This window comes from Vipera berus (genome assembly GCF_964194415.1).
Source record: "Vipera berus genome assembly, chromosome: W".
In the NCBI taxonomy this organism is placed as follows: Eukaryota; Metazoa; Chordata; class Lepidosauria; order Squamata; family Viperidae; genus Vipera; species Vipera berus.
In genome coordinates this window covers 58,862,880-58,922,654 of record NC_138210.1, presented here as the reverse complement: position 1 = coordinate 58,922,654, position 59,775 = coordinate 58,862,880, and the positions used below count along the sequence as shown (strand labels likewise).

The window sequence follows — 59,775 nt, the reverse complement described above, 5'->3', positions numbered from 1 at the left end:
CCGAGATGCCGATATGCACAGCCACTCAGTCTTGGCAGGATTGAGACGAAGCCTGTTTCTCCCCATCCAGACCTGGACTGCCTCCAGGCAACGGGACATCACGGCGAGGGCATCGCTGGGTTGGTTTGGGGTGGAAAGAAAAAGTTGGGTATCATCAGCGTACTGATGATACCCCACCCTGAAACCACGAATGATCTCACCCAGTGGCTTCATATAGAGATTGAACAGGAGGGGAGAGAGAACCGACCCCTGAGGAACTCCACAAACAAGAGGCCTCGGGGTAGATCTCTGCCCTCCCGTCAACACCGACTGTGAGTGGCCCAGGAGATAGGAGGAGAACCACCGTAAAATGGTGCCTCCCACTCCCAACCCCCTGAGATGCTGCAGTAGGATACCATGGTCGATGGTATCAAAAGCTGCTGAGAGATCTAATAGGACCAGGACAGAGGAACAACCCCTGTCCCGAGCCCGCCAGAGATCATTCACCAGCGCGACCAATGCTGTCTCCGTGCTGTATCCGGGCCTGAAACCCGATTGGTATGGGTCCAGATAATCAGTTTCCTCCAGGAACAGAGGAAGCTGATGCGCCACCACACTCTCAACAACCTTCGCCAAAAAGCGAAGGTTGGAGACTGGACAATAGTTATTTAAAACAGCCGGGTCCAGGACAGGCTTTTTGAGGAGGGTGTTCTGAACCAGCCCTCTTCTCGCACCCCTAATCAAAAGAAGAGACTGGAAAGCGTCCAAGGCTAAAAGGCTTCTGCCAAGATTTAATAGTAAACACACAAGAGCTTATCTTCTCAAGCAAAAGAGTTGCTTTCAGCAACCAGCCCCTCCCCAAACACTCCTTTTATAGAGAGCTCAGGGCGTGGTCTCCCTGTGCCTCCTCCCGAGGAGTCCCATAGCCTTCCTTTGTTTGTCCCTGCTCGACTGCCTCCTGCGTCTGGCGTCCTTGAACAGGGCCAGCTGTGGGTCATCATCCTCCGCACTCTCGGGCTCACACAGCTGAGCAGAGGTTCCCGGCTGAGGACTCTGCAAAGTCTCCAAATCATCATCAGCCGGTTCGTTTCCCTCCTCCCCCACATCTGAGTCCTCCGATACATCGGAGCCGGCTGTCGGACCCACAGGCTGACCCTGAGTCACAACACTATCCCGCACCGCAGGGCCCTTCCCCCGGGTCTGCCGATCCGGATGCGGTCGGGATGGGAACTGTTCGTGAAACGCAGTCACCAACGCAGGGGCATGAACGGCGGTCGCGTCTTCCCATGTGAAGTCCTCCGGCCCGTACCCTTTCCACTCGATCAGGTACTGGAAGCGACCTTTCAGCCAGCGGGAATCCCTGATGCTGGCGACCTCGTACTCGGGGGTGCTGTCGCCATCACGAGGTCCTGATGGGGGAGGTTCCGCTTGGCGAAGTGGACAAGCCGGTTGTTCGGGGACCAACAAGGACCGATGGAAGACGGGGTGCACGCGCAGGGAACGTGGCAGAGTTAAACGATAGGCGACCGGGTTGATGACGGCCTCGACTGGGAACGGTCCAAGGTAACGGTGGTCCAGCTTCCTCGCCGGCCGAGTGGATGGTAGGTTCCTGGTGGACAGCCAGACCCGATCCCCCACCGATAGTGGAGGCGTATCCCTTCTCGACCGATCGGCGAACCTCTTGTAGTCGGCCTTGGCCTTCTCCAGCTGCCGTCGCACCAACCGATGGATCGCCTGTAACTCCGCCATGAATTCGTTCGCTGCCGGTTCCGGTGAGTCCACGGGAGAAAGGGGGAAAAACCGGGGGTGATAACCCACATTGGCCAAGAACGGTGTCATCTGCGTGGAGGTGTGCTGCGAGTTGTTAAAGGCAAACTCGGCTATGGCCAAATAGTCCACCCAATTGTCCTGCTGCAGGTTAACGTAGCAGCGCAGATACTGCTCTAAGATGCCGATGACCTTCTCGGTACCCCCGTCGGTCTGAGGATGATGCGCGGACGAGAGGCAAACCTTAATGTCCAACGCCCGCATCAACTCCTGCCAGAAGCGGGCTGTAAACTGGGCCCCCCTATCGGAGACGACTCTATCGGGAAGGCCGTGCAGCCGGAACACCTGTTGGATGAACATGCGACTAGTGGCGCGAGCTGACGGTAAGCCGCGACAGGGGATGAAGTGCGCCATCTTGGTCAACATGTCCACCACCACAAACACTGTCGTGAAGCCGGAGGATGGGGGTAGATCCGTCAGAAAGTCCATGGACACAGCCCCCCAGGGTCTCTTGGGCGTTGGCAAAGGCTGCAGTAAACCAGGCGGGGCCCCTGTCGCTGACTTGGCCTGCCTGCATGGGACGCAGGAGGTGACATAAGACTGGACATCGTGTCGGACTCGGGGCCACCAGAATGTACGGGAGACCAGGTTCAGAGTCTTGAACAGGCCAAAATGCCCCGCAGCCGGGTTATCATGACATTGGCTGAGGACGAGTCCCCTGAGTGGCCCTCCTGGAACATAGAGCCGGTCACGATAATACAGGAGTCCATCCGTGACCGACCAAGGCGAATCTGGCCCCACCTCTTCCTTCCGCTGAGCCACCCACGCCTCCTGCTGCTGCGCCTCCCGGATCCGAGCCCGTATATCCACCGGCTCCCGCACCGCAGCAAAAGACTCGACGGGGATCACGGTCCTGGGCGGAAGCTTGTCTTCCACTCGGGTGTACTCGGGCTTCCTGGACAGAGCATCCGCTCTCTGGTTGTGCCCGCTTGGTATGTACCGCACCCGGAAGTCAAACCTCGCAAAGAAGAGGGACCACCGGATCTGGCGTTGGTTCAAATTCCGAGCGGTCTGCAGGCTTTCCAGATTCTTGTGGTCCGTCCGGACCTCGATTTGATGCCGCGCCCCCTCCAGATGATGCCTCCAAGCCTCGAACGCCGCCTTGATGGCCAGCAGCTCCTTCTCCCAGATGGTATAGTTGCGCTCCGAGGGATTCAATTTCCGAGAGTGATACGCGCAAGGGAAAAGGGTACCGTTGGGCGTCGCTGCCTGGAGCAACACGGCCCCAATGGCAATGTCGGAGGCGTCCGCCTCCACGACAAACGGCCGTTGCGGGTCAGGATGCTTCAAGATGGGCTCCTTCATGAAGGCGTCCTTCAAAGCTTGGAACGCCTGTTGTTCGGGGGCGTTCCACTGGAACCGAGTCTTCTTCTGCAGGAGCCGGGTGAGGGGGGCTGTCAAGGCAGCAAAGCCAGGGATGAATGTCCGATAGTAGTTGGCAAATCCAAGAAGTCGCTGAACATCCTTCACGCGACGCGGGGGTTGCCAACTCTGCAACGACTCAACTTTACTCGGTTCCATGGCGATGCCCTCAGGAGAAATGCGGTGGCCCAAGAAATCAATGGTCACCTGGTAGAACTGGCACTTCTCCAACTTGGCAAACAGCCGATGTTTCCGGAGGCGCTGCAGGACCTGACGGAGATGCTGATGATGCGCTTCACGCGACGGGGAGTAAATCAGGATGTCGTCCAGGTAAATCACAACAAACTGGTCCAACAGATCCCGAAAGATGTCGTTCATAAAATGCTGAAACACAGCGGGGGCGTTGGTCAGGCCAAACGGCATCACCGTGTACTCGAAATGTCCATAGCGAGTACCAAACGCCGTCTTCCACTCATCACCCGGCCGAACCCTGACGAGGTTGTAAGCTCCACGCAGGTCCAGTTTCGTGAAGATCTTAGCCTCCCGGAGTCGGTCCAAGAGCTCGGGGATGAGGGGCAGCGGGTAGCGGTTACGCACCGTGATGGCGTTGAGTTTCCGGTAGTCACAGCAAAGCCGTAACTCGCCCGACTTCTTTTTGACGAAGAGCACGGGCGCAGACACTGGCGAGGACGAGGGCCGGATGAAACCACGAGCCAAGTTCTTTGTCAGGAAGTCCCGCAATGCAGCCAACTCGGGCTCCGACATGGAGTACAAACGCCCCACTGGGAGAGGCGCATCAGGGACTAGGTCAATGGAGCAGTCGTAGGGCCTGTGCGGGGGTAATTGGTCCGCCTCTGACTCGCTGAACACGTCAGCAAAGTCGGACAGTTCGGGAGGCAAGGAAACCCCTGGGGAACCCTCCACCTGGCCGGCACAGATATGGCGGGTGTGGTCCACGCACTGCAAACTTGGGAAGGTGACCAAGTTCTGAGACCAATAGATCTGTGGATCATGCGCCCGGAGCCACGCCAGTCCCAAGACCACGGGGAAGTGCAGATCCGAAGTGACGTAAAACTGAATGGCCTCCACATGGGTACTGATGGCCATACACACGGGTTGCGTGGCGGCCGTGATAGGCCCGGACAGGAGCACTCGACCATCGATGGTCTCCACAAGCATGGGCGGATCCACCGGACACTGGGGAACAGCCCATTTGGCCACAAAGGCCGAATCCATAAAGTTAGTGGTAGCCCCAGAGTCAATTAAGGCATGGACCGGAATCCCCTCTGGCTTGCCAGGAAGGATCAGTCGTGCCTCCAGAATCAAATGCCGTGGAGGTTCACAGGCACCGTCGGAACGGCGTCGCTCGGCGTGATCGTTGTGGGTCGCCCGATCTTTCACACCGTCTAGATCGGGCTCGGGCCGTTTCCCGATAGCAAAGCAGGGGACTTTCTCGGGGCAGGCTTGGTCACTGACGCCCGCTGACGCTTCTTCGGGCAAGAAGCAGCCAAATGTCCAGGGTCCCCACAGTAAAAACACAACCCCTCCGATCGTCGTCTGTCCATTTCCGTCACCGATAGACGGGACCTGGCGGCACCCAGCTCCATTGGCTCCTCCCTCTGGACTGGGGGCTCACGCACAACAGGGGCGGCAGGGGTCTGTGGGGTGGCACGGCGACTCTTACGCTGCTGCAGCCGGGCATCGATCCGCAGACAAAGATGGATCAGCCCATTCAGGTCTGAGGGAATGTCCACGCGGGCCAGCTCATCCAACATCTCCTCTGACAAGCCATCCTGAAAGGCATCCACGAGCGCAGCCTCATTCCAGGCGGAATCCTGGCTAAGCAGCCGGAAATCGCTGATATAGGCCTGTAGGGGGCGCTGACCCTGCCTCAAAGCTTTCAGACGTCGGGTGGCGGTCTGCGCCTTAATCGGGTCCTCGTACATGAGGCGCATATGGTCACAAAACCCCCCAAAGTTATCCAACAAAGGGCTAGGCTGTGCCAACAGAGGCGTGCCCCAACGAGCTGCATCTCCCGACAGAAGGCTCAACACGAATCCCACCTTATCTCGGTCAGTGGGGAAATCAGCTGCTCTCACGCTGATATAAAGCTGGCATTGTCCCAGGAAGGCAGGAAACAGTTCTGGTTTACCAGCAAATTTATCCGGCATAGCTATCTGACATTTCCTCCTGGGTGGGGGGGCAGCATGTACCTGAGCCTGCAGTTGTGCCACCTGAGTGGCCAGCAAGGTGAGTTGCTGGTTGAGCTGGGCATTCTCGGCAAGAAGCTGCTCCATCGTAGTATTAAGGGGTGGGTGGCTGAAAGCAAACTGTTCTGAACCAGCCCTCTTCTCGCACCCCTAATCAAAAGAAGAGACTGGAAAGCGTCCAAGGCTAAAAGGCTTCTGCCAAGATTTAATAGTAAACACACAAGAGCTTATCTTCTCAAGCAAAAGAGTTGCTTTCAGCAACCAGCCCCTCCCCAAACACTCCTTTTATAGAGAGCTCAGGGCGTGGTCTCCCTGTGCCTCCTCCCGAGGAGTCCCATAGCCTTCCTTTGTTTGTCCCTGCTCGACTGCCTCCTGCGTCGGGCGTCCTTGAACAGGGCCAGCTGTGGGTCATCATCCTCCGCACTCTCGGGCTCACACAGCTGAGCAGAGGTTCCCGGCTGAGGACTCTGCAAAGTCTCCAAATCATCATCAGCCGGTTCGTTTCCCTCCTCCCCCACATCTGAGTCCTCCGATACATCGGAGCCGGCTGTCGGACCCACAGGCTGACCCTGAGTCACAACAGAGGGGTCTCACCACCGCCTCCTTCAAAGCGGCAGGGAAGACACCCTCCTTCAAAGAAGCAGTTATTACTGCCTGGAACCAGCCTCGTGTCTCCACCTGGGCCGCATAAACCAGCCAGGAGGGGCACGGATCCAACAAACAGGTGGTGGTGCTCAGCCTCCCCATGATCCTGTCCACATCATCAGGGGAAACAGGATCGAACTCAGTCCAGATAACATGCTCAAGACCGTCCGATTCCTCCACGTCAGACTCTGCCCAGTCAGAGTCCAGACCGGCCCGGATCTGAGCGATTTTGTCCACCAGATGATGACTAAACTCCTCGGCTCATCCCTGTAAGGGATCCTCCCTCACCTCCTGATTAAGGAGGGAGCGAGTCACCCTAAACAGGGCGGCCGGGTGATTATCTGCAGACGCAATGAGGGTAGCGAAGTAATTAGACTTCGCCATCCCCATCGCCACAAGATAAGACCTTATAAAGGTTCTTAACTGCAATCGATCAGATTCGGATCAGCTGGACCTCCAACTGCTCTCTAGACCCAGTCTCCGATGCTTCATCTCCCGGAGCTCCACAGAGAACCATGGAGCCCAACGGGATCTGCGCCGGGTCAGAGGTCGCAAGGGTACACACAGTCAAGTGCCCCGGCGGCCACCCTTTCCCAGGCATCCACCAAGGCATCGACTGGGCTGTGGGTGAGGGCGATGGGTATAGACCCAAGCACCATCTGGAACCATTCCGGGTCCATTAGGCACCTGGGGCGGAACCACCTGGTCGGTTCCGCAGCCCAGCGGCGGGGGGGGTGGCATAAGGGAAGACCAGCCACAGGAGATGGTGATCTGACCATGACACGGGAACAATGGTTGCTGAACCCCCTCCCAGATCATCCAACCACTGTCCAGACAGGAACACCAGGTCGAGAGTGTGACCCCCCCACATGAGTCGGGCCCTGAATCACTTGGATCAGGCCCATGGCCATCATGGAAGCCATTAACTCCCGAGCTAACTCAGACGACCCTCCCAGTGAAGGCAAGTTGAAGTCTCCCAGAACTATAAGCCTGGGGAACTCCACCACCAACCCTGAGAGGGTGTCGAGCAGCTCAGGCAGGGTTGTTGCCACACAGCTGGGCACCAGGTATGTGAGCAACAAGCCCAACTGAACCCGAGGGCCACATCTCAGGAGGAGGGACTCACTCCCGGCCATCTGGACAATGGTGGTCTCCCGCAGGCATAAAGTCTCCCGGACAACCACCGCCACCCCACCACCCCTACCCTGAGCCCATGGCTGGTGTAGCACATGGAAACCCGGAGGGCATAACTCAGTCAGAGGAACCCCTCCCTCCGAGCCCAACCAAGTCTCCGTGATGTACGCCAGATCCACACATGGATGAAAATCCTAAAGGGGAAAAGAAGTGTGGGAAACTCTGAAAAATGTGATCATAAAAGCCCATACCAGCACAATGCCACTGAAAAAGAAAGACAAGAAATTCAAGAAGAAACCAGAATAGCTGCACAAAGATCTCTTTGAAAAACTGAAAGACAAAAAGGAAAAATACAAAAAATGGAAAGACGGACACATAACTAAGGCCAATTATTACCAGACAGCCAGAACATGCAAGTAATTCCACTGATTAATTGTTCTGTCAGGAAATTTCTCCTTAGTTCTAGGTTGCTTCTCTCCTTGATTAGTTTCCATCCATTGCTTCTTGTCTTGCTTTCAGGTGCTTTGGAGAATATCTTGACTCCCTCTTCTTTGTGGCAACCCCTGAGATATTGGAACACTGCTTGTCCTTCTCTTCATTAAACTAAAGGTAAAGGTAAAGGTTCCCCCGCACATGCGTGCTAGTCGTTTCCGACTCCAGGGGCCGGTGCTCATCTCCGTTTCAAAGCCGAAGAGCCAGCGCTTGTCCGAGGACGTCTCCGTGGTCATGTGGCCAGCATGACTAGACGCCAAAGGCGCACGGAACGCTGTTACCTTCCCACCGTAGTGGTCCCTATTTTTCTACTTGCATTTTTTTTTACGTGCTTTCGAACTGCTAGGTTGGCAGAAGCTGGGACGAGTAACAGGCGCTCACTCTGTTACGCGGCACTTGGGATTTGACCCGCCAAACTGCCGACCTTCTGATCGACAAGCTCAGCGTCCTAACCCACTGAGCCACCGCGTCCCTTATTATTAAACTAGACATACCCAATTCCAGCAACCATAATTAATATGTTTTAGCTTCCAGTCCACTGATCATCTTCATTGCTTTTCTCTGTACTCTGTACTCTTTCTCTGTACTCTGTACTCTTTTTTATATCATGGTGACTAAAACTGGATCTTACCAAGTCTTTATAAAGTGATATTAACCTTATAATTTCACGATCTTGATTCTCTCCCTCTGTTAAAGCAGCCTAAAACTGCATTGGGTTTTTTGGCAGCTGTAGGATACTGCTGGCTTATATTTAAGTGATTGTCCACTAGGACCCCAAGAGTCCACTAGGACTCTAGAAAGAGTACAGAGTACAGAGAAGAGTAATAAAGATGATTAGGGGACTGGAGGCTAAAACATATAAGGAACGGCTGCTGGAATTGTGTATGTCTAGTTTAATGAAGAGAAGGACAAGCAGTGTTCCAATATCTCATGGGCTGCCACAAAGAAGAGGGAGTCAAGCTATTCTCCAAAGCACCTGAAGGCAGGACAAGAAGCAATGGATGGAAACTAATCAAGGAGAGAAGCAACCTAGAACTAAGGAGAAACTTCCTGACAGTTAGAACAATTAACCAGTGAAACAACCTGCCTCCAGAAGCTGTGAATTCTCCAACACTGGAAGTTTTTAAGAAGAGACTGGACAGCCATTTGTCCAAAATGGTATAGAGTTTCCTGCCTGAGCAGGGGGTTGGACTAGATGAGCTCCTATCCCTTCCAACTTTATTATTATTATTATTCCTCTCACAGCTACCACTATTGAGCCAGGAAACCACCTATATTCTACCTGTGCATTTGGTTTTTCTTGCCTGAACCATATTTTTTCACCATTGAATTTCATTTTGTTAGATAGCACCCAATGTTCAAGTCTGTCAAGATCTTTCTGTATCATATTTTACCTGAGTAAGAGGGGAAAAAACTTTTCAACTCAGGAAAACATTGCTTCTCCAGCAGTTCCATAAGGAATCAAACTTTGATAACTTAAATTCTTGTTTGTCTATCTTAATGATTGTGTTTAATTCTGTTGCTTTTCCGAATCCCTGTGGATTTCAGTGAACCTTATAATTAAGACTGATGAAGAGTGTTATTTTCCCATACCATTCCCAAAGTCCACGATTCAGATTTCAGAAACCACCATTCAAGACCAGATACTATTAATTGCAGAAATGCTAATGTGCTATAGAAGCAAAAGAGTTTTTTGATATCCAGAGCATGGATATCATTTTACTGATCTTGCTGCTAGTGCTGCTTCCTCACATAGTCTGCAAGTCTCGTAGGTGCAGCATCACCCATCCATACTCTTCATATCATAAATACCAACAACTAGGAGATTTCATTGTTGGTGGCATTGCTTCACAGACTGGCATCATCCCAAAAGAAGTCCTCTTCACTAAAACACCCTCACCAGTATTGCCAGGAGAGTTTGTGTAAGAAACTGGATAATTGCTTCATTTTTCAATCAGTTTGGTCACTTGTTTAAGCAAAATGAGCAATGTTGTCTTAATACAATACTTTGCCTGGGTGATAGTAAGATGCTGAGGAAAGATCATCTGAGGAAGAATATATTATGGCAGATATTCAGAATTTTAAAGCAGCATTCCTGAAATTCAGGAAACCACCACCACCACCCTCCCCCAAAGTGTAGCCTTTGACTGTCATAATTCTTTGAAATATCTAGCCAGCTGAGAAACCCTGGGAATTGAATCCATTCCTGCAGAGAACCCACACTGGGGAAAGCTGGTTTCAAGACTAACTTCTTTCTATTTCACTTTCACTATCTTCCTTTCATTGTTTTTCACCTGCCAAATCACTTTATTAAGCCAGTTTTATCCTTGACAACCTTCCTTCCACTTCATGCATGGTCTTGATCATGTTTGGTCTGTTACACTTTTATTTTGCAGTTTTTGTGGTAATTTCTTCTTCAATGAAACATTAAACATTAAAACATTGTAATTTTCCTGTTCTTTCAAAGAATGATCAGTAAATTTATCTCCTTCATCCTTTAAATGTTAAAAATAGTCACTGTTTTATTTGTATAGCTTTCATCTAAGTCACAATTTTTAAAATTGATTTCAGTTCTACCACAAATCTATTACTTTAAAAAATAAGTAAACTTGCCATGTATAATCTCATCTCTATCATTTTGTAAATAAAGAATAATCCAGACATTTGTATTAAGGATATCTGTATTTGTCTGAATACTAAAGTAAACATGAATGTGAATTTGCATAGTCTTTTCAAAATTATGTACATTGGGCAAATTTGCAAGTAAAAAATTATTTGGACAAATGCATATAAAAATACTATACAGAATTCTAAGGTTATTTTTAATATAAAATCTGAGAATAGTTTGGAATTGGATACCATGACCTACAAAAAAAGAAACTTTTTGAAGAACCTAAAATTCACATATTTCCCTTCCCTAATGTGCATGGTGGAAAAAAATCCAAATATAGTAGGCAAGGTTTGTGCAAAAATGTAAATCATCTCCATGCATTTTAACAGTAAATGCAGGTAGCTTTGAGTTGACAAGGTCAGAAAAATGGTGCAGCCAGCCTGCTGAATTCCTCTTTAAAACACAAAAGCTGGTCAACGTGGAATGGCCTTCTGATATATGGAATGCAACTTTCATTGTAGCTTAATTCCTAAGAATTACCAGCACATCCTGGCTATGGCATTTGCAGTTAAGGAGATCAATGAAAACCCACAGATCTTACCCAATCTCACCTTAGGTGTCTGCATCTATGATAGTTGTGATAATGCCCAAAAAACGTACCAGGCCACCCTGCAACTTCTATCATCAGTGGAGGAATTGGTCCCCAACTATGTATGTAACATCCAGAATGATATAGTAGCTGTTATTGGAGGACTGGATGCACAAATTTCTCTTCATGTGGCAACTATTTTGGATACCTATAAGAAACCACAGGTGAGATATATTTATCTATCTGCATGCCAAGTTAACATAATTTTTATTTTTAAAAAATTATTTTGAATATTGTATTGCATTCCAGTCCTACACTGCACTACAAAGTCCTGGAATGGAAAAAAAGGATTTATCCCTGCAAATCCAAGAGTCACATTCTTGTAAATATCACTACTTAGTTTCAATCCTCCATCCATTTACAGTGCATTTTGTAAGTGGAATGCATATCTTTGAAGATATCCAAGACATGGTGTTATGTACTTTTAGATATTTCATAACCATTTTTTGTTGTTTTTGTATTCTACCTCATACAGTCAGATTGGTTTATTTTACTTCTAGTTAATTAAAGAAGTCAACCATGGCTTGTTGCATCAAAGATAATGCATTGCATCTGACAGTTATATTCTGTGTTTAAGTTTGATCTTAATTATCATTTTATCAGGGCAAATCTATTGATTGGGAGAGCATGATAAATAAATAATATATAGCTCTGCTGAACATTTTTTGGGGTTGTTTTTTTAGTCAAGGTGCCAAGCTTTTCAATAACTGTTAAGAGCTAATATTAATTAGCACTAAAGTGCAAATTTGCCAGATTTAATCTTAGGTTCAAGATTTAGTGATTGCCGGTATCAATTTAAATTTGAAAGATTAATAAGAGATATATGTTGCATCTCTTATACTATTGGGAAACATGTATGAACTGAGTTTGGGAAAGAATTGGGCTTCTGAATACTATTTTGAGTCCCTCCTACCCACCGACCATCCATCACAAAAAAAGTTCAGGAAAAGGAATTAGGGCAATATATGTCTTGGGGAGGGGGACGTGGTGGCTCAGTGGGTTAGGACGCTGAGCTTGACAATCAGAAGGTTGGCAGTTTGGCGGGTCGAATTCCGAGTGCCGCGTAACAGAGTGAGCGCCTGTTACTCGTCCCAGCTTCTGCCAACCTAGCAATTCGAAAGCATGTAAAAATGCAAGTAGAAAAATAGGGACCACTATGGTGGGAAGGTAACAGCGTTCCGTGCGCCTTTGGCATCTAGTCATGCTGGCCACATGACCACGGAGATGTCCTCGGACAAGCGCTGGCTCTTCGGCTTTGAAACGGAGATGAGCACCAGCCCCTAGAGTTGGAAATGACTAGCACGCATGTGCGGGGGAACCTTAACCTTTACCTTTACCTTTACCTTTATGTCTTGGGGAGGGATTTTAAATTCTTTGTTCAAGCTCAGTATAATTTCAACTTTTTATTCAAACCTCAGACTTGTTCATAAAACTCATTTGAAAAACTGTCCTATAAGAATATTTTTAAAACCTTTCCAATATATTTTCATGGAACAGACATTTGTAGATTTTTCTTTCCTTTGCAGCTTCTCTGACCCATGATTTGAACAATTGTTAACTGTAATTGTAATTATTCTTTTTTGTGCATACTATAATTAACAAGAGTTTAGAATTCAGCTTTTTAAAATAAAGTTTTATTTTATTTTCACTTGTGACATTTGTTATCTTCCAAAAAGGGAGAGAAGGGCTGAATTCTCTACATAGAATTCTTCTATAGTAATGGCCAGGAGACTACACAATTGGAATTACTTTTACCTTTTGTGTTTTGATGTTTTAATTGTCAAAAAAGAAGTATAAGGTGTGATAATGTATCTGTGTCATACATCAGAGTTAGGGGATGGTCAACAGATAATGTATCCCTGGGATATTTTTACAAAAAAGTAAATTACTTATAGTGGAGGTTAGTTCTTCAAGTGTTCTTATCTATAAAATGTATAAGATACAACAAAGTCAGAAAATCCAAGGAATACACACACACACACAGAGAGACACACACACGCGCACACACACACACACACACACACACAGAGAGAGAGAGAGAGAGAGAGAGAGAGAGAGAGAGAGAAATCCCACATTTGAAATCTCTTCAAATTACTTCAAAGGAACATAAGTGAATTTTATACATTAAATCACTTCAGTGATTCAATTCAGTTTAAAGGAATGGTTCAAATGACCCATAGGATTTATGCAGAAATGAAGCATATAGTAAATTTAGTAAAACGACAAACATCATTTCAAGTAGCAATGTTGAAATTGTTATATATACCCAGGGCTTTTTTTCTCATAGAACGCTCAGAACGGAGTTCCAGCACCTTTTTTGGATAGAACCTTGTAGGGTAGGCAAGGCGGGTTATATGACATGTGTGAGTTCCGGCACCTTTTTCTTTTACAAAAAAAGCACTGTATATATACCAACATGAACACCAACATGACCCCAACTGGGAAATGGCCATACACCAAATAAATAGTATGAGTTTGCTAATATAATCTATGCAGATTGTGATAATAGTTGAAAGTACTATATACATGTGTCCATTATTTTTATCCACTTCTATCTAGCTGATTTATGGATTCCCTCCCCTTATGAATGATAAAACTCCAGGCCTTTCTTTCTACCAGATGGTTCCCCCAGAACCACTTCAATATGCAGGAATTGTCTCACTGCTCCTGCATTTCAGATGGATCTGGATTGGGTTTCTTATCATGGACAATGATCATGGAGAAAAAATGGCACAAACTATGATTCCACTTCTTTCGAAAAAGGGTATTTGTTATTCTTTTATTGAAAGAATCCCAAAATTTAGTGATATTACTAAACTTGATGGTATGCTTCAGCAGGGGGTAAAAGTATATGAACATATCATGAGTAGTAAAGCTAATGCATTTGTGATTTATGGAGAATCTTTCTCTATGATGTTCTTGAGGTGGTTACAATATATGCCAAAGCTGGAACCAGTGAAAAGTAAACCAAAAGGTATTGTGTGGATAATGACAGCCCAGATGGAATTCACTTCATCAGCTTTTCAACTCCATTGGGATACAGATATAATCCATGGTGCCCTCTCCTTGTCAATGCACTCTGCTGAGCTACCGGAATTCAAATCATTTATTCAGAAAAAAAAATCCCTACAGTGCAAAGGAAGATGGGTTCATCAGTCTGTTCTGGCAAGAAGCTTTCAGCTGTGTTTTTCCTAATATGGCAATGAGTGATGTGTCTGACAATATTTGCAATGGAACAGAGGATCTGAAGAGCCTTCCTGGATCTCTTTTTGAAATGAAAATGACTGGTCATAGTTACAGCAGTTACAATGCTCTGTATGCTATAGCTAATGCCTTACATGCTCTGTCCTCTTTTAAACATAAACACAAAGTTATGGCAGAGAGAAAAGGAGGGAGGATACATAATCAAGGCTTCTGGCAGGTAATGGCACCACCCTCATCTGATGGAGCATCATGTACATAGGTATGATGGCAAAACTACAGTAGGTCTGAATTTCAGTAGTTTTCCCATCTCTTAGCAATTTAACAAAAGCTCAGAATTTTATCAGAATTCCTTTTAATTATTATTGAAAATACGATATAAATACAATACTGTACACTGATTTGTGCTGGGCACTTTTCCATGTTTAGGATTTTAATGGTGTATCTATTAATATGATTATAATAAACACATGTTTAACTCTAGAATTTAGATATTTTGGGGTGTAATAGAATCAGATTACTTTTCTATTAACCACCATTCTGAGTTTGTGGTAAACTTAAGGGAATAGTAGTGTAATTCATTCTTTTGTTTCTTCCCTAATGCACACCAATCTGGCTTCTCCCACTGAGCCTCATAAATGATTTCCAGTCAGAGAGAGAGAGAAGTCTAGAAAGTTCTTTTTTGGTTAACTTCAAAAGAAAATACCATCATGAAGAGGAAAATGTTCTCAAAACTGGCATTTAATTTTTTGCTCTAGATCAATTATTTTCTGAGGGGCGTTTCTTTTAACAACAGCGCTGGAGATCTGGTATTTTTTGATCAGAATGGAATAGTAGCAGCTGGATTTGATATCATCAACTGGCTTGCCTTCCCAAACAAATCATTTTTTCGTGTGAAAGTTGGGAAGGTGAATCACTTGGCTCCACCAGATGAACTTTTAACCATTGATGAAAAGGTCATTATGTGGCACAGTTGGTTTAACCAGGTAGGATCTAATTATCAGCCTAATAATCAGATCTAATTATCATGATTTTGAATTATGTGTCTCTATTATGATATGGAAATTCCTCATGTTCAACAGTCTCTTGAAAAAGTAGGTAAATTAATTTTAGTATATGAATTTATAGAATAATTGCTCCTCTGATCTACAAATGTCTACTCTAATTGCCAGGGTTTTCTCTTTATTATGTAAAAATTGTTGGAAGACTATGACTCTAGATGATGAACAACAATTAAAATTAATCATAAAAAGAACAAGAAACATAACACATCACAGACAAGGGTAGCACATCTGTCAATATCCATAATTTTGTAAAGATGGATTTAGATTAAAGTCCTGATCCAATGCCAAAAACCATTTCTGACAGTTCACAGAAAGCCATCAGGTCACTTACTGTCTATTCTACAATTCTACGATATTGAGAATGCTTGCTTCCTAGGATTCTTCGCTGGAAAGGAAAATATTTAGGTCATGTGGAAAATTAAAAATTCAGATACTTTTACATTTCCTAAATTAAACTTTAGGGAAAAGTGAACTTCCCTCATGAAAGAGAATTCACATTAGTGGATACTACTTGTTGTTTGTATACATGTTAACTATCATTTCTGTTTTCTCTCTTATTTCATTTATTGTGAAAACTGTCCTTAATATTTATGTTTTGCTGAGATGTAATTTCTGTACCATGGTTTCTTGATAACTCCAGTTCCGGTAGAATTAGATGGTAAAGAAAAAGGATATAACTAAATTGTTCACTGTATTAGTTATTCTCCTTTTAAATTTTAAAGAAATATATTTGGAGAGGCACATTTACTTATCAGGGAAGTTGCTGCTATTTCACATTTCTTAGAACATATTTACTTGCTAGAATCAGGAAATTCCCTTTCATAAGGAATGGGTTTTGTTTCTTTCTAGTCAAGTCTGGTAGCAATTTAGTGGGGTTAAACAATCCAGGACTGTTGACAATTGGGATTGAAAAATTCAGAGTTGTTGAAAATGGTCACCTCTAACATCAGAAATTGGTCATCAAATCAAAAGGTCACATACCGGTATGTGAAATGGGTGGCTATATAATATAAAACATAAAATGGATAGGTATTGTGAACCCCAAGAAATAATCAAATTAATGATTTTTTTTATTTAATCTCAAAAAGTCTAGCTTGTCATAATCTTGATGACTCCATTGATCGGATAAATTAGGAATTATGTGGTACTTGTGCTTAACCCTCTACTCTTTGCAAATGATACCATCACCCATTGGGGCAAAGTAGAGAGATATAGCATTGATAGTTCTCTTATAAATCAGATATGCCTGTAAACTACTTCTTTTTAATCTGCTAAAAAGTGCAATTAATCATTATGCTAAAATTTTAAGTAAGGAATTGATGATGGGAAATTCATAGAAGACTGCAAATATTATTAATGCAACAGCATTAATATGCTACAAAATTTAGAAAGCAATGTGCTGCATTTCTTAATCTAAAAAGTATATTTGATTTAATTTCTAGAGAGAAGTTTTTGCATAAATTTATTCATTACATCCAGTGGCCACTATCTTCTTTTATTAATACACATAATGAATTAAAATCCCAATTTAAAATGAAATGTAGAATATCAAATCATGCAAGGGTAAATATTTCTGTAGTTGAATACAATTTTCCTAGTTTCTGTGAATAGATGCATACAATTTAACAGGGTTCTTTGAAGTCCAGGAAAAAAACAAAATGGTATTTTGAATGCATATATGCAAATTGATAAGGATCAGAAATAGACTTATTGTCTCAGAGAGACATTTTGAACAGGTCAAGTAAGCATCTTGCTGTTGATTCATAAACCATTGTTTTTTTGTTGAGGGCTTACATTGCCTCTTTCAATTCTATGATTCTTATAATCTTCCCCAAATGGATATATGGAAAAGCTGAGAAGCTTACCTATTAGTTATGGATTGCAGTTATTCAAACTTACATTTCCAAAGGAACAAAAACCTATATATTTTTAGACAAAGACATACTTTATTGTAGATGAAAATACATTTAGATGTGAACATTTGGGAGAAAATAATTCACAACTTACAATTTCAAGGCAACTTGTCACCTTAGTACACAGAGTGAAGATATGCAAAAGTGAAATGGCTACGAAATAGAGCAGTTTATCCATCTGTAACAATAATTTCTAGTGTATCAACTAAGTCATCTTGAGTAGGCCCTTTGAACTTAAATTGGTGTCAAATTGTAGCTTTTCTTGTATCATTCTCCAATGTAAAACATTCCTCTTTCATTTTAGGTGAGACCTCTTTCTGTGTGCAGTGATAGTTGCTATCCTGGTTTCAGCAAAAAAGTGAAGGAAGGAGAGCCATTTTGCTGCTATGACTGCATTCCCTGCCCAGAAGGGACAATTTCAACTGAGAATGGTAATCCTCTCCCATTTGTTCAAAATAAATTCAGGCAATAAAAGAATAATGTAATGTAACAAGTAGATTTTTTAGAAAGCATTTTTAAGATGTGAGGATTAAAAACTTCTATTTACCAGAATGTCGAGCTGTCTCAATGCATTAACAACAGAGATTACCTAATTTTGTATCCATGTATGTATGTATACACACACACACACACACACACACACAGAGAGAGAGAGAGAGAGAGAGAGAGAGAGAGAGAGAGAGAGAGAGAGAGAGAGAGAGAGAGAGAAGTTGACACCTTTCTTATAGATCTAACAACTGCCATTAAAGAATCTATCAAATATTATTACTAACTTGTCTCTAAACACTTTTTTGATCAGTTTTCTCCAACTTTTTCTCATCTGGAGTCTTTAACACCACTGAACTAATTTTGAAGGGAACAGAAGATCCTTTAGACCAAAAAGGGCATCTAGGAAACAGATTACAAACAGATTACAAAATGGCAAGATCAGAACATAATTACTGATTTTATTCAGGTTTTAATTCACATTTCACCCTTAAAAAAATTCCTGAAAAACAGTTCATATTTTATTTAATAAAACAGCTTCCTGATAAATAATCAAATAAAGTCCTCATTTATATATGAAGCTATCCATTGGGAATTGCTATATTTCATATAGCTTCATTTTACATTATGATTCACTTTTTCTATATTAAATTTGAATCTCAAAATTATAAAATTACAAGTATATTAACATAAGTGAATAGAAGTTTTTAGATATGTAAAATAATAGGATGCAGCATCTTTTAATACCCAACATGATAAGAAATATTTTATTAATTCATTTATGAAACATATTTATATGGCACTAGATGTACTGAGTCCTTCGGGAGAAGGGCGGTATACAAATTAAATTATTATTATTATTATTACTTCCTTAACAGATGGAACCTGCAATATATCTTGCCTTCCAATCTTGGTGGGCAGATAGATATATACTGGATAATATAAGTAGTCCTCAAGTTATAGTCACAATGGACCCATTATATCAGTAATTGAGATGCCATTAAGTGAACTGACTCAATTAATAAACCCCATCCCTGCTGTACCCAATACAATTGTTAAACACATGTACAAATCATTAAGTGGAACATGGGGGAGTGGGAGGTTCAAGAGTGGGAAAGACCATGGGGAGCCAAATGCAGGCACAAGTTATCACTGGGATGCTAATGTTAACATTAGCAAGGGAAAGCAAACAGAGTGGTTTTCTTTTCCTCATTAATGCTGGTGAAGTTAACACTAGGTTTAGTAAGAGAAACAAACTGCTCCATTGCTTGGGTCCTATATGCAGCTATCATTTTCCAAGTTTGTGCTTCCACAATCATGCCACATATCCACAAACTGATTATCTGCCAGGCTGCATGGATTGCTGGGTTGAAGCAGTTTGTGGCTGTACTCAGAAAAAAAAGATGGTCACATGTGGGATTGTGCTGTGTGGCCCAACAATAGAGCAGCTTGTCCTCCTTCCATACCCTGACCTCCTGGACAAAGGAAATCTTCAAAAAGTAACTGAGTGATTGACGACCAAGGTAGACAGAAGTGTGAAAAACCCATTGAAGTGACAAAGCAGGCCCAGCACCTGTAGGACTCTGGCCAGGCAGGATGGGGAGGGGGGACACACTGCAACATCTCTGTTTTTGGTCATAAGGATGACTAACTGCAGGGGTGCTGTAGCTGATGCAACTTTGAAACTGGGTCGTATGTACTACCTTTTGTGGGGGAACTGTTGTAACTTCAAAAATCCAAATACTGTTAATAGCTTTAAAGTGAAAAAATGATTACATTTACTAAAGCAATTTATCTTTATTACACCTTTTGTCTAATCACATACAAAGCTTCTAATCTTAATATTAAATACAATCTGCAAGAGTAGAAGATCATATTGAGTATCAGACCAAGCATGATTATATGATATCTGTAGGCCTTCCTATATATGCATTAATCAAAATAGCTGCCTAATAGTATAACCAATCGTATGATAACACTCTGGCCAGATTTATGATATGCATGAAATACTAATGTTATACAATTTCTTCTATTTCAGACAAAAATGAATGTTTCAAATGCCAAGACAAATACTATCCAAACAAGAAAAAGGATTTCTGTATTCCCAAGGTTATAAGTTTCTTGTCTTATGAAGAACCTTTAGGGATCAGTTTAGCATCTCTTGCACTTACCTTTTCTTTATCTACAATCCTTATATTAGGAATATTTATGAGGAACCACAATACTCCCATTGTCAAAGCTAACAACCAGAGCCTGACCTACACACTCCTCATCTCCCTCCTGCTCTGCTTCACTTTAGCACTGCTATTCATCGGTAAACCAAGAAAAGTGGCTTGTCTTCTCCGACAAACAACTTTTGGCATTATCTTTTCAATGGCTGTTTCTTCTGTCTTGGCAAAAACCATTATGGTAGTTCTGGCTTTCATGGCCACCAAACCAGGATCCATAATGAGGAAGTGGGTGGGGAAACAATTAGCCAATTCCATTGTTGCTTTTTGTTCTCTGATCCAAGCAAGTATATGCATTTTGTGGCTGGCAATGGCTCCCCCATTCCCAGATATTGATATGTTTTCAGTGACTGAAGAAATTATCCTGCAGTGTAATGAAGGCTCTGTGACCATGTTTTATTGTGTCCTTGGCTATATGGGTTTTCTGGCTCTTATCAGCTTCATCACAGCTTTTCTTGCCAGGAAATTACCTGACACTTTCAATGAAGCCAAGTTCATAACCTTCAGTATGTTGGTCTTTTGCAGTGTTTGGTTGTCCTTTGTGCCAGCATACCTGAGTTCCAAAGGGAAATACATGGTGGCTGTGGAGATCTTTTCCATCTTAGCCTCTGGTGCTGGGCTTTTGGGTTGCATCTTTTTTCCCAAATGTTATATCATTGTATTCAGGCCTGGCCTAAATATCAGAAAACAACTAATAAGACAAAAATAAGTCTCTCCCTCTATTCTCAATGTTCTTAATTTAGACTTCTTTCTCTGTATGCAATCTAAGATATTTATGGAAAGTTATCAGATTTTGACAAAGTGAAATGAACCTGCATGTATCTCATCTCTTCTAATCATTTCTTGAAACTAGTCTTTTTTTCAGAATCTTTTCCCAAAGCACATTTATTTTTTAAACTGCTTCACTTCCTATTAGTGGATAGAAGGAAACAAATGGCACTAACAATCTAACAGTCATGAGGGGGGTTAGGGCAGTAGGGCACTTGTTTAGAATTAATCATAATTAAGTAATCATAAAGGGACACGGTGGCTCAGTGGGTTAGGACGCTGAGCTTGTCGATCAGAAGTTCGGCAGTTTGGCGGGTCGAATCCCGAGTGCCGCGTAACAGAGTGAGCGCCTGTTACTCGTCCCAGCTTCTGCCCACCTAGCAGTTCGAAAGCACGTAAAAATGCAAGTAGAAAAATAGGGACCACTACGGTGGGAAGGTAACAGCGTTCCGTGCGCCTTTGGCGTCTAGTCATGCCGGCCACATGACCACGGAGATGTCCTCGGACAAGCGCTGGCTCTTCGGCTTTGAAACGGAGATGAGCACCGGCCCCTAGAGTCGGAAACGACTAGCACGCATGTGCGGGGGAACCTTTACCTTTACCTTTAAGTAATCATAAGTCAGTTAGAAAACTACCAATATGAAAGGGTAAACCTAAAAACAAAACCAAAAGAAATATCCTGTAATGTAACTAAACTGGAACTTTGTTTTTATTCTCCATTCTGGGGTCAATGTGGTACCAAGTGAGATAGACCTCACTTAATGATCATTCAAATTTACTACAGACTTCAAAAAAGCTACCTATAACCTGTCCTTGAAGTTCCAACTTCTGCATACAAACCCTGTAGTTATGTGATTTCATTTTAGGCATTTGGCAACCAGTTTGCATTTATAACTGGTTGCACCATCCCATTGTCACATGGCCATGTATGCAATGTCAAATGTACTATAAGATTGGCTGCCAATTTAAGAAATATGGGCATATCTAGTATAGCTAGCCTGCTGAGTTTACTTCTATTATTCCTGATTAAAAACACAAGAGCAGTTAAATGTGGGATATTGTTTAACACATAATGTCACTTTCATTTTGAGATTATAATCCTTTTCCCATTACTAGAGGTTAAGACATTTGAACTCAGTGGAATTTAGATCTTTAAAGATACATAAACTTAAAATTTTAGCAAATTAAATGATCTGAGAATGCCAAAAGTGAAATTATCAGATAAGAAAGAGAAATATAGACAAATCTTTGAAATAAACCTGCCTAAATAGGTTCCAGCAAAACAGTAAGCTATAAACACCAGAGCCACATTTCTCTTTGGTCTCTAATGCATGCAGGAAAATTGCAAACATATTTCATTCTCTTCAAAGCTAGAAATTCCACTGAATCTCCAGCTCTTTCAAATTTCCAAGGTATTTTAAAAGGGACCCAATTCCATCCAACTTCTGACCTCTCTGATTAAATTCAAAGATTCTGTTCAAAGCAGCAATACCTCATAGATTTTTTGTAGGAATAAAGGACATAGAAATTTAGTAACATCTCAAACATAATTTTAATTAGCTTTGTCTATAAAGGGGAAAACATCTTTAAGGTAAAGGAATTTAAGGACATAATAGAACTCCTCATCAACGCTTAACTTTAGTCTTCTGTTAAATATCTGATAGATGCTTATGTGTTTTACAAGATTTACAGTATATAAGGCTTATTAATACTATGTATGCACATTCCTATCAATACTTGAAAACACAATACAGATATGGCTTTTACTATCTTTTCTTCTCTGTAGCTCATTTATGGCTTTGTCATAAAGTTTTGGAGAGATCAGTATCATCATTAAAGAAAGAACCGACCAGGGTTAGGCTTACTACACTTATTTACAGACCCAATCCAAAAGCTTAAAAATAAAATTATTTATTTAATTATAGCAGCCAAAACAATAATTTGCAACCCTGGAAAACTTTAGATGATACAACAGCTAAATTAGGGATTAGCAATTAGCATCTTCAATTGCCACATTAGAAAAAAAAATCACAGAGAAAGTTAAAGAATTGAAGATTTCAGAAACAGAAACAGCTTTATCAAACATGGTTGCATTTTATCATTTATTTTAATAGCAATAAATTATAATCTGGTGTGTTTCTTATATAGGATAAAATTTTCACATATAAAATATGTGACTTTTTATTTACGTGCTAGGAGATATCTTTCTGTATTTTTTTATATTTTTCCTGTATACATGTAATCCTTGATTTATGATCACAACTGAGCCCAAAATTTCTTTTGCTAAGCAAGACCATTGTTAAATTGGTTTTTCTCCATTTTATGACCTTTCTTGCCAGTGATTTATTGCAATTGTTAAGTTAGCAATGCGGTTGTTAAGTGAATCCGGCTTCCCCATGGACTTTGCTTGTCATAAGGCTGCTAAGGGTGATCACATGACTTCTGGATATTGCAACCATCATAAATATAAGTCAATTGCCAATTGTCCAAATTTAGATAACATGACCATGAGGATGCGGCAACGGTTGTAAGTATGAAAAATGGTCATAACTCACATTTTTCAGTGCCATTGTAACTTTGAACTGTCATTAAATGAACTGTTGTAAGTCGAGGACTTTATGTTAATGCTGCTACCTGATTTTGTGAAAGAAACAATAAATGAACTACTTCTCATTTAAAAAGAAAAGAAACATTGAAGTAGATGAGGGGTTATTTTTATTTTGCTTTTTAAAATTTTTAATGGCTAAAAGGCTGAGTTATAAAATAAATAGCCCACTTTTCATATGTAAATCAGTGTCAAAGTAGGGACACCAAATACTGCTGACTATGTCAAGAAAATTTCTGGTGGCAAAATTTAAAACAAATGTTCAGTATAAAAAGGTTTATTATAATATCCGCAGTCTACTTCTTTTGAGTCCTTCTCTGTGTCTCTGAGTGTGTTTGGTGCTCAGTGATTTGGACTGAACAGTCTATAACTATACTCCACTTATTCCTGTTTAGGCAGAAATGATTCATATTTATATTACAATCAATGATTTGATGGCTCTTCATTTATAAAGTTTAGGTCTGGCCTGCTAATTTCTTTGATCATCCAAAGTTGGCTTATATTATCAGCAAGCCACCTTCACAATACCATCTCAAACAAAACCATGAAAATCTCAAGCATATCTCTTGGTGTGATCACTTGGCCCAATATCACTATCAAAGTTCCAAAAATATGAATGGCTTTCAATCACTCAAATATTCCTCATCATTCATCCTTGCCAAATGCCCTAGTTCCTTTAAGAATTTAAGTGAAAACAATAGTTGAACTTTAAAAAGCATGATTTCTTCAGGTTTTCCCTAGGGAACTGCACTCTGACTTAAAAATTACCTTCTTGTTGTGCATCTAAATTACTATTATTAATTCTACTGTCAATCCAAATCCCATGGAAATTCAATGCCCAACACTAACAAAGACTGACGTAAGATGTTGCTTTTCTCTCTTTTTCTTAAAATATGGATACTATTTAGAGATCAAGAGAAACATTGCTGGCTTCTGCATGGATAAGGATCCCCAGGTTTGATCCTCAATAGATCAAGATTCAGATTTAAAGACTCAAGATCTGTAAATTGCAGAAATGTTAATGGCTTTGTTCTAGGAATAAAAGGGGTTCTTTTGCCCTTTTAATGGGAATGGCAATTTTACTGATCTTAATGCTAGTGTTGAATCCCCATGTGGTGTGCATGACTTATAGGTGCAGCATCTTTCATCCATATCCTCCATATCACAAGTACCATCATCCAGGAGACCTTATGGTTGGTGGAATTTCATCTCAGGTTGGTCCAGTCTCTGAAGACATTACCTTTAAAGATCATCCCTCACCAGTATTGTTTGGACAGTTTATGTAAGGGATTTTATTGTTTTTTATTTTTATTTTTCTATATTTGTATCTCTTGAAATAATAGATTATAGCATTGCCATTTCAAAATGTTAATTGACTGGGTGGAAGTTAAGGAGATCCTCAGAAAAGCATTCTTTTCTCAAACAGGCAAAATATAGTGTGGAATATAATGAGATGTTTAAAGCAAGCTTCCAAAACTGAGCACCTCCAAATAGCTGGGATTCCATGCATATAAGTCTCAATTATTGCTACTCTGCCTGAGGACTACTGTGGGGCAGATAGCTTGGGGAAGTCTGATTTAGAACGCTTTTGCATTTTTCTACATACTCCTCTTAAATAATATACATTAATTAGTCTTGCACCTAATAACTCCTTCAAACACACTACAAGATCTTCAACTAACAATACAAGAGTGTCTGGAAGCCTGGTTCTCTGCCACAGAACTGAGTATCTTTCTTTTACAAAGTGACATTATATATGTGGATTCCAGACATTCCCTGTGTTTATGTCTGAAATCATTTGCACATATTTTCTGCAGAAATATCTGAGTTCCAACAATAAATATTGACTTCTTTATCAATGTTCACTTGTACTTATATTAATCTACATCCTGGGGGCTTTTAATTTACTGTATCAGAAAGACAGAATTACTTGATGGGGTTTGCCTGCTATAGTATAATTACTGATTATAATATAAGAACAGGTAGAATATCCTTCTGATGTGCAATACTATTCTAATTGTAGTGGAGTTCCTAAGAATTACCAACACATCCTGGCTTTGGCATTTGCAGTAAAGGAGATCAATGAAAACCCACAAATCCTACCCAATCTTACCCTGGGCTTCCATATTTATGATAGTTATGACATTGCTAAAAGGACTTATCAAGCTACCATGCTGCTTCTATCAGCAACTGAGAGACTGGTTCCCAACTACCTATGTAACATCCAGAATAAAGTCATAGCAGTTATTGGAGGACTGGATGCTGAAATCTCCCTTCACATGGCAACTATCTTGGATATCTATAAGATTCCACAGGTAGGTTGGATATCCTTGCAGGCAAATGTCATACTACTTATACTGACCTACTTTCGCAATGCAGTTTTGTTTTGCAACATTATTTATAATCAGGTAAATAGTGGCTCAGTGGGTTAGGACGCTGAGCTTGTCGATCAGATGGTCGGCAGTTTGGCGGGTCAAATCCCGAGTGCCACGTAACAGAGTGAGCGCCTGTTACTCGTCCCAGTTTTTGCCAACCTAGCAGTTTGAAAGCACATAAAAATGCAAGTAGAAAAATAGGGACCACTACGGTGGGAAGGTAACAGCGTTCCGTGCACCTTTGGCGTCTAGTCATGCCGGCCACATGACCACGGAGACGTCCTCGGACTAGCGCTGGCTCTTCGGCTTTGAAACGGAGATGAGCACCAGCCCCTAGAGTTGGAAACGACTAGCACGCATGTGCGGGGGAACCTTTACCTTTACCTTAAATAGTTCAGAAGTTGAAAAAAATGCCTTAAAACAGATTTGTTTTTGTGCTGGACTTAGGCTCACATTGCCCATATATTTCATTTATTTAATAAAGTCTTTATTGATTAGCCCTTGGGCCATATCAAAGTGCAAAGTTCCAGCAACAAATTGTTACTAAAATTTGATAAAAGAAATTTAAAATGGAATTTGATAAAATACAATTTAAAATGGAATTAGAATAAAATACGATTTAAAATGAAATGGTAATAAAATACAATCTAAAATGAAATTTTAATAGTGAACAATAATTTAAGATATAGATAAAATATGATAAAATTATATTTCAAAGTCGCCCTTGCAATCTACCCCAATCAGTCCCAAATGCAGATCTCAACTGAACCATTTTGTTTAAGTACTGTGCTACGTTAAATGTTATTTTCAAGTTCTGGCCGGACATAAGGTAAGTTATTTTGATATGGGGATCCCAATGGGTCATTTGTTTGGTATATAGACCAAGATACCTGTCTCTCACCCTCTTATACAGGCAACAGTCAAATAGGATGTGAGCCAGGTCTTCTACCTCTGCCGCTCCGCAAATGCAGAGACGCTCATTGTACGGTATAGCATGAAATCTCCCATATCTGACCATTGTGTCAAGCTGTTCAAATCTTGCTTGCGTAAATATCTCCCTAAGATGTTTTGGAAGTTGTAACTTCAAATAATTGTCTACTTGAAAAGTACATTTATATTTACTCAGCCATTTCAAGTTACCCACCTTACTAAGTATAGCTATATCAGTTTGTGCTTCTATATCCTTAATTCTTTGGGCAACTCTTTTTTTGGATTGTTCTGTTACGCAAGAGACAGGAAGGCCACAGCTTCTTACAAAATTTGTTAGTTGGGTGATCCAGGAGATTTGTGTTTGTAGTTTTATTCGCTCTAGTAGGCATAACTTGGGGAGTCTGTCAGTCTCCATTTCATTAACTTTGCACCAGTAGTTATAAGCTCTAATTTTAGATAATGCATGAATTGTATGAATTCCCAATTCAGCTCTAACTGCTGCAGCAGATGTTCTTGGATCTACACCCAAAATAGATCTCAAATGCTGAGACTGTGTTTGTTCTAGGATTGTGTTTGAGTAAAGACCCCAAATTTCTGCTCCATACAAGAGCATTGTGGTAACCTTAGCCTTATAAACCTTAATTAATGGGGCTAGGGACCCTGGGTAACTATGGTTCTTTAGTTTGAGCAGTAAATTCAAATGGGCTTTTGCTCTAAATGTACTCCATTGATGATGGCAGGCCCAAGATCCAGTCTTGGAAAAAGTTATGCCCAAATATACAAAGGTGTTAACCTGCTCAATTGGTTCACCATTTAATTGCCACTTATGTCTCTGATGGTTTCTTCCAAACACCATTATTTTTTATTTAGATTTGCTAATGATTAGGGAGTTATCCTGGCAATAAGAGCTGAATCTTCTTAATAGCCTACGTAATCCTACCTGTGAGTACGATAATAAAATCATATCATCAGCATAAAACAAGCTGTTACAGTAAGTATTTAGGATCTTCGGCGTATGTACCAATGACTTGCCAGGGTTAATGAAGTCATTAATGTATAAATTAAATAATAATGGGGCCAGGATACACCCTTGCCTTATCCCTTTATTTGTGTGAATCCTGTTAGTCAGGGCCCCATTAACCCCATACCGCACCCTCAAACAGGTACTTGTGTAAAGGGCTTTAATCAAAGCCAGGAGTCTGGGTTCTATTTTAAGAGATGTCAGTTTACTCCATAGTACGTCTCTATTTACCATATAAAATGCTGCTGTAAGGTCTATGAAAGCAGCAAATAGGGGTCTCCTCTTATAGGCGTATTTGGCAATTAGACGGTTCAAGACAAAGCAGTTATCAATGGTAGATCTGTTTTGTCTAAAACCTGCTTGTTCTTCTCTGAGGATGTTGTTTTCCTCTACCCAAATTTCAATTCTGTTCAAAAGGTACCTAGCACATATTTTTGCTACAATGTCAATCAGGCTGATGGGCCTATAATTACTAGGATCCTTTTTATTCCCTTTTTTATATATATGGGGACAACTATTGCCATCTTCCACCCATCTGGTATATGGCAGGTGTTATTCATGTGTGTAAAAAGACCTGCTAATACAGGGCCCCACCAGTTGGGAAATTTCTTAAATAATTCTGCTGGTAAAAAATGCTCACCTGGGGCTTTATTGCTCTTTAAGCTTTTAATGATGAACTGTATCTCCTTTTCTGAGATTGGTGGCCAAGGGGGGGGAGGAGTTCTAAGGTTTATTAAATCACTGTTTAAAAATAGTTTCTTTACCAGTTTGGTGGGAGCAAACAAGCACTGATAATAACTCTCCCAGTCCTCAGCAGAGATTGGTATGTCGAATGCAAATCTCTGTTCCTTCAGGATACCTGCTACAGAGTGCCAAAATAATACTGATTTATGGCTTCTGGCAGCCAACTCGAGTTCTGACCAGATTGAAATGGCAAAACTTTTTTTCTTTAATGTTATAGTTTTTTTACATTCCCTTCTTGTGTGCAGCATGTTAGCTTGTATATGGGCAGTAGGATTCCTCTGGGCAAGCCTCATGGCTGCCTTCAATTTCTTTTTCAGTCGCTGGCAATCAGGATCAAACCAGTGAGGTCTACCCACTTGGGCTCTTTTTGTAGCAGGTTTAGCTGTTAGGTGTTTCTTCAGTATGTTACAGAGATTGGACTATTTTATTTATTTGAAATTATTGGGGAAAGGTTGGTTTTCTGTCTCTAAACAACCTCATGGCTTAGACTACAATAATATGCAAATTTTTGTGGTTCAGTATTTGCTATGTTCTTAGCAAAGTGCATGAACCATACCATAAATAGTTGATTGATTTAGTTTGATGCACCATATTTCACAAACAGTACAACAATCTTTTTAGCCTGGTCTTTGTGTTAAGGTTTTGAGTTTCAATAATATTTCATCAAAATCAATTAATTAATCTTTAATGAATTAGTATCATTAAAGAAATTAATCTTTAATGAATTAGTATCTATTGTTACCAAAGGGACCAACATTCAAGTGATTAGTATAATCCGTAATGTTTTCCAGTGATAATTTAAAGAGAAATTCATCTTATTCCCTTTAAACAAGATGAATCAAGCTCTGCATATAGAAAGATTTATGCAATGTTCATTAATATTTTTGTTATTAATATGGTTAAAGACAAGTATTTTGGAAAACTATCAGTTTTTTCAATATCTGTAAAATTTAATTGCACATTAATAAATAATTATTATCTCCAGTTAAATACAAAATATCCAGTATAATGTCAACGTTTTTGTTGGTGGACATGATTCCCAAATAACAGATCTGCCATGATTCAATTCAGGTTTTTTTTTCCTCTTTTCCCAACTGATGATTGCATTGTTTAATCTATAAACATATTTAGCTAAATTGTTAGAATGTGAAAGCATTTTCTAAACTATTATTCTTCTTCCTAAATTTGGAAAATCCCCATGACATGCTCTCATCCTTTTAAATGTGATTCTTAGATCAAAAAGCCTTTTTTTAAGGAATCACATTTTTCAAAACATTTTTGAAAAAGCATTTTCCTCTTTAATTTCCAGATGATACCTGTTTCTAGGTGTAGCAAGAGCTATCATCCTCATTTCAGTAATTCAAGCACACACATACATGAACATACAGTGACAGCAATGAAGGTATGGTTATGAAGGGAGAGTTAGTGGATTTTTATATATAGCAGTTTGTCCTATCAATTTTTAGTAGATTGTCCTTGCTCATCTTTGCTAGTTGTTACTTATCTGAATGTTACTTAACAGGAACAAGAGAAGAAAATATATTCTTAAGGCTGATTTTCTTTTTTTTTAATTTTCAATTGCTGCTTTTAATAGTATATAAGTAGAATTTGTTTCTACGTGTATTTATCACTAATTTCTTCTAGAAGTTTTCTTGCTTTCTTACACTTAGTGTTAGACATCGCTGTCTCCGCTCGTCATTCCGGACTTAACAGTGGCGACGAAGGTGGGATAGACGGCAGAACAGCGAAAGAACCGCGGAAAGCCGGCAGAGCGAAAAGCGGGAAAATTGAATCACAGTCAACCGAGCAGCAAGCGAATTAAGCTCACAGAATGGCGCAAGTTGGTTCCCTGAAGGAGTTTGACCCTAACTACCCGGAAGACTGGGAAGAATATGTCGGTCAAGTCGAGGGGTACATGCTGGTCAACGGGATCACGGAGGACAGGAAGAAGGCGGCGGCTCTCCTAACCATTAGCGGCACTCCGGTTTACCGGGTGGCCGTCGGCCTGTGCCAACCCCTGCCGGTCTCTAGCGTATCGTACGCCGACCTGTTGGCTAAGCTAAGGGTCCACTTCACCCCTAAACGGTCGGAACTGTTCTGGCGGAGGATATTTGAGAAGCGGAACCAACGGCCGGGCAAATCTATACAACAATTTGTGGCGGCAGTCCGAGAAGCAGCCCTGCGCTGTAAATACGACAACCTCGAGATTCGCATCAGGGACCGAGTGGTTTTGGGGCTGCGAGACGAACACTTGCAAAACCGAATTATCTCTAGCCCACAGGCAATCTCCAAGAAGTCTTAGACGAGCTACTCACGTACGAGTCTACAGGCAGACGCGACCCCCCCTACAATAGCATGGCTGCCTCAGCCGAAGTTAACCTTGAGAGCCATGTGGACGGTGGCCTAAGTTCACACCGTATGTTAGAAGGAAGGACGAATTGTCATCACACTTAGGATGCATCCTGTGGGGAAACAGGGTTGTTATACCAGAGAGTCATAGAAACACAGTGATTGGGGAATTACACGAAGGGCACCCCGGAATTGTGCGTATGAAGGCCCTAGCTAGAAGCCACGTATGGTGGCCAGGGTTAGACACAGCCATAGAGGACAAAGTAGCTGGGTGCTACCAGTGTCAGCGATCTAGACCAGAGCAAGCACACACAACGGTACACAAATGGGAAGAGGCTAGGAACCCGTGGTCCAGGATCCATATTGACTTCGCTGGCCCATTCCAGGGCCTCACATTCCTAGTAGTAGTGGATAGCTACTCCCGGTGGTTGGAGGTCGTGCCTGTGAAGTCCATGACGTCAGCCAAAACCATACAGGTCTTACGGGGACTCTTTGCCACTCATGGGTTACCTGACGTAATTGTTTCTGACAACGGGCCCCAATTCACATCTAATGAATTTCAGGACTTCCTCAAGGCCAACTGGATTAGGCACGCGACATCAGCACCCTTCCACCCCTCTTCTAACGGCTTGGCAGAACGGAACGTCAGAACAACCAAGGACGCCCTCAGACGAATCATCCATGGCGACTGGCATCAGAGACTGGCTCAGTTCCTGTTGGCCCAACACACCACGCCGTGCGCGGCCACAGGGAAGAGCCCTGCTGAAATGAGGTGGGGCAGGCGATTGATAACAAAATTGGACAGATTACACCCTGACAGACTACCTGCTGAACACAACCCGGTTACACCAACCAGGTTCCTGAACATTGGGGACATGGTGTGGGCTAGGAATTATGGACAAGGGGACAAATGGGCACAAGGGGTCGTGATTGACAAAACCGGACCTTTATCTTATTTAATTGATGGGGAAGGGAATCAGCTGATTAGGAGACACATCGATCAGTTAAGGAAAAGGGCCCCTGAATGTGTACAAGCCAACAAAGAGAGGGAAAACACTACAACTGACACTGCATTTTCCCCAACCAAGGTTAACAAAGCACCAGGAGGTAAGGGGAGGAGAATACAATTCAGGTTAATAGAAGCAAACCCCCAGAATTGTAACGCAGGGATAGAAATAGCGCCCCCTGACAGCCCACCTGGGCCATCCAGCCAATCCAATGAATCCCAACAACTACAGCCCAGTAAGGAAACACCACCAGAGCTGCCCACACTCACAATAGGGTCAGAGGTGGTAGTCAACGGGGGAACGGAAGGAACCCCAGCAGTTAGTACGGCCAGCCGATATCCAGTCAGGCAACATAAAACCCCTAGCTATCTGAAGGACTATGTCAAATAGTAAATTTCATCCAGGGGGGAAGGGGTGTTGTGTACATAGTTATGGGAGTGGTTTCCCTTCGGCGGGAAAACCTGGTGCAATCATTGGCTGTTACTTCCCGGCGGGAGATTCTGAGCCGGGGATTGGTTACGTTTGAATGGAACCTAGTATATATAGGTAGGGTTCAACGGCTGCTAGGGTGTTGACCCATGTGAGTTCTAATAAATGTTCGTTGTTAGACATCGCTGTCTCCGCTCGTCATTCCGGACTTAACACTTAGCATAATATAAAAGGTGTACCACTTCCCAAATGAAACTATCTCTGTTGTGAAATTAAAAGAATTTCACATCTTTTGACTACCAGCTGAAATCTTTATACTTCTAGAAATCTTATACTTTATCATATTTGTCATGCATGGTCAAGTCAAATCAATCAGAACAAATCTTTATTACCTTCATAAGCCAATCCTTAAATTATATGTTGTAAATAAACACTTTGTTTACTCAGCTAAAGAATCTTTGGGAATGCATAGAAGGTTTTGAAAATATGTTGTTATTTTGTGCACTACAGAGATGCCAGAAGATTTTAGTAAACTTTTTATTGATTCTTAAATGGTTTTAATGTATGGCAGAGATTATTTTATGGGTTTAATTTCATAATTCCTTATGAAATTAAATTTTTTGTTCTTGTATAGCAAAAGATATCACAAGAAACAGAACTTCTCTAATCTGAAGTAACTGTTTTGATTCACCTTCAACTATAAAAATATACCCTTTTAAAAATTTACATCAACATACAAATCCCTTTGTCCATCTCTGCATGTAGACAAACCTCCCAGGTATACCTGTGCATGTGTACAAATACAATTATATATCCTCTTATATTTTGAAAATATGAAACAGGAATTACCCATCAACTATGAATCTACTGCTTGGTTTTAGATATATTCTTATCAATAATTCCTCCAGATCTGGAGCATCACTGAGTGGCAAGCAACAGCCTTCCAACACCTTCCATACAGTCATGCCTTTCACCACTACAAATTCCAGGAATAGGAATTCAGGGAATTTTCATCTCAACAAGGCAGGCAAGGCTCTTTAAAAGGGTTGGCTTTATGGATTATTAATTCAATATACTGTATGTTGATAGTTTTGAACACTTGAATATGTTCTCTAGATGTTGCTCTTACCTCCTTTTCTTTTCTCTAGCTCATTTATGGCTCTGCTCCAATAATGAATGATAAAACCCCAGGGCTTTCATTTTATCAGATGGTTCCCCCAGAACCTCTTCAGCATAAAGGGATTCTCTCACTGCTCCTGCATTTTAATTGGACATGGATTGGGATGCTTATCATGGACAATGACCAGGGAGAAAAATTTGTAGAAATGATAATTCCTCTTTTTTCCCAAAATGGGGTTTGTGTTTCTTTCGTTCGCCGATTCCCCAAAGTAACTGATATCAGTAGAATTGATGGCATGCTTCAGCAGGGAGGAAAAATCTATGATATTATCATGGAGAATAAGGCAAATGCAGTGGTGTATAATGGAGAATCTTTTGCAATGGGAAATTTGTTATGGCTTCAATATATTCCAAATGTAGAAGAGGTGAAAAGTAAACCAAAAGGTATTGTTTGGATAATGACAGCACAGATGGAGTTCAGTCTAATTCCTGTTCAACGTGCTTGGGATCTTAAAATAATCGATGGTGCCCTTTCCTTCACAATTCATTCCACTGCTCTTTCTGACTTTAGATCATTTGCTGAGAAACAAAATCCCTTCAGCACAAATAAAGATACGTTTATCAGACAGTTCTGGCAAGAAGCCTTTGACTGCGTGTTCCCAGATATCACTGTCAGTGATGTAGAAGAGAATATTTGCAATGGTAAAGAGAATTTGGAAAGCCTTCCTGGAACTGTTTTTGAAATGGATATGACTGGCCACAGCTACAGCATCTACAATGCTATTCATGCCATAGCTCATGCTTTACATGCTCTGTCGTCCTCTAGAAATACCGCGAGATCAATGATAGGTAGAGTAGGAAGGAAGATTCATAATCAAGATTTTTGGCAGGTAACATCCACATTAGGCATAATATTATGAGTGATGGGAGCCGTATTCTATTTGGACTGATGTCCCCTGCTTTAGAATTGAAAAATAAAATTATGCTTCCATCAAAATGCTGAACTTCTTTATATATTTTCTCTATTTTAAGTATTGATTACTATATGACTATTGCCTACTGATTTATTTTAGGACTCTTCCTATGTTAGTTAACTCATAATTATAACTTTAGAAAGTTTATTTTTCAACTCCCATGATTCTTGCTTAGAAATATATCTGTTTTTCTATGTCTTTATGATTCTCCAACTCCAGAAGTCAGAATCGCTCTGTGTTTTTTTTCCCTGTTAAGCCAAATTTTAGGGGAAAGTTAGGGGAGTGTTAATCATAACCCTTAGCTCCACCTCATTTTTGAACAAAAGTAATTGATCCTTTTAATTCTATTTGATTCTATTTTCTCTTCAGTTGCAATACAATGAGGTGGAAAAGGATCTCGAATCTATTAAATCTTTTCTGTTGTAAAATATATCAGCATGGAGACTGGCAATTTAGTCTTTCCAAATACTTGCATTTTTCCTTTCAATTTAGTTCCACTATTTTCTGAGAAATGTTGCTTTTAATAATGGTGCTGGGGAACCAGTCTCCTTTGATCAGAATGGAATTATAGCAGCTGGACTTGATATTCTCAACTTGATTGCTTTCCCAAACAATTCATTTCTTCATATGAAAGTTGGAAGTGTGGATTATTCAGCTCCTCCAGATAAAATATTAACCATTAATGATGAGATGATTACATGGCACAGCTGGTTTAAAAAGGTAGGATTTATTTATTGTTCCTAGTTCTGAATTAACATGTTTTTCCACTTTGATATGTAAATTCATATTATTGGGCAATAGTAAATTCTTATATAAGGTTATTTTCATATAAGCAACTTCAAAGTCTCATTATGAGATATGATTATATGTGACATAAAGATTAATTAGGTGTTAGTTTGTGGGGCATCATGTTTCAGGATATAATAATAAGACAATCATGTCTCATTCCCAGCCCACTTGTGCCCATGCTAAACTTATTCTTAGGAATCCAGGTTTTTTTCACTTTTTCCAACTCATGATTGTAGTTGTTTAATTTAAAAACAAGTATATTCCACTGAATTTATGCATTGTAAAAATGTTTTTCAAATGCTTACTGCTATCCCTAATCTGGTATGATGTCCACAGCATGTTCTCATCATTTCAAATGTGATCAGTGGAATAAAAAACTTACAGATATACACTTTTACTCTTTAATTTCCAGGTGATACCCATCTCTATCTGCAGTGAGAGCTGTTATCCTGGTTTCAGCAAAAAAGTGAAGGAGGGAGAGCCATTTTGCTGCTATGACTGCATCCTATGCCCAGAAGGGAGGGTTTCAACCGAGAATGGTAAGAGATTTTCATCACCTCCTGATTCTTTTTCTAAAAAAAGGAATAAATTCTGATTAAATTCAACATGGCATGAGCTCTGTAATATGCAGAATATATTTCTGAAACTGGAGATTAATCATTTCTCCTCTTAGGAATATTCAATTATACATTGATCATTAATTTTCAGTGATGATCATAATCATGACTAAATTAACTTGCCAGCTCTTCATTTATACACTGAGCTATCATCCAGCCATCTATGAAGCATCACCGCAATTGTGTATTGATACCTGACCCCTCTTTATATCATTTTTCCCATCATCTAGGGTCTTGATCTGTTGGACTGTAATTCAAATCATACCCAATTAATATTATGAAAATAACTGAAATCCAGTAGATCTGAAGTAAGAGCCTTGGTGGAGCAGTGGGCTAATGCCTCCTTAAGTAACACCAGCTGCCTGCAATTAGTGCAGGTTCGCATCCCACCAGACTCAAGGTTGACTCAGCCTTCCATCCTTCCCAGGTAGGTAAAATGAGGACCCAGATTGTTGGGGGCAATAAGCTGACTTTGTAATAATGCCGTGTGGGGGGGAGCGAAAGCCCTAATAAGCAGGCATATACATAGAATGAAGGCTATTGCTAAGCACATTGATTTGTGCTTAGATTGTAAGCCGCCCTGAGTCTTCAGAGAAGGGTGGGATATAAACGAGATTAAAATAAAAATAAAAAATAAAAAAGTATAACAACTTTGAAACAAAATTACAGTAGAATAGCCATGTTAAAAGATATTTATCTTGGACCCTAAATAAATAAATTTGTATCCTGAAAAAAACCAACAGTGCAAACATTCCTAATAGACTATTTTTTTAAACAGCCAAACAGACATAAACCACACCAGTTTTAATCCCTGGATTATGCTAAACCTTTCACTAAACAGCCATTTATTTTCACCCATTTATTTTCAATTCAATCAAACACTGCTGTTGCCACATTTAGCGACCAAAATTTAATTCCAATTGTGTTTCATTCTTCACCCTTTTCACGATATACTTCTTTTCAATCAACAAACTTATGATAAACCCTCTTGTTCACATACTGTCAAGCCCTTAGAGGCCATGTGAATCGGAAGACTAAAACCACTTGAATTTCTGAATTGATGTTTATCATTAATAGGTTAAAGAAATAAAATCTTGAAAGCCTACCAACATGATTCTCCACATCAGTTTATACCTACTGTAATTACTCTATGCTTCTTGGTCATGCTTCTCCCAGCCCCCTTGGACTATGGAGTCTCTTCTGTAACGGACTGTTCCCTCTCCCTTGTACTCAGTGTCTGTTAAACGTTCTACCATACTTCCTCTCTCATTACTCAATTTCCACTAAGAATTTTATGATTCCCTGTTCTCCATAGCACAGGGAGAGGTACATGCAGTATATGTCCTGAATGACAGCAGACAAGACTGAAAGGAAAGATGCTATTATAATTCTGATCTGAAACAGCAACTTATAAGATGTACAGGGCAGGGAGTAAAGTGACCACTTCTCCCTGGTGATCAAAATCTGGCAAGGCAACAGGCACTTAAGGAGAATGAGGCTTGGGTGGAAATTTCAGATGGAAGTTTGGAACAATCTTTCCTCACCATATGAGAGGCACAGGACAGTGCAGGCCTTAAAGATCTGGCTTATCTCCAATTTTGGACCAGAATGAGTAGAGTCCCCAATTTATGAGAATTCTGCAAAATACCTTCCCAGGCACATCTCACATCTCCCTGTATTTTTCCTTTCACTTTTATTATTTTTCCCTTTTATAGCTAAATAATAATGGTGTTTTTCAAATTGCCAGTAACAGATGCAACATTACACAGTTCAGAAACAAGCAACCCACACCTATAACTTAATTTAATAATAATGTTAACATGAATATCAACATCTGCATCCTTATCACTTTTTAACTTTTTCACAAAATGTATTTTACTTCTGTTTTATTACAGAATTAGTTTGCACTTTCATTTATTTACTTATTCTTAGTTAGTTAGTTAGTTTGTTTGTTAAAATAAACACTACTCACAGTGACTTTAGGCAGCTTACAAGCAATAAAATCACAACACATAAAATAAAAAAATAAAAAAAAATAATAAAACATAAAAAACAATAACCCCCACCCCCAGCAACAACACACAGTCAAATGAGCCATTTCACTCTGGCTTCCCCTGGATGGCTGGCAAAAGTCTTCAGGGCCTTATGAAAGAGTATAAAAATAGGGGCCAGTCTAATTTCTGAAGGAAGGATATTCCAAAGAGAGGGAGCCATAAAAGAGAAGGCCCTTTTTCTTCATCCCACCAGATGTATCTCCTTAGTGATACAGGACCTGCAACATTAATCTTAATTATTCCTTACCCTTTTTCAACACATTTTTCATACTGCATTCTATGATATACATTAACTTTCTGTCAAGCTCATTTGTTCAGCCATCTCTTGGATGTGTTTGTTCCCAACTATACTTTTTCACTTAACATTCCTTTTTCAATTTTTCCAATAGTGAGGCAACACATTTCTGTGGCAATTTGTGACATAACTATATTACTGCTCTTTCCAGCATTTTCCTTCATTTTCCATTAATTTTCTTCTATTTTCCATTAAACTCTCTTCTATCACTTTTGCATACCGAATTTGTATTTCTCATTCTGCAATTATTTTATTTGGCAAATGATAGGTAGATAAAAACAATGATAAATATCAAATACTTTTAAATAAAATCAATGAAATTAGTATGCCAATTACATTAAACAGGTATCTTGATAATATTATACAGATTACCAGATATAAAGATTATATGTTTAAAATCATAAATTGATTTAATTATTATGCCATTCTGGATAGATATACAGACTATGTATGAGAAAAGCATCACATCATTTGTTCTTTTTCAGATAGAAAAGAATGTTCCAGATGTGAAGACAAATACTATCCAAACAAGAAACACAGTTTTTGTATTCCCAAAAGTATTAGTTTCTTGACCTACAAAGAACCTTTAGGAATCAGTTTAGCCTGTCTATCACATTCTTTTTCTTTGACTACCGTTCTTGTGCTTGTAGCATTTATAAGGCACCACAACACTCCCATTGTGGTAGCCAACAACCGAGACCTGACCTATACTCTCCTCATTGCCCTCCTGCTCTGCTTCCTTTCAGCCCTGCTATTGATTGGTAAACCAGGAAAATTTACCTGTCTTCTAAGACAAACAACTTTTAGCATGGTCTTCTCAGTGGCTGTTTCTTCTATTCTGGCAAAAACCATCACAGTGGTTCTGGCTTTTAGGGCCACCAAACCAGGATCCAGGTTGAGGAAATGGATGGGGGAAAAAATAACTAATTGCATTATTGTTTCTTGCTCCCTGATCCAAGCAGGCATTTGTACTCTGTGGCTGATTTTTGCTCCCCCATTCCCAGAAGTTGATATGTTCTCAGTGACTGAAGAAATTATCCTGCAATGTAATGAAGGCTCTGTGACCATATTTTATTGTGTCCTTGGTTACATGGGTTTCCTGGCTCTTATCAGCTTCACTACAGCTTTTCTTGCCAGGAAATTGCCTGACACTTTCAATGAAGCCAAGTTCATCACCTTTAGCATGTTAGTTTTTTGCAGTGTTTGGTTGTCCTTTGTCCCAGCATACCTGAGCTCTAAGGGAAAATACATGGTAGCTGTGGAGATCTTTTCCATCTTAGCCTCTAGTGCTGGGCTTTTGGGTTGCATATTTTCCCCAAAATGTTATATCATTGTGTTTCGGCCAGACCTGAACAACAGAGAACAACTAATGAGAAAAAAGGACTGCTAATACAATCACTTTTATTCTCTTTCAAATTTTAATATAGATGTTTCATTCCTATACAATATACTGTAGAATATTCATGAACTGTGCCTTTCAGATAATGATTTATATAATTTGTCTGCATTTTCCAAATATTTTAACATTTGATGCATCTAACCTTTTATCAGTTCTTGTTTTTCAGCATCTTTTTTGAAGAACAAACATTTTTTTTGTTCAATTATTTACTGATGAGAAGGAAATTCAATGATGGTGTTGTTAGTGTGGGATCATGTATCACCTTTCTGGAATTGCCAGAAACCAATTTCTGAGATGGATACATGACTTAGTAAACCTTGAATGAGACTGGTGGGTAAATGGTCTAATATATTCAGGGGTCAGTTGGTAACTGGACGATCATACCTCAATTTGGTGGGGCTATTTGAACAGGAGAACTGAGAAGAAGTATCTGACAATAGATGCCAGGAGGTTTAGTGAGAAGTGTGAAGGAGTTACAAATGGTTACGTTCTGGATCTAAAGTCTAATCTATCATTTTTAGTAATTCTGTAACTATCAGCTATGAAGCACAGCAAGCATACCTAGAGTATAATCAATATAATATGATACAAGATTGTCCTTGTATCAGTGACATCTTGACAGCTGGATAATTTCTCAGCAACAACAGAGTGTCTTCTCTCTATATGGAGTAGTTGGAAGGATCTAGCATCTTGCTCTCAGATTCAAAGAGATTGGCAATCATTATTAGTTACTTAGTTACAGCTGTATTTGTAATATAAAAAGATCTTGAAAGATATGGCAAAGAAATACTGCCTAGGGAATGGTCAGATAAGCTGCACAGTGGGCAGAGCAAGAGGCTCAGAAGGGACCTTCCCCAAATGATGGTGAAAGAATGGTATTTTCAGAATTGCAAAGTTCTGTTAATGCAGTCTTATAATAAAATAGAATTAGTTTATCTAGTTGTGTTTTCCTCTCTGACCTACTGGTAAAGCTGACCTCACTCTTGTTGCAACTTCAGAAATAAACACAAATTCAGATGTATTTATTGCCAAAAACTTGGCAAATTCAGAGGAGGACACTCTCCAGTATTGCAGCTGAAGCAAGACCCATCTTATGTCATGCACTTAGGTTCTGCAAGCTGCTCTGGGGAATTCCATACTTTCTTTTGCTGTGAACATTCATAAAATTGAGGCAATTGTTTACAAGCAAGAGCCAAAAAGTAGGCTTAACCTCTTTCTCATCTTCCCTACTCCCTGGACTAAGGAATTTCTTCAGTAATTCTTTCTCTCTTATATATATTCCCAGGGTCTATTAGACGTTCAATCTGCTAGCATGGGCTGTGCTGCTAGTTCACAAGCAAATAGATACAGACCTTCATTGTACAGCCGAGTCAAAAGGGCCATCAGTTTTGCTGCTTCTGTATCATTACCCTCCTTTTACCATACCCATTTGTTGGCTGCTGGTAATATTCCACCATTTTGTTCAGTTGGAAGACTTCATCTTACATTCCTATAGTAAGTGGTTTGGTTTGGTCCAGGATTCTAAAGTCCCCATGCAACCATGGATTGATGAAACTTATTAAGGGCCCTACACATATAAGAATGCACATACAATATCCAAGTTTTTATTGAGGTAATTGTTTAAAAGCAAGAGCCACAAAGTAGACTCAACCTCCTTCTCATCTTCCCTACTCCCTGGACTAAGGAATTTCTTCAGCAATTCTTTCTCTCTTATCCATATTCCCAGGGTCTATTAGATCAGACATGTCAAACTCGCGATATCACGTGACATCACGCAATTTATCGGGACAGTTTTGCCATTACTGGCAATGGGATGGGTGTGGCTTCTGGATGATGCATCTGGCCCATGGGCCAGCAGTTTGACACCCCTGTATTAGATGTTCAATCTGCTTGCATCAGCTGTGCTGCTAGTCCACAGGCAAATAGATAAAGACCTTCATTGTACAGCCAAGTCAAAAGGGTCATTTTTTTGCTGCCTCTGTCATTACCCTACTTTTACCATACCCATTTGCTGGCTGCTGGTGATATTCTGCCATTTTGTTAAGTTGGAAGACTTCAACTTACATTCCCTTGGTAAGTGGTTTGGATTGGTCTAGGATTCTATGGCCCCCATGCAACCATGGATAGATGCAACTTATTAAGGGCCCTACATACAACATTAAGAAAATGAAGATCATGGCATCCGGCCCTCTCAATTCCTGGCAAATAGAAGGAGAAGAAATGGAGGTAGTGACAGATTTTATTTTCCTGGGCTCCAAGATCACCACAGATGGGGACTGCAGCCAAGAAATTAAAAGATGCTTGCTCCTGGGGAGGAAAGCTATGGCAAATCTAGACAGCACACTAAAAAACAGAGACATCACCCTGTCAACAAAAGTGCGTATAGTCAAGGCTATGGTCTTCCCAGTTGCAATGTATGGCTGTGAAAGTTGGACCATAAGAAAGGCTGAGTGCCAAAGAATTGAGCCCTTTGAACTATGGTGCTGAAGAAGACTCCTGTGAGTCCCTTGGACAGCAAGGCGATCAAACCAGTCAGTCCTAGAGGAGATCAACCCTGCCTGCTCTTTAGAAGGCCAGATTCTGAAGTTGAAACTCAAATATTTTGGCCACCTAATGAGAAGGAAGGACTCACTGGAGAAGAGCCTAATGCTGGGAAAGATTGAGGGCAATAGAAGAAGAGGACAACAGAGAATGTGGTGGCTGGATGGAGTCACTGAAGCAGTAGGCGTGAGCTTAAGTGTACTCCAGAAGATGGTAGAGGACATGAAGGCCTGGAGGAATATTGTCTATGGGTTCACGATGGGTCAGACATGACTTTGCAACTAACAACAACACATATGAGAATGCACATACAATATCCAGGTTTTTATTGGGCCTATATTTTAGGAACTTATTGGCATGCAGATCTTTTCTGACTTCTGATGAATTTAGAGACATGACTTCTCTGCCTAGTGGCAAAGCATCTATTTAAAAAGTTCACCTTGATGGATCCTGAGATTTTCAGAGGACTCTGTGACTCTGCGGGTAGTTCATACTGGATGGAATGTTCTTTGAAGGCCAATATTATGTAGAGAATAACCCCTAGGTATTTTGGCTATTTGTTAAGAGCAAGAAGAGTATTCTCAAACTGGGCAAATATTTATTTGATTTATATACCACCCTTCTCCCGAAGGACTCAGGGCGGTGTACAGGGCAATAAAATACCAAAAATACAATACAAAAATTAAAAACAAATTAAACAATTGTGCCTGAATATAATAAATTAGTTAAAATCAGTAATTAAAACCCAAAGCCCATCACCCATCAGACCAGGCCAGCTTGTTCAAATGGCAAGTCTATTGATGGATAAACATCCCCAAGTCTGATTCTAGATAGACCAAGTTTCAGCTACAACACATCAGGAGTGTTAACTGCAGAACTGCTAATGGCTTTATCCTAGGGATAAAGGGGGTTCTTTGCAAATTGTCCTTGTAATGGGGAGAGCATTTTTACTAATCTTAATGCTAGTGCTTAGTCCGCATGTGGTGTGCATAACTCACAGGTGCAGCATCTTTCATCCATATCCTCCATATCACAAGTACCATCATTCAGGAGACTTTATTGTTGGTGGAATTTCATCTCAAGTTGGTCCAGTCTCTGAAAAAGTCACCTTTCAAGTTCATCCTCCACCAGTATTACCTGGACAGTTCTTGTAAGGAATGTACTTATATTTGCTTGTACTTTCCTGCATTTATGATTGCCAGAATTATAGTGTTTCCATCACAGAACAATGGTTAACTGAATGGGTTGAAATTAGATTTTAAGAACAGCATTCTTTTCTCAGTCAGGCAAAATATAGTGTGGGGTATAATGAAATGTTTAAAGCAAACTTCCAAAACTGAGCACCTCCAAATAGCTTGTTTCCATGCCTATAAGTCTCACCTATTGCTACTCTGCCTGGGCACTACAATGGGCAGGTAGCTTGGGGAGGTCTGATTTAGTGCTCTCTTCAATTTTTCTACATAGTCCTCCTACATAAGATAAATTAACTCGCTTTGCTTCTAATAAAATTATCCCTTCAAAAAAACTACAACATCTTCCACTCCAATTAACAATACAAGAGTATCTGATACCTGGCTCTGTGCCAGAGGACTGTCTTCCTTTTTTCAAATTGTTCTTTTTTCTTTTCTTTTTGAAAGTCATGTTATATACATGGATTCCAGGCATCCCCTGTTTTATATTGAATTGTTTGTTCACATATACTTATGTATCCTGATGACTGTTAATTTATCATATCAGAAAGGTAGGATTACTTGATGGAGATGGCATGTCATATTATAACTATTGACTATAATGTAAGAGAAGGGACGCGGTGGCTCAGTGGGTTAGGATGCTGAGCTTGTTGATCAAATCGTCGGCAGTTTGGCGGGTCGAATCCCGAGTGCCACGTAACAGAGTGAGCGCCTGTTACTTGTCCCAGCTTCTGCAAACCTAGCAGTTCGAAAGCACATAAAAATGCAAGTAGAAAAATAGGGACCACTACGGTGGGAAGGTAACAGTGTTCCATGCACCTTTGGCATCTAGTCATGCCAGCCACATGACCACAGAGATGTCCTCGGACAAGCACTGGCTCTTTGGCTTTGAAACGGAGATGAGCACTGGCCCCTAGAGTTGGAAACGACCAGCACACATGTGCGGGGGAACCTTTACCTTTACCTTTACCTTATTTACATAAAATGTGGCCATGCTAAATTTTTATCATCCAAGATTAACTCATATTATTAGCAAGCGAGCTTCAAAATAACACTTCAAACAAATTGATGAAAATCTCAAGCATGCTCTTGGTGTCATCAATTGCCCATTATCATCATTATTTCCCAAAATATGTATGTAGCTTTCAGTCACTCAGATATTCCTATTCCTAATCTTGCCCAATATCCTAGTCCATATAACAATAGGAGAGAAAACAATAGTTCAGTTCTGAAAAACAGTTTCTTCAGGTCTTTCCTAGGGAATTAAACTCAGACTTAATAATTACCTTCTTTCTACATCTAAATTACTACTATTAATTTTGTTGTTTCCTCAAATCCCACTGAATTTCAGTGTCTGTTAGAAAGACTAAAAAATGTACTGACGTAGGATGTTGCTTCTCCTTCTTTCTCCTAAAACATCAACTCCTCTTAGAGCTCAAGAGAAACATGGCAAGTCTATTGATGGATAAACATCCCCAAGTCTGATTCTAGATAGACCAAGATTCAGCTACAACACATCAGGAGTGTTAACTGCAGAACTGCTAATGGCTTTATCCTAGGGATAAGGGGGGTTTGCAACTTGTCCTTGTGATGGGGAGAGCATTTTTACTAATCTTAATGCTAGTGCTTAGTCCGCATGTGGTGTGCATAACTCACAGGTGCAGCATCTTTCATCCATATCCTCCATATCACAAGTACCATCATTCAGGAGACTTTATTGTTGGTGGAATTTCATCTCAAGTTGGTCCAGTCTCTGAAAAAGTCACCTTTCAAGTTCATCCTCCACCAGTATTACCTGGACAGTTCTTGTAAGGAATGTACTTATATTTGCTTGTACTTTCCTGCATTTATGATTGCCAGAATAATTAATTATAGTGTTTCCATCACAGAACAATGGTTAACTGAATGGGTTGAAATTAGATTTTAAGAACAGCATTCTTTTCTCAGTCAGGCAAAATATAGTGTGGGGTGGGAAGCCCAGGGTGAGATTGGGTAACTACGGTGTCTAGTCATGCCGGCCACATGACCACGGAGATGTCCTCAGACAAGCGCTGGCTCTTTGGCTTTGAAACGGAGATGAGCACTGGCCCCTAGAGTTGGAAACGACTAGCACGCATCTGCGGGGGAAAACTTTACCTTTACCTTTACCTTATAATGTAAGAACTAATAGAGTATACTTCTGATGTGCAATGCAATTCTCATTGTAGTGGCGTTCCTAAGAATTACCAGCACATCTTGGCTTTGGCATTTGCAGTAAAGGAGATCAATGAAAACCCACAAATCTTACCCAATCTCACCCTGGGCTTCCATATTTATGATAGCTATGACAATGCTCCAAGGACTTATCAGGCCACAATGCTGCTTCTATCAGCAACGGAGAAACTGGTCCCCAACTACCTATGTAACATCCAGAATAAAGTCGTAGCTGTTATTGGAGGACTGGACGCTGAAATCTCCCTCCATGTGGCAACTCTCTTGGATATCTATAAGATTCCACAGGTAGGTTGGACATCCTTGCATTCCAATGTTATGCTACCTGGAGAGTTCTATTTTTGCAATGCAGTTTTGTTGTGCTGTGCCTTGAGCTTACTATGCCCAAGTATTAAATTTATTGCCAATTATTGAAAGGAGCTGGGTTTCCTCCTTTCTGGGTCCTATTTTTTTTCATATTAATAAATATTGCATGAACCATGCCATAATTAGGTGGTCCATTAATCTGAATGCATCATATTTCACAAATGCTTTGAATTATATTGTATATGTCTTCAGCATGGCTAATTTATCAGTGCCAGTTTTCTAGAAATTCTCTTAGTTTATTAAACCTGGCATAATGTAAAATGTGTACCACTTCCCTGGTGAAATCATCTCTGTTGCAAAATTAAGGAAATTTCATGATGTCTTTTGACTACCAATTGACACTGGATATTTTCTATAAATCTTACATCTCTTTGTCCTACATCAAGTCAAATCAAAACTTTATTACTGTCATAGATCAGTCCTTAAGCTATGTGTTGTACATGAAAGCCTTGTCTTCTGAACTTAAAGAGTCTCTGCATATCTTTATGAACCTTTGAATGTGTTCAGTTTTTTGCCTTATACATTATTGAGCTGGCAGTTATACTAAGCTTCAAGTTGTTTCCTAAACATTTTTGATATGTGATGTCCTTGGTGCTCTCTGAGCTTGCTTGGTTTTTTTTGCAGATGTTTCATTATCCAAATTAGGTAACATCCTCAGTGCTAGAGTTTTGATATATGGCAGAGATGTTTCCCCCATGGTTGTGATTACAGAGATTATGATTAGTTGTGTGGCTAGACATTTCTTTATAAAATTTTGTCTTTTTATATAGCAAAAGGTGTTGCAAGAAAATTAATTTAGGTAAAATCTGCAAATTGGTCTGTGACTATTGCTGAAGTAACTGTTTCATTTCACCTTCAACTGTAGAAATGTAATCATTTAAAATTTGATATTCAACATACAAATCCTTTTGTCTACCTGTGTGTGTAATCAAAACCACCAGTTGTAGCCATGCATGAAGACAAGGATAGATGATATATATTCTTTTGATATTTAGAAGATATGAAAGAGCAGTTATCCATCACCTACACATCTACTGCTTGGTTTTAGATAAATTTATATCAGTATTTTCTCCAGATCTGGAGCATCACAAAATGACAAACAACAGACTTCCAACTTCTTGCAGTTATTTTTTCCAGAACTACTCTCTCAATGGAATTCCCATATCAACAAGGCAACAAATTCCTTTCTGGAATTCCCATCTCACTGAGCCAGCCAACACAGTTTTGAAGGGTTGGTGTAAGGATTATTAATTCAACATACAGTAGGTTGATTATTTTGAACACTTGAAAATATTCTCTAGATGCTGCTCTTATCTCCTTTTCCTGTTTCTCTCTAGCTCATTTATGGCTCTGCACCAATAATGAATGATAAAACCCCAGGGCTTTCATTTTATCAGATGGTTCCCCCACAACCTCTTCAGCATAAAGGGATTCTCTCACTGCTCCTGCATTTTAATTGGACATGGACTGGGATTCTTATGATGGACAATGACCAGGGAGAACAATTTGTAGAAACAGTAATTTCTCTTTTTTCCAAAAATGGGGTTTGTGTTTCTTTCATTCTCCGATTACCCAAATTTACTGTTTTCACTAGATTTGATGGCATGCTTCAGCAGGGAGCAAAAATCTATGATCATGTCATGGGTAGTAAGGTTAATGCAGTGGTGTACAATGGAGAATTTCTTGCTATAAGCTATTTATTATGGCTGCAGTATATTCCAAACATAGAAGAGGTGAGAAGTAAACCAAAAGGCATAGTGTGGATAATAACAGCACAAGTGGCATTCAGTTTAATGCCTTTTCAACGTACATGGGATGTAAAAGTAATCAATGGTGCCCTTTCCTTCACAATGCATTCTACTGCTCTACCAGAGTTCAGATCATTTGCTGAAAAACAAAACCCCTTCACCGCAAAAGGAGATGGATTTATCAGACAGTTCTGGCAAGAAGCCTTTGACTGTGTATTCCCAAATGTTCTTATGAGTGATGTCCCTGAGAATATTTGCAGTGGTACAGAGGATCTCCCCTTCATGGATTACTGCCTTGTCGTGGCGAAGGGGCTTGCGTAATTCAATGAAGCTATGAGCTATGCCGTGCAGGGCCACCCAAGACGGACAGGTCATAGCAGAGAGTTCTGACAAAACGTGATCCACTGGAGAAGGAAATGGCAACCCACTCCAGTATCTTTGCCATGAAAACCCTATGGACAGTACCAAAAGGCAAAACGATATGACGCTGGAAGATGAGCCCCTCAGGTCGGAAGGCGTCCAATATGCTACTGGGGAAGAGCAGAGGGCTAGTACTAGTAGCGCCAGAAAGAATGAAGCGACTGGGCCAAAGCCGAAAGGACGCTCAGCTGTGGATGTGTCTGGTGGTGAAAGGAAAGTCCAATGCTGTAAAGATTTTTTTCTCCATAGGAACCTGGAATGTAAGATCCATGAATCAAGGAAAGCTGGACGTGGTCAAACAAGAGATGACAAGACTGAACATTGACATCTTAGGTATCAGCGAACTAAAATGGACAGGAATGGGTGAATTTAATTCAGATGACCATCAGGTATACTACTGTGGGCAAGAATCCTTCAGAAGAAATGGAGTAGCCTTCATAGTCAATAAAAGAGTAGGAAAAGCAATACTGGGATACAATCCTCAAAATGACAGAATGATCTCAGTTCGAATCCAAGGCAAACCATTCAATATCACAGTAGTCCAAGTCTATGCCCCAACCACCAGTGCTGAAGAGGATGAAATTGACCAGTTCTATGAAGCACTACAGCACCTTATAGAACTAACACCAAAAAATGATGTTCTTATCATCATGGGGGATTGGAATGCTAAAGTAGGAAGCCAAAAGATAACTGGAATAACAGGCAAGTTTGGCCTTGGAGTGCAAAATGAAGCAGGGCACAGGCTGATAGAATTCTGTCAAGAGAATGCGATGGTCATAGCAAACACTCTTTTCCAACAACCCAAGAGACGGCTCTACACATGGACATCACCAGATGGTCAACACAGAAATCAGATTGACTATATGCTCTGCAGCCAAAGATGGAGAAGCTCTATACAGTCAGTAAAAACAAGACCAGGAGCTGACTGTGGCTCAGACCATGAGCTTCTCCTTGCAAAGTTTAGGCTTAAACTGAAGAAAGTAGGGAAAAGCACTAGGCCACTCAGGTATGAATTAAATCATATCCCTGTTGAATATACAGTAGAGGTGACAAATAGATTTAAGGAATTAGATCTGATAGACAGAGTGCCTGAAGAACTATGGACAGAGGTTCGCGACATTGTACAAGAGGTAGCAACCAAAACCGTCCCAAAGAAAAAGAAATGCAAGAAAGCAAAATGGCTGTCTGAGGAAGCTTTGCAAATAGCTGAGGAAAGGAGGGAAGCGAAAGGCAAGGGAGAAAAAGAAAGATACGCCCAATTGAATGCAGAATTCCAGAAAATAGCTAGAAGAGATAAGAATGCCTTCTTAAATGAACAGTGCAAAGAAATAGAAGAAAACAATAGAATAGGGAGGACCAGAGATCTTTTCAAGAAAATTGGAGAAATGAAGGGCACGTTTAATGCAAAAATGGGCATGATAAAGGACCAAAATGGCAGGGACCTAACAGAGGCAGAAGAGATTAAGAAGAGGTGGCAAAATTACACAGAAGAACTATACAAGAATGAGCTTAACGTCCCTGATAATCACAATGAGGTGGTCACTGACCTCGAGCCAGACATCCTAGAATGTGAAGTGAAGTGGGCCTTAGAAAAACTGAGCAACAACAAAGCTAGTGGAAGTGACAGTATTCCAGCTGAGCTATTCAAAATCTTAAAAGACAATGCAGTAAAAGTGCTACACTCAATTTGCCAGCAAATTTGGAAAACTCAACAGTGGCCACAGGATTGGAAAAGATCAGTTTACATTCCAATTCCAAAGAAAGGCAGTGCCAAAGAATGTTCAAACTATCGCACCATTGCACTCATTTCTCATGCTAGTAAAGTCATGCTTAAAATCCTACAAGCTAGACTTCAGCAGTATGTGGATCGAGAACTACCAGAAGTACAGGCAGGATTTCGAAGAGGCAGAGGAACTAGAAATCAAATTGCCAATATACGCTGGATCATGGAGAAAGCTAGGGAGTTCCAGAAAAACATCTACTTCTGCTTCATTGACTATGCTAAAGCCTTTGATTGTGTGGATCACAACAAACTGTGGCAAGTTCTTAAAGAGATGGGAGTACCAGACCATCTTATTTGTCTCTTGAGAAACCTATATGCGGGTCAAGAAGCAACAGTGAGAACTGGACACGGAACCACTGATTGGTTCAAAATTGGGAAAGGAGTCCGGCAAGGCTGTATACTGTCGCCCTGCCTATTTAACTTATATGCAGAGCACATCATGAGAAAGGCAGGGCTAGATGAATCAAAAGTTGGAATTAAGATTGCCGGAAGAAATATCAACAACCTAAGATACGCAGATGATACCACTCTAATGGCAGAAAGTGAAGAAGAACTAAAGAGCCTCTTGTTGCAGGTGAAGAAGGAGAGTGCAAAACTTGGGTTGAAACTTAACATTAAGAAAACCAAGATCATGGCATCTGGCCCTCTCAATTCCTGGCAAATAGATGGGGAAGAAATGGAGGTAGTGACAGATTTTATTTTCCTGGGCTCCAAGATCACTGCAGACGGGGACTGTAGCCAAGAAATTAAAAGACGCTTGCTCCTGGGGAGGAAAGCCATGGCAAATCTAGACAGCACACTAAAAAGCAGAGACATCACCCTGTCAACAAAAGTGCGTATAGTCGAGGCTATGGTCTTCCCAGTTGCAATGTATGGCAGTGAAAGTTGGACCATAAGAAAGGCTGAGCGCCAAAGAATTGAGGCCTTTGAACTGTGGTGCTGGAGAAGACTCCTGCGAGTCCCTTGGACTGCAAGGCGATCAAACCGGTCAGTCCTAGAGGAGATCAATCCTGACTGCTCTTTAGAAGGCCAGATTCTGAAGCTAAAACTCAAGTACTTTGGCCACCTAATGAGAAGGAAGGACTCACTGGAGAAGAGCCTAATGCTGGGAAAGATCGAGGGCAATAGAAGAAGGGGACGACAGAGAATGAGGTGGCTGGATGGAGTCACTGAAGCAGTAGGCGCGAGCTTAAATGGACTCCAGAAGATGGTAGAGGACAGGAAGGCCTGGAGGAATGTTGTCCATAGGGTCGCGATGGGTCGGACACGACTTCGCAGCTAACAACAACAACAGAGGATCTGGAAAGCCTTCCTGAGACTCTTTTTCAAATGGACATGACTGGCCACAGTTACAGTGTTTACAATGCTGTTCATGCCATAGCTCATGTTTTACATGCTTTGTCCTCTTCTAGAGATACTAAGAGATCAGTAATGGGTAGAGTAGGAAGGAAGATTCATAGTCAAGTCTTCTGCAAGGTAATATCCTCATTAGGCAAAATACTTTGAGCATGAGCTTAAAGGGAACCCTGAATCTCTATTTTGACTGACTTCTGATGTCCTAGAATTGAAAAAAAAATATCATGCCTCAGTCAGAATGCTGTGCTTCTTCATTTTTCCCCTCTATCTTAGTTATTCATTACTACATGTCTATTGTTCCTATATTAACCAACCCATAACTTTAGAAAGCTTATTTTCCATCCCACATGAATCTCACATGGAAATATATCTGTTTTTCTATATCTTTATGATTGTCTGGCTCTAGAAGTCATAATTGCTCTAGTTTGTTTTTGTTTTGTTTTTTCTTTTTCTTTATATGAAGCAAGAGATTGTGGAAAAGTTACAAAACAATTCCCTTAACTCTATCTAATTTTTCACCAAAACTAATCTGTGCTCTCATATTTGGAATTTCCACCCATATTGATTACTATATTATTGCCCATGGATTTCTCTTGGGACCTTTCTAATGTTACTTAATTCATAATTATAACTTCAGAAAGCTTATTTAACAGGCTGCATGAATTTCATTTGAAAATATATCTGTTTTTCTAGATTTTATGATTGTTTGACTTTAGAAGTCAGAATCACTCTACTTTGAATGTTTCTATTTTATTCTACTAAATGGAATGTTGGGGGAAAAGTTAGGGGACCAATTATTAATTCTCTTAGTTCTATCACCATTTATTTATTTATTTATTTATTTATTTATTTATTTATTTATTTATTTATTTATTTATCTAATTTTATTGGATTTATATACCGCCCTTTCCCGAAGGACTCAGGGCAGTTTACAGGTTACTTAAAACATTGATACAAAAATTAAAAAGAATTAAAAAGAATTAAATTTAATCCCTGAAAAATATAAAAACCCCAATTAAAAACTCTCAGCCTGGGCCGGAGAGCTCAAAGATCCAGGTCTTCAGGTCCCAGCGAAATGAACGAGGGTCAGGGGCAGTCCTAAGCTCTGTGGGCAGCTGGTTCCAGAGGGCAGGCGCACCCACAGAGAAGGCCCTCCCCCTGGGTGTTACCTGCTGGCAATCCTTAACCGGCGGCACCCTGAGAAGGCCCTCCCTGTGGGAGCGCACTGGATGAAGGGAACTTGATGCCAGCAGCAGGTGTTCCCTCAGATATCCCGGACCCAAGCCATTAAGGGCTTTATAGTTCATCACCAGCACCTTAAATCTCACCCGGAGGACAACCAGAAGCCAATGCAGTAGTCTAAACGGGAGGTCACGTGACAAAAAATAATCTTGGCTCTACTATTGATATCTCCACTTGTAATCAGAAAACTGATGTTGTAGCAGTGCCTGCTGAGTGCTTGGAAACTGTAACAATATGGATGGGGAGAAGCAATTTTAACTTAACCCTCGCTGTATGAAATGGCTATTGGTTTTCCCCCACCCTCTGCCCAGATAACACTTCATCTTTGACTCTGGACAAGGTAGCACTTCCTTGGACTTAGTTGGTACACAATTTGGGGTCTTCCTGAATTCACAGCACCGGTTTGAGGAGCAGATGGCACCATGGCTAAGGGGACCATTGCAAACATTTGTGAAGTTCATCAGTTATGAACTTTCCTAGCCTGGAAGACCTTGCTCATGGACACTCATTCCCTTTTAATTTACTGCAATATACACTACATGGGTATGCCCAGATTTCAATTAGTCCAGAATGCAGCAGAACCCTCCATAAGGGTGACCCATAACTTTGGTCATGTAACATCTTTATTGCATGACCAGTACTAGCTTCCAGTTTCCTTCCGGTTGCAATTCAAATGCTGGTCATCACTTTGAAGCATGATGTGACACAGGGCAAAGTTCTCTACAGGACTGCCTTTCCTTAAGGACCTCTATCCATTCTACCAGGTCACATAGGGTGGAAACACTCCTAGTTCCTTCCCCTAAATATTGCCTTCAGATGAAAGCTAGAAAGTATGCCTTTTCCATGCCAGTACCTGGCCTATAGAACAGTGGTGGGATTCAGCTGGTTTGCACCAATTCAGTAGAACCGGTAGCTAAATTTTGTTGAGTTTGGAGAACTGGCTGAACCCATGCTGCTTCTGGACATCCATTCTAGGCCTCAGAGGTATGGGGGAGGTCTCCTAGGCCTAGAATGGCCCACTGGAAGTGCATTGATTTCACTTCTGGAAGTCTATTCTAGGCCTCAAAGGCCTGGAGGATGCCTCCCAGGCATAGAACAGCCTGCTGGAATTGCATTGATGTCACTTCCAGAAGTCTGTTTTAGGCCTCAGAGGCCTGGAGAAGACCTCCCAGGCCTAGAACAGCCCACAGGAAGTGCATTGATGTCACTTACGGAAGTCTGTCCTCGGCCTCGGAGTCCCAGGCCTGCATCCACACAGAGAACCAGATGTTCAGGTATTTGAATCCCACCACTGCCATCCTAGCTTCAATAAAGCTTCCCCCACAAACATTAGGACAAAATTAGATGACTGTACATGAGAGGTTTGACTTGGCACTAGGTTTTTGTTATTTTAAATGTTTTAATGTGTTTTTTATACTTTTAATATTATTTTACATGCTGTTTTAATTTACATTGGAAGCTGCCCAAAGTTGATTATGAGATGGGTGGCTACAAAAATGTTTTATATCAATAAAAAATTCTTTTAATTTATATCCTTTATTCTATCTTCTATATAATTTCAATACAATGAGAAAAAAGTGCATGGAATGCAACTAAATATCTGCGTCTCAGTTCTCTATCGGCATGGAGTCTGGTAATCCCAAATTCTTTCATTTTTCTTTTCAATTTAGTTCCACTATTTCCTGAGAAAAGTTGCTTTTAACAACACTGCAGGAGAACTGGTCTCCTTTGATCAGAATGGGATTGTAACAGCTGGATTTGACATTATCAATTTGATTGCTTTCCCAAACAATTCATTTCTTCATGCAAAGGTTGGAAATGTGGACCATTCAGCTCCTCCACATAAACTATTTGTTCTGAACCAGCCCTCTTCTGGCCTTGTAATAAGGCAAACCCCTATTCAGAAAGAAGAGACTGGAGAGCGTCCAAGGCTAAAAGGCATCTGCCAAGATTTATTACGCAGTTAACAAAAACACTAGAGCTTGTCTTCTCAAGCGGAAAAGTTGCTTTCAGCAACCAGCCCCTCCCCAAACACTCCTTTTATAGAGAGCTCAGGGCGTGGTCTCTCTGTGCCTCCTCCCGAGGAGTCCCGCAGCCTTTCTTTGTTTGTTCCTGCTCGACTGCCTCCTGCGTCGGGCGTCCTTGAACAGGGCCAGCTGTGGGTCATCTTCCTCCGCACTCTCGGGCTCACGCAGCTGAGAAGAGGTCCCCGGCTGAGGGCTCTGCAAAGCCTCCAAACCGTCATCAGCCGGTTCGTTTCCCTCCTCCCCCTCATCTGAGTCATCCGATACATCGGAGCCGGCTGTCGGACCCACAGGCTGGCCCTGAGTCACAACACTATTAACCATCAATGATGAAATGATTACATGGCACAGCTGGTTTAATGAGGTAGGTTAATTATTGTCCTTGATTCTGAACAAACATCCTTCCTTAATTTGACACATCATGCGCTCGTGACCTTCCGTTTAGACTACTGCAACACTCTCTACATGGGGCTGCCCTTGAGGACCACCCGGAGGCTTCAGCTGGTGCAGAATGTGGCCGCGCGAGTCGTGATGGGGGTCTCCCGATACTCCCATGTAACACCTCTACTCCGCGAGCTGCATTGGCTTCCGGTTGCCCTTCAGGTGAGATTCAAGGTGCTGGTGATGACCTATAAAGCCCTAAATGGCGAGGGTCCGGGATATCTGAGGGAACACCTGTTGCCAGCATCAAGCTCCCTTCATCCAGTGTGCTCCCACAGGGAGGGCCTTCTCAGGGTGCCGCCGGTTAAAGATTGCCGGCGGGTAACACCCAGGGGTAGGGCCTTCTCAGTGGGCACGCCTGCCCTTTGGAACCAGCTGCCCGCGGAGCTTAGGACTGCCCCTGACCTCCGTTCATTCCGCCGGGACCTGAAGACCTGGCTCTTCGAGCTCTCTGGCCCAGGCTGAGAATTTTTAATTTTAATTTTAAATTTTAACTGGGTTTTTTATTTTTTCTCAGGGTTTCATTTAATCTTTTTAAATTTGTTTTAACTTTTGTATTGATTTTCTTTTAAATATCCTGTAAACCACCCTGAGTCCTTCGGGAAAGGGCGGTATATAAATCTAAATAAATAAATAAATAAATTCATATTATTGGACAAAAGGAAATTCTAATGTAAAGTTATCTCGTTAAAACCAACTTGTAGAGCACAATTATCATATTTGATTATCCATTATCCACTAACCATTAAGTTTTTAGGTTAAAGTGGAGCATAATGACCTCATGATACAATATAATTATATAATATAATAAAGAAACAATAATTGGTTTCAGTCCACTGTGGGCCTATGCTACACTTAAGCATAGCAGTCCAGAATTTCTTTCTTCTCTGAAGTCATGATAGCAATTGTTTAATTGTTTAACAAGTATAATTAATTGAGATTTATACTGCTTTTACAAAATTTTTCAAACTATTATTTCTATACCTAAACTAGGAAGATGTCCATGACATATTCTCATCATTTCAAATAAGTACTAAAAAGCTTCCAGATGTATAAGTTTCCTCTTTAATTTCCAGGTGATACCTGTTTCTGTCTGTATTGACAGTTGCTATCCTGGTTTCAGCAAAAAAGTGAAGGAGGGAGAGCCATTTTGCTGCTATGACTGCATCCCATGCCAAGAAGGAAGGGTTTCAACCAAGAATGGTAAGAGATGTTCATCACCTCCTTACCAATTACAAATAAGTACATACAACAGTTGATATATTTTTACTAAATTCAACATGATATGGGCTCTAGAATACGAATAATATGTTTTCCAAACCTGAGGATTAATTATTTCTGCTGTCTGGAAGAGTCAAATATAAATTAGTCATTCGAGGATGAGGATGAGGATGAGGATGATGATGATGATGATGAATGATAATGAGGACTAAATTAAGTCACTAGATCTTCATTTACACTCTAGACCACTCATCCTGCCATCTATGAACCATCATTATAATTGTGTATCTATCTTTGAACACTGTTTAGATAATCTTTTCGTATCTTCTACTATCCTCATCTAATGGACACAACTAATATAATGAAAATTTCTGCAGTCCAATGGATTTGGAGTCTTGGAACTTTCAATAGGAACTTCAGCAGAATATTATTCATTTTGTTTTCATAATTTTGAGGTCTATTATTCAATAAAACAGAATACTGAAGGTGTACAGAGCATGGCTTCCATAATTCTTTCTAATCCTTTAAAAATAGTTCACAAGAAGGGAGGGACTTATAATGGAGGATTCACTCACATTATGACTTGTTGCCCCTATGTGTCTCTCTTAGGGATGCAATGGATGAATTTGGATAAACACCTCTCTCTGTATCCCCCAGCCTAATCCAGTCCCTTCTTCTTTTTCATAACTTCTCTTTCCAAACTAAAATGATTCTCATTTTATTGAGTTTTTAGAGAAGTATCCTGCTCAGGACAAACACAAATAATCCAGAGCTTTATTTAATTTAATTTAATTTAATTTAATAATTTGATTTCTATACCGCCCTTCTCCCGAAGGACTCAGGGCGGTGAACAGGGCAATACACAATAAAAATCAGATACAAAAATTAAAAAACCATTAAAAACCAATTAAACATCATGCCCATAAAATCAATACATATTAAGTTAAAAACTAATTTTAAAAAACCCAACCCCACCCCGTCAGACCAGGCCAGCTTGTTCGAAAAAGAATGTTTTAAGATCGCGCCGGAAGGAGCGAAGGTCAGGGGCCGTCCGGAGCTCAACCGGTAAGCTGTTCCAAAGGTCTGGCACGCCCACAGAGAACGCTCTCCCCCTGGGGGTCGCCAATCGGCATTCTTTGATCGGCGGCACCCTGAGGAGGCCCTCTCTGTGGGAGCGCACTGGACGGAGGGACGTTGACGCCGGTCGCAGGTGTTGCCGTAGGTAATCCGGACCCATGCCATGAAGGGCTTTGTACGTCATAACTAACACCTTGAACCTCACCCGGAGATCAACCGGTAGCCAATGCATACGGTTTTTGACGGTTTTTTTTATTGCAAGGCTTAATTAACAGAATCTCATAACTCTGAAAGTAGAGTTCTTCCTCCTTTACCTTTATAGCCCAAGGAATTAGGGAAATTCCCTTCTGACCCTACTGCCCTGCCAACTATACAGCTGTGGACTATGCTGACTTTTATCTGACCCTAGGTACAGACTCTGGGTTCAGTCTCCCAAAGTCATTCCCACATACCATTACATCCAGTAATTTTTCTTTCACTTTTATTTTCTCCCCATGTAGCTGAACAATAATTTATTTATTTTATTTTTATTTTATTTTAATTCCATTTATATCCCGCCCTTCTCTGAAGACTCAGGGCGGCTTACAAGCTTAGCAGTAGCCTTCATTCTATGTATATGCCTGCTTATTAGGGCCTTCACACACACACACACCCAAGCGGCATTATTACAAAGTCAGCTTAATTGCCCCCAACAATCTGGGTCCTCATTTTACCTACCTCGGAAGGATGGAAGGCTGAGTCAACCTTGAGCCTGGTGGGATGCGAACCTGCACTAATTGCAGGCAGCTGGTGTTACTTAAGGAGGCATTAGCCCACTGCTCCACCAAGGCTCTAATGATGTTCTTCCCATTATTATTCATATATACAACCTTACACAAAGAGAAACAAGCTGTGTAACCATTCCACATGCAATCTGCATCTGTATTTTAACATTTAGTAGCAATGTTAACATTAACTTTTACATCCTTGCCTTTTTTAAAATTTCCACAAAATTTATTTTACTTCCATTTTATTAGATTCATTTCAAGTCTATTCTTCAACATATCGATTATGGAAATTTTTAGTCATTCATGTCCTGGTTGTCCCAAAGGTGCTTTTTCAAAAGGCAACTGGACTTTGTTTCTCATCCAAGAAGCTTCTTCAGTTCTAACTGAATGGTGAATGATGGAAAGATGTCATTGACCAGATTACTGCAAGGAATATAAATCCTTCCATTTTCCACCATTCAGTCAGAACTGAAGAAGCTTCTTGGATGAGAAGTGAAACATCTTCAAGGAAAAGCAGAGTTTGCCTTTTGAAAAAGCACCTCTGAGACTTCAAAATATCACACTTATTCCCATAAAAATCTAGGAAATACTCTTCCAAACATTCCCCCAACTCAGATTTATCTGAAATCATTTCACACTGATTTTTAATTCCATTTACACTGCTAGAAATTCCTTGTTTTGATCTCTTTCCCACTATCCAAAGCATGTTTTACTTCCATCAGAGTGGATCTGCTTTTTTTCCTCCCTTCATTACATTCTTTGCAACTATATTCCTTACCTACACAATAAAAAGTAACTTCATCTCAATTATTTTTTCAGCACTCTCTTCTATCTAACATTTCTTTCACGTATTATTATCTCAAATATGTGGCACTCTGAAATAACTTTCTTTCACTTTCCATTAATTCTCTTGGTGAACAATCTCTCTTGTAACAGTTTTGCATATAGTAATTGTATAAACCATTCTGTAATTATTCTAATTTTACTTTTCTTTTTTGTCTTTTTCAACCAGATCCATTTTTCTCTAACATCTACCTCATATTCCCAAAACATAATCCTACATTCAATACCTTTCACTAATTTTGAAACAAACTTGAATCCCTATAGCACTGATGATGTTACCTAGTTTAGAAATCAAATATCAGCAAGAAAACAACCAAGCTCAAAGAGCACTAAGGAACCCACAGTTCAACTCTGAGATACAAATATTCTCTTCTATCTGTACTAATTTTCTCAATCATTCATCCCATGATTTACCAGGACTATAGTTCTTTAATTTCTTTTGGCAGCTGAGAGATGAGAACTGGAGAAAGAGAGAATGTTGATGAAAACAAATGAAAATTGTGTACCAATTAAATTTAACAGGAATTTTGATAATCATAGTATTTTATTTAAAAAAATTAGATATCTATAATCATAAATTAGCTTTATGTATAAAATGATTGTTCTATGAAGGAGAGATATAAAGAATATTTATGACATCATAGCAATGCATCATTTCTTCTTTTTCAGATAGAAATGAATGTTCTAAATGCAAAGAAAAATACTATCCAAACAAGAAACATGATTTATGTATTCCCAAAAGTATTAGTGTCTTGACTTATGAACAACCTTTAGGGATCAGTTTAGCCTGTACTACACTTTCTTTTTCTATGACTACTGTTCTTGTGTTTGGAGCATTTCTGAGGCACAGCAAGACACCCATTGTGGTAGCCAACAACCGGGACCTGACCTATACTCTCCTCATTGCCCTCCTACTCTGCTTCCTTTCAGCCTTGCTATTCATTGGTCAACCAGGAAAAATTACCTGTTTACTCCGACAAACAACTTTTGGTATGGTCTTCTCAGTGTCTGTTTCTTCAGTCTTGGCAAAAACCATCACAGTGGTTCTGGCTTTTATGGCCACCAAACCAGGATCCAGGATGAGAAAATGGGTGGGGGAAAAATTAACTAATTCTATTGTTATTTCCTGCTCCCTGATCCAAGCAGGCATTTGTACTCTCTGGCTGTCAATGAACCCTCCATTCCCAGATGTTGATATGATCTCAGTGACTGAAGAAATTATTCTGCAGTGTAATGAAGGCTCTGTGATCATGTTTTATTGTGTCCTTG

The 59,775-nt window shown here is 40.6% G+C and overlaps 2 protein-coding genes and 1 pseudogene across 3 annotated transcripts; all 3 read left to right on the top strand.

Moving 5' to 3' along the window:
• The first annotated feature begins 13,735 nt into the window (after positions 1 to 13,735).
• LOC308676325 (vomeronasal type-2 receptor 116-like) lies at positions 13,736 to 14,372 on the top strand (annotated as a pseudogene). Its single transcript has one exon. The product of its transcript is annotated as a vomeronasal type-2 receptor 116-like (transcript).
• A 778-nt stretch (positions 14,373 to 15,150) lies between these two features.
• LOC308676324 (vomeronasal type-2 receptor 26-like) lies at positions 15,151 to 20,510 on the top strand (the record flags this gene model as incomplete). The annotated part of the gene is made up of 3 exons (XM_081342137.1): positions 15,151 to 15,204; positions 17,392 to 17,518; positions 19,612 to 20,510. The coding sequence occupies 3 exons, from the start codon at positions 15,151 to 15,153 to the stop codon at positions 20,508 to 20,510; spliced, it is 1,080 nt and encodes a 359-aa protein (XP_081198263.1).
• Positions 20,511 to 33,379: 12,869 nt separating this feature from the next.
• On the top strand, positions 33,380 to 39,267 carry LOC308676323 (vomeronasal type-2 receptor 26-like; the record flags this gene model as incomplete). The annotated part of the gene is made up of 3 exons (XM_081342136.1): positions 33,380 to 33,417; positions 33,720 to 33,850; positions 38,363 to 39,267. The coding sequence occupies 3 exons, from the start codon at positions 33,380 to 33,382 to the stop codon at positions 39,265 to 39,267; spliced, it is 1,074 nt and encodes a 357-aa protein (XP_081198262.1).
• Positions 39,268 to 59,775: the final 20,508 nt, after the last annotated feature.